At 54.9% G+C, this 60948-nt stretch overlaps 2 protein-coding genes across 3 annotated transcripts; one reads left to right on the forward strand and one right to left on the reverse strand.

The window, feature by feature from the left end:
- Positions 1–15290: 15290 nt before the first annotated feature.
- SPATS1 (spermatogenesis associated serine rich 1) lies at positions 15291–29230 on the forward strand. The gene is made up of 7 exons (XM_078615603.1): positions 15291–15373; positions 15977–16025; positions 18348–18418; positions 19205–19318; positions 19723–19840; positions 21621–21683; positions 27537–29230. The coding sequence occupies exons 2-7, from the start codon at positions 15991–15993 to the stop codon at positions 27661–27663; spliced, it is 528 nt and encodes a 175-aa protein (XP_078471729.1). The 5' UTR covers positions 15291–15373; positions 15977–15990; the 3' UTR covers positions 27664–29230.
- Positions 29231–30362: 1132 nt separating this feature from the next.
- LOC144733583 (uncharacterized) lies at positions 30363–58145 on the reverse strand. Of its 2 annotated transcripts, XM_078615605.1 has the most exons (16): positions 57872–58145; positions 53077–53217; positions 50053–50734; positions 49438–49557; positions 48136–48255; positions 47304–47423; positions 46428–46553; positions 39733–39815; positions 38790–38915; positions 37789–37834; positions 37344–37477; positions 36884–37012; positions 35599–35719; positions 34799–34933; positions 33853–33984; positions 30363–33444 (listed from the first exon to the last, which is right to left on the reverse strand). In XM_078615605.1, exons 3-16 carry the CDS (start codon positions 50453–50455, stop codon positions 32951–32953), a joined length of 2289 nt encoding a protein of 762 aa, XP_078471731.1. In that variant the 5' UTR covers positions 50456–50734; positions 53077–53217; positions 57872–58145; the 3' UTR covers positions 30363–32950. The 2 variants fall into 2 exon arrangements, with proteins under 2 accessions (XP_078471731.1, XP_078471730.1); XM_078615604.1 differs by lacking the exon at positions 53077–53217.
- Between the last annotated feature and the right edge of the window lie 2803 nt (positions 58146–60948).

Below are 60948 nucleotides of genomic sequence, written 5' to 3' on the forward strand. Positions count from 1 at the left end.
CAAAACAAGGGAAACACAGTTGTGCAAATCAAGGTAAGAACGTGTCAGAGTCCCGAAAGGAGCAGGCGTCTGGTGATTCTCCCCCTGGCCAAACCTTGTCTTTGACGGGCTCCAGGTGACTGAATATTGGCGAGCCTCGAGAAACAACAGGCAATGGTTACGCACGATTGGTCACGGAGAAACCGTGAATGCTCGCCGAGAAGGAGAGGCTGCCATTCCTCTTTTCAGGAGCTGGAACGGTGTCGCCTATACCCCTGCAGAATACAGGAGGTTCGGTAAACTCATTTTGGCTACATTCACTACGAGGGGGTGGTAGAATAATATTTATAAAACACAAGCTCGTTTTTTCTGAATCAAATCATGAATGCTGGGTGGGAGCGTGGGAGCGTGTTGGCGGGGTCCTGAGTCCCAGACCACTGTGTGCTCGCTTTCCCATCAATGGAAAGTGAAGCGTGATGGCGGTGGTTGCTTGCGCTCCCACTGAAGATGAATATCAGTGCAAGGAGGCAGGCAAGGCGGATGAGTCAGATGCCTTCTATGACCTCTCCTCCTGAGAGTTGGATGAAGTGGCCCCTTGGAAGAGCATTATCTTAATGAATAACTATTAATGCCCGAGCGGGTCACAATGGGGTTGAGTAACTACCTCAACAATAACAGCAGGCTGCTATATTTCTCCTAGATTTCCGTTGCAGCACATGGGCTTGTAATTACCAACACTTCCCATCGCTCACGCATCCCCACAGCATCTTTTGTGTGCACACCACGTCCAAGCAAGATCGTCCGCTGGACTGCATCGTGACGGAACATGCGGGGCTTTGTTCTCGACACCAAGCTCCCACCGTAGAGCCGATCTGTCCGCGAACCGTCGGCTCGTCATCTGTAAGCTGCGCATGACATTCTTCCACGATGGGGGGTGGGTTTAGAGTTCGTGCAGCAGCTCTGGCTGCACTGGGCACCCAGAAAAATAAATTCCCCCGAAGTTGTGGCCGACGGAGCCAGCCAACGAGAGGGAGAACAGCGGGCCCGTTTCTGAACCCCTGCAATATCTCAAGCCAAATAAGTGGGGGGGCTTACCGCAAGTCTGCGCTCAGAGCCACTTAGTGCCACAAGGATGAGCGGTGGCCACGTGCTTGGGACAAGGGAACCGCTTGGACTGGTGGCGATCACAAATCACACTTGAAAACCATCATCGAAGGAGTAACTTGCAGTGAATACTCCTATCCGCGTCTTTAAGGTGAAGAATGGTGATCTTGATCTCTTGAGATGTTCTGAGCATTTCTGTTAGCGAGCCTCCGATAATCGCCACGTGACCTCACAGTGCACCTAACCTGGCAAAAGAGCTGTGGTGACACCTGTCGCTTTGCTATAAATGACCACCATGAATGATGTTCTATAATGGTGTGTGTACTGTACACGTTAGTAGCATGTAGCTACATTGTATACAGTAATTTGGTTGTGTGTGCGTCTTTGTTCGCGGTTAACCTCCTGAGTGGTTGACCGCACCCCCGATTAGCACGGTTGACTACGTACGGTGCGAAAGAAGTTCAACATACATACAAAGGTGTTGGATGTGTGTTGTTGTTGGTGCTTGTGCACCACGCCAAGGCAGCAGCACGTCGCAATGTGTTTCACTTTAAACACTCCACAGCAGGTGCTGCCTCTTCCTGGTTGAGTTGACCGATGCGAGACCTGGGACGAGTTCAGATGGCATCACTGCTCCCGACCGACACACACATAAAACAGCAACATCCTCATTGTGAATGATCTGTTCACAAAACGTGTTAACAAAACAGCAAAAACAAAGCTTTAACTTGGAGCAAACGTATGGCTCTGTGTCTGTACACAGTTTACAAAAATACGGCCCACGACGGAGCGTTATGTTCTCGTAAAATAGGAGGGGTGTTTGGTCAGAGCCCGTGACGATGGCTGGAGTTAGCCCAAAGAGTTTGCCGGGCTTGCCATAGACAAGTGGCGGATGTGTTCGCTTGATTTTGCCAGCGGACCCATGCGGCTCCCTGCAAGGGAGAGAAGGTTGCATGCGCGCGCGCGTGTGAAGGATGAGGCTCGTGAGTGACGCTGCGTAGGGCAAGTGGAGAGACGCTCACAACAACGAAGAGCGGAGCGCCGGGCGAATAAAACGCGCAGCGTAGGTGGCGCACGCAGTGAGGAGCACAAATGGTGCATCTGTCGGTCATCTCCTGTCAGCGGCGAGCCTTCCACACTTCAAGCGGCCTCAAGGTTGCACCTAGCCTGGCACGTGCGTTCTGGTGACGTCACCACCTTGTGGCAGTGACGATTGGATTTTCATTTCATGGGCGGCGAAATAATTCTGCAATCACAGTCGATCCACTGCTGGATGAATCACTTCGCCAAACCGCCGCCATCTCTCACGCCCTGCTGAGTAACGGACTCTGGAGCACCTGCGTGCGAGCTGATCTCATCGCTCCATCTCCGTGGTAATGCTGGTGGTGTCAGGTGACGATGCTGCTGCTGCTGCTGCTGATGACGATGCTTCAAACGTTGATGCCGTTGCTTTTGGTGACGATGATGATGATGGTGAAACCTCTGACTCAACATTGCCGATGACCAGGGGCCGTCCATAGGGTTGAGGTGCGAGGCCCGGCGCGACTCACACCGTGTGGGCCCTCCCCGACGCCTTCAAACTAAACCCGAATTATTACATCTGACACCGTGACGTCGGAGCTTGGGGAGGGGGGGAGCCCCCCAAAGCGCGGGGCCCGGGGCGGTCGCGCCGATTCGCCCTTGTACCCGAGGGACGGCTCTCGCCATACTTGCAACCCGCGCAACCTGCGGTAGTGCACGGCTGGCTACGTGCGGTGCGAAAGAAGTTCAACGTGCCGTGGGACGATCCGCCACCCTCACGCCGTGCGAGATCGTGAAGTGCGGGGTGGGGGGGGGGGACATCGCTTCGCTGGATTTTTGGTTTTCTGAAAATGATGCCTTCTCCGCTTGCTCAGTCTTCACAGGACATAAATAACGGGAAGACACTCCCCGCCTCCCCGCTCAGCCGCCACCGAACAGAGCAGCTCCTTCGCTCTCGGTCAGCAGCGGCGACGAGAGGATGGAAACCTGTGGAAAAAAATCGGAAAAAAAACCACGTCGTTTTTTCGCTGGCTATGGGGTCAGTGTGCTGTGAAATGGGATTTCTGGGCACGCGCGCGCGCCTACCGGCCTCCGGCTGACACCTGTGCCCTCCTCGCAGCGAGAAGTGCAGGTGCTTGGGCCCTGTTCCTGACGCGGGCGCCTTGCTGCCTGGAGGTGGTGTCTCCCGCTCTTCTGCTGAGTTGTGCGTGTGTGCGAGCGTGTGTGTGGGGAGCGGCAACGGTGATGGATATCTGAATTGGGCCCGGGCATGCCCTAGGTCGACTCAGCCTCAAATGAGTACCTGGTGAGGTGTGTAAACATTGCCACTGGGGAGACGAAAGCGGCCGGGCGTGGTGCTGGCCACCCACCCCATTGTGTGCCGTGCCAGCCTTCATAGGTAATCGCTAACTGTACTTGCCCTAAGTCTGTTAAGGACTATACGGGGGATCTTTGTCTTTGTTTCTATATGTATACCATATAGAAATAATGTGCCAGCAACATTTTGTCATTTTTTTAATATTAATTAGTTTGTTTCGTAACAATATTTTTTTTATTCCTGAAGGGTAAATTTGTTACTCAATAGCTTGACAGTATTAGTGTAACTAATCATTCGCCTGTTTACAAAACTGGTGTTCAGAAAATGCGACGAACCCAGCTCGAGGCATTGTACCCAGGATCCGAATAGTACTGGCTCGCGGTCAGAGAGAGAGAGAGACACGCAGTTCCAGGAATTGGCATGGCCATTGTGAACCCAAATTAGAGACAGAGACAGAAATCCAGCTCCAGGAATTGAACCCAGCCACTCGACGGCACCGGCTCCATGATGAGTGTCTCCGACACGGCGATTATGAATCGTAGCGAGGCACGGGGCCCACCTCTGCCTCGCGACCGTTGCTCACGCGACTCGCTCCGAGTGACTGAGCCTCTCTGTCCGCAGCAATTTTCATTTGCATTTCAATGAGGCCCAATTATGCAAATTAACGCGTAGATTTCACGAGCCACGATTAAGCACGCTCATTTACGCAAGTGGTGGAGATTTGCTTGAGAGTTCCGTGGTGGGGGGGATGGGGGGGGGGGATGGGGGGGGGATGGGGGGGGGGTCCCCTCTTGTCGTCAGAAGAGTTTATTGGTCCCTGGCAGGGGAGTGTAATGGTCAGCTGTCGCGGCGAGTGAAGAGGGCCCCTCCGTGACGGGCCCAGCAATGTATGAGAGCCCGGCCCCGTGAGTGCTCATCTCTATGCAGCGCCTGCTGCTGCTGCTGCCGCTGCAAGGGAGGGAGGGAGAGAGCGCAGCGTCTGTGCGAGTATTATGTACAAGCAAAGGTCAGCAATACCGAGGGAACATACATTATTCGAGCAGAGGAGATTCCCCCTCCCCCCGATGCGGTGCTTTGGCCGTGCGCTTGCGGGGAGCGGTGGCGCAGCGGTGAGCGCGCCGCGCTACGAGTTCGGTTCCCCGCTCGCCGCCAACAACAACGGTGACGGATATCTGAACCGGTCATGGCCATCCCCTAGGTCGACTCGGCCTCAAATGAGTACCTGGTGCCGCATGTAAACATTAGCACTGCGGAAACAAAGGCGGCCGGGCGTGGTGTTGGCCACCCACCCCCTCGTGTGCCGTGCCGGCCTTCATAGGTGCTCGCTAACAGTTAAGGCTACATGGGGGATCTTTGTCGCTGTGTGCAAGTGTGGGTTGTCTGTACTGTGTATGTCTACGGAGAGTGGTGGGGCAGTGGTTAGCGCATTGAGCGTAGACACTGGCCACCTGAGTTCAATTCCTGGGCACGGCTAACATGAGTTGGTGGAGTCATATCAGAGCTGGTCCTGGGCCTCTCCTATGTTGGCTCAGCCTTAAATGAATACCTGGTGTAGTGTGTAAAACATTGGGGAGACAAAGGTGGGCAGACGTCGTTCTGACCACACTACAATGTTTGTGAATGATATTGTTTTTCTGATCCTGATGATTACTGACAATCGTATTGTTGCGATGATTGTGGTGGCTGTGATGGTGATTATAATCAACGCTGGCGAAGGAGGCTCATTTTGTTATTCGTACAATGTGACCTCGTCATGGAAAGTGGTTCAGGAGTTGCTCAACTCTGTCTGGAATCTCCCTGTGATCCACACCATCTCTCACAGTTACCAATGTTGACACAATGCCCGTGTAAAATTAAACCCACATTGACAGCCTGCAACCCTCAGCCTAAACACACGCCGAAGAGAGTTGCTGTTTTAACACACAAACCCAACACATTCGTCAATAACACCGTGGCCTTAAAATTATATTTTAAACAAACTGATTAGGTTTCGGGCAATTACCCTTCACGGCACGCATTCTGCATGTTGCATGCTCGAGATATATTAATTGTACTTTGTGTGCCATTGCCAACGCAGCAGCAACATCACCAAATAACATGTTTACGCATGTTTTTAGGATGATTGTCAACTCTAAAGCGGGTTTAAATTACAGCTTTCAAGATTATTTGCTTTGAATGTGTTTTTCTCCAATAATGTGCGTTCTCTAAAAATGCACTCTGATGCACAAAGCAATTGGGTAGACATTTGTAAAATAATAATAATTAAGCTATTCTATTTTTGACATTTTAACGTGGCGTGTGCTGGGTGCATCTGTCATGCGCGGTAATAATTTGGATATGCAACCTCATCTCGTGTGTGTGTAGCTACAGCTATGGGGAGCGGTAGCGCAGTCGTTAGCGCTGCACTACGAACCTGGCGACCCGAGTTCAATTCCCGCTCACAACCAACGCAAATGACGATTATCTTAACCGGTCCTGGTGCGGTGTGTAAACATCGTCACCCACACACACACACACCCCCCACACACCGCGGGGTGTGTACGCGCCTGCCGCCTGGCTTAGGGAGCTCGTGCCGTATCTGGCCACTGAGTCGGCACTCCGTGTCAGGCGAAGCCAAATTCAGCGACAACCCCAAATGTCGTCCATCACCCTGGATCTCTCGTGCGTTCGCCGGTGACCGGCCGGCTCAGACCACGGCAGGCCAGGATTCGAACGCAAGTCTCGGCGACGTTGGCTCGTTGCGTTTTTTTTCCTAGTTCAGTCACGGGGCTGCCGAGCGCGGGAGCCAAGGGGCCTGACGGTCGCTCCGGGTCGCCAGGCTTCGCGGCGCAGCGCTCGCCACGTGGGAACGAGCGTCCTGTACATCTCAAACGTCGTCTTCTTCATTCGCGTTGACGCGCGCGCGCTACAACCCCCGACAATGAACGCCCACGGTCGCGTCCGTCCGCCCTCGCTTTGCAGAGCTCCTCGTCGTTGCTGGCACTGGACAGGTCGGCTGCTGACGTCTCGCGGTGTTGTTTTTGTTGGTGAGAAAAATATCAAAATTTCACGCGACCTAACCGTGTGTCTGGAACGATCTCCACAAACCCGGCGACACAAATGGAAGAGTAGACCTAAGGCTGCATGTTTGCGTTCAACCGTCGAACGTCGTCGCGTATCCACTGGGCGAGCACCGCGGGATCTGCCTGTGGGGTAGGGGGGGGGTCAGGAGGGAGGGCGCCGTAGCGCAAGAGACGCGTGCGGTGGTGACGTCCGGCGCCTTTGGCGATCGCCCCGTGCCCCGCCAGACGGGGGTTTGCCGTGCTTCGTGTCAGGATGGCTGCGGCGGAAAATGTTTCACGGCTCATTCGGAGGAAGAAACAAAAAATCATTCGAGCGGCCTTTTGATCCTTGAAACAGCTGTACGAGACCGTCGCTTGGCAGAACATTATATGGTCCACTCCCTGAGCGGGACTTCGGCCAAAGCAAGTGGCAACCCGACTTTATTGTGACCGATTCACTCCCACGACAACTATGAGGGGAGTGCGAGACGATGGGAATAGGCAGCCAGGCCCATCCTTGCCGCTCCTCTAGCGCTGCTACGACTCATGTGGTTCCTGTTCCCATCAACTTGGCACGCCGATTATTCCACCAAACGGTTTCGTCTCTCATGCGCACTGTTCAACCATCATCTGCAGATCGCAACACCTCACTCACCTGCTCACCCACTCACCCACTCACTAACTCACTCACTCACCCACTCATCTACTCACTCACCTCACCCACTCACCCACTCACCTACTCACTCACCTTCTCACCCACTCACCTACTCACCTACTCACCCACCTACTCACCCACTCACCTACTCACCTACTAACCCACTCACCTACTCACTTACCTACTCACCCACTCACCTACTCACCCACTCACCCACTCAACTACTCACTCACCTACTCACCCACTCATCCATTCACCTACTCACCCACTTACCTACTCACTCACCTACTCACCCACTCACCTACTCACCTACTCACCCACTCACCCACTCACCCACTCACCCACTCACCCACTCACCTACTCACCCACTCACCCACTAACTCATCTACTCACCCACTCACCCACTCACTTACTCATCTACTCACCTACTCATCTACTCACCCACCCACGCATTCACCATACTGCAGTTCGCAACACTTCTTCAAAATCTTCTCTTACCGTGCTCCTCTCTAGAATGTTCTTCCATTGTCCATTGCGTCTGCGTTCTAATAACCTTGCTCAATTAAATAAACGCGTCCATTCTTATCGATTACAACTTCAAAAAAGTCTCCTGCTCAAATGAGCATCGAGTCACACTCAACGCGCGTTAACAGCGCCGAACCGGCGGTGGAAATTCCACATTCCTATGGCGGCGGAAGTGAAACGGATTCCGGGCTGAGTCAACCCCTCCAACCGGGATGTGATCTCGAAACCTTCCCATTGCGAGGCCCTCGCTCTGCCTCCGAGCCACCCAGCGGGACACACTTCGACTTCCACAGAGCGCCGTTTGCTGCTGGCCGCCGGGATTCTTCTCGTGGGCCTTGTGTGTTTGACGACCCCGTGATCTCAACTATGAAGTCGCCCGCCCGCGAGCGAATTCACATTCGCAGCAATGTGCATGCGCACGTGCAATTCTACCGTTGGATTTTCTAATTACATTTCGTGTTGCTGTTTAAAGCATTTCACCGAGGCTTTACGACCGTGAGTTTTCCGTCGATGATTGATCGAGCACACCCTACCTCCGCACGGTTGTCTTATTATAGAAATGTATAAAAAATGACTTGCCATTGAGAAGGACGCCTTCGGTTGAACTTGATGGTTTAAAGCTTTCGTTCATATCCGAGTGTTATGGGGATGTCAGGGCTCTAAAAGCACTTAGCACGATGGCGTGATCAGCAAATGTAAACGCTGGGATGGGTCGCAGGCACCGGCGTTCTCTGCCAGCAAAGCTGAAGGGCACCGCGTGGAGTCGATCGCGTGACCGGGCAGAGGGACCCCTGCGCCGTGTGGGTTTCACACAGCTCCAACTCGCAGTCGCTGACTTTTGATGCGTACCACCGATGAGCTACAGCCGTGTGATGCTCAGCAGTAACGTTGTTGGTGGTGCGTGGGTGGTGGTGGGTGGGTGGGTGTAGTGGTTAGCGCGCTGCGCGAGTTCGATTCCCGCTCACGGCTGACACCAGTGACGATTGTCTGAACAGGTCCTGGGCCTCCCCTAGGTCGACTCAGCCTCAAATGAGTACCTGGTGCGGTGTGTAAACATCACCACTAGGGAGACAAAGGCGGTCGGGCGTGGTGCTGGCCACCCACCCCTTCGTATACTGTGGCGGCCTTCATAGGTGCTCGCTAACAGCACTTGCCCGTACAGTCTGTTAAGGCTATATGGGGGATCTTTGCCTTTGTCTTTGTAGCGGTGAGCGCGCCACGCTGCTAACCCACCAGCTCAAGTTCGATTCACGCTCACGGCCAACACCGGTGACGATTGTCTGAACAGGTCCTGGGCCTCCTCTAGGTCGACTCGGCCTCAAATAGATACCTGGTACGGTGTAAAAACATCACCACTGGGGAGACAAAGGTGGTCGGGCGTGGTGTTGGTCACGCACCCCCTCATGTGCCGTACCAGCCCTCATAGGTACTCGCTAACAGCACCTGCTCTAATATTCTATTAAGGCTATACGGGGGATCTATTATTTGTGGCGAGGTCCCTTCTGAAAAAAATTCATATAGCCCAGTGGGCCTTACCTGGTAAAATAAAAAATAGTTAAAATAGTTTCGTTAGTTCAGATTATCGCTTGCCACAAGATCGCATAGCAGCGCGCTAACCCACGCGCCACCACTCCAAGTCATGTTCCATGTGCATGGATTGTTATTGCTAAGCACATAAGTTGTGAAACTGTGCTTCGCATTCCTCAGTTATGCCTACAGAGATGAAGATTTCCATTGTCGCCATACAGACGGAAGGGGCAAGTGCCGTTCGGGAGCGCCTATTAACGCCAGCACAGCACACGGCGGGGCGGTGTGACCAGCACCACGCCAGGCCACTTTCGTTTCTCCAGTGCTGATGATTTACGCACCACGCTAGGTACTCATTCAAGGCCGAGTCGACCTAGGGGAAGCCGAGGACAGCTTCTGCCCCTGATGTTAGCCATGGCTACAAATCAAGCCGATGTTTCTGGCAGCGTAGCGCTGTGTGTGTGTGTGTGAAGCACTGTGCCACCACTTCCCAATTACACAGATTTACACACGCACACTCAGCATTGGCATAGGCAGAGGCGCAGCCCTGCATCGCCTCGCTCACGCCGCTGCCGGCGGAAGGGCCTCCGCTCAAGAGAGCTCTAGCGATCGACTCGAGAGGCTGTTTCCTTCTACACTTCCATACCTGCCAGACGTCTTAGAAGTCGCGTGTGAACACCCACACCTCGCCCCACCAGGCGTGACCTGCCTGGCTGTGGCGGTGCCCGCAAATACCGCGGGGTGGACAAGAGGCGGTGGCTGGGATTTAAGAAATCCGCGCCGTCGCTGCTGCCGCGCCTGGAGATCGAACGGGCGACCTCCTGGATGGCGAGTGGCAGCGCGCTCAGCAAACCATCGTCGGCAGCGTCACCCCCCCTCCCCCCGACATGCAGTGCGCGCATCAAGGGCGCACTTCGCGCGCATCATACTCAAGTGGGGGGGGTGGGGGGGCGTGAACGTGGCATTAAATAAATTGCCGCCATTTTAGCGGTATGTGATCTTATTTAAATTCCTGCAAAGGGCTTTGTTGACCTTTATTCTGCATTCGTCGTGGATTTTTATTTTCAAGGTTTGGGCCAATTACGGCCGGGTTCACGCTGCGCGGGTTCACGCGGTCGCCGTTAATCCGGCGCGTTCCTCGGCTTGTGGGGGATCCTGACGACGGCCAGCGGGCAGCCAAAGACGCTCCCCCCCCTCCTCCTCCTCCGACGGGGCGAGATGCCAAAAGTTTTGAGTGGATCGCAGCGCTCGCCGTGAGCGCCATCGGACTCGGAGAGGCACCGTGGTGGCTTGCGACTGCCACCTGGCTTGATCCGCCGCGGCGTGTACGCACGCTGAACTTCTCTCGCACCGCTCGTGGCCCAGCCGTGATGATCGGACGGAGGTGCGTGGGTAAAGACAACAAAACTAAGCGCACAAAAATAGCGTCCGAGAGGAATCAGTTTGTCAACCTAGATGATCGTGAAAGTGCACAACTCCGGTGGCTTCCTAATGGCGGAAGGAAGAGCGTTCCAGACGGCCGCAGAAGCGCAGGCTTGTTTGTGCGCGTTTCTCTGGGGAGCGGTGGCGCAGTGGTTGGTTCGCGCTCTGCTGTATGTACTACGAAGCCGGTGTATGCACATGTATATAGTCCATGCATGCATACACACTCCGCTAATAATGCATAGTGCATGCCAGTGTGTGCATTCATAATGACATTTCTGAATTACTTTCTATCATTATCCATGGGGGGGGGGACTAAAATAATTTAGAGCTTTAGAGGTCAGCGGTGATTGTATGGCGCTGTTACATTGCACACTCCATATAAAGTGACATATTAAAACACATATTGACTTATGAGCCAATCTCAAAATTGGAGCCCTTCTTTGCAAGGGGCTGGCGAGGCACTCCCGTGCCGCACTCTACCCAGGGATAGGAGGAGGAGGTCACGACTTTGAACACTGCCTGCTCTGCTCTTTAGCTAAGGGCAACACATTCTGAGTCACTGAGCTATCGCGCTGCTCTCACCCGCACGCCGCCTCGTGCCGGGCGGCGGCGTGCGCGTGCGCGCGCGTCTCAGCGTTCGTCGTGAGCGGTGGCGCAGCGGTTAGCGCGCTGCGCTGTGAACCCAGAGGCGGGGACGGGACGGAGGGCACGAGTTCGATTCCCGATCACGACCGATTACAGTGGAGATTATCTGAACCGGTCCTGCGCCTCCCCTAGGTCGACTTAGCCTCACACGAGTGCCTGGTGTGTGTGAACATCGCCACTGGGGAGACAAAGGCGGTCGCGCGTGGTGCTGGCCACCCATCCCTCTCGTGTACCGTGCCGGCCTTCATAGGTGCTCGCTAACAGCACTTGCCCCGACAGTCTGTTAAGGCTACACGGGGGATCTTTGCCTTTGTCTTGTTCGTGCACGTGTGTATGCGCGCGCATTCGAGAGAATGTGTGTGTGCGTGTGTGTGTGCGTGTGAGCGTGTGTGTGTGTTCATGCATTGTGGGGAGCAGTGGCGTAGCGGTTAGCGCACTGCGCCATGAATCCGGCGACCCGAGTTTGATTCCCGCTCACGTTCAACCCCGGTGACAATGATCTGAACCGGTCCTGGGCCTCCTCTAGGTCGACTCAACCTCAAACGAGCACCTGGTGCGGTGTATCTGGTTCGTACTTGGGTACTTGGTGCGGTGTGTAAACATCGCCGCTGGGGAGACAAAGTCGGTCGGGCGTGGCGCTAGCCACCCACCCCCTCGTGTGTCGTGCCGGCCTTCATAGGTGGTCGCTAACAGCACTTGCCCCCTACAGTCTGTTAAGGCTATACGGGGGATCTTTATCTGTGCTTCTTTTTGTTTGTGCATTTGTGTGTACGCTTATTATGTGCCTGTGATCACAAATGTGTGCTGTGCGTGCATTTGAATGCGTATGTTCATGTATGTGCGCGTGCGTGTGTGTGCAATTGCGTGTACAGCATATGTCCCTCTATCTCCACGTACACGTGTGTGCGTGTACACGTGTGTGCGCGTATGCGTGTGGAGCACGATGGCGCGCCTTGGGTGGGGTAAGGTGTGGGCACTCCCCACCTTTTGCTTTCGTTCGCCAGCGTGGAGGAGCGGGCCACAACACCCCACTGAGAGGGGCTTTTAGTGGAGGAGGTGACGGGGGGGGGGCTCCCACCAGCGGCGGCAAGCAGTGGTACCGGATGCAGCTAGTGCGGGGCCTATAGCATATCTTCTAAAGGGGCCCTAAATAAATAAATAAACATATCAAAACACCAATGTTTCACTTGCATAGTAAAGTAATTGTATTTGTTTCATTTGCTATACAGACAAAAATACGACAAATCGCTAACCTTAAACACCCAGTCGTTCATAAAAATGTAAGGCGGTATAGTACTATAGCAATAGAGCTTGTACAGAATCACTGAATCGGAATTGATAGCTTGAACGCATTTAGCGCGGGGCCCGTAGCATGTGTAGCTACTTGTGTCGTAGCTACTACGGTTATCCGGCACTGGTGGCAAGGGCGCTGTATGAATTCTAAATTGAATCGAGTGCAGCAGTGGTGGGAGCAGGCAATTGCAGGGCTGCGACCCGTCACCCACCGCCGCTTGAATGGCTAATCAGAAGGCTCAAGCATCACATGGCAGCATTGCACGTGTTGACGTGTTTGTCTTCTCAGAAACACAGCACACCGTTTTCGGCTACAGCTGCTGCTGCTGCAGAATTTGGTGGATGCGCACGAACTCGCTCGGTCGCTACATTTTATTCAAATTTGTGTTGCAATCGATTTTGTCGCTGAAGCCAGACGTCATTTCCAGACGGAGCTCTTTCACTCAAACCTCATTCCCCCTCTCTCCTTTAAACGCCTCTCCGCCTGCAGAAAGGTTATCACGGTGAAACACGCGTGTGTGTGTGTGCGCGTGTGTGTGTGCGCGTGTGTGTGTGCGCGTGTGTGTGTGCACTACATGTATGTGGGGAGCGGTTGTGTAGCGGTTAGCGCGCTGCGCTACGTACCTGGCGACCCGGGTTCGATTCCCGCTCACGGCAAACACCCAATGACGATTATCTGAACCGGTTCTGGGCCTCCCCTAGGTCGACTCAGCCTCAAATGAGTATCCGGTGCCGTGTGTAAACATCGCCACTAGGGAGACAAAGGCGGTCGGGCGTGGTGCTGGCCACCCACCCCCTCGTGTACCGTTCCGGCCTTCATAGGTGCTACGCTAACAGCACTTGCCCCTACAGTCTGTCAAGGCTATACGGGGGATCTTTGTATGTGCACGTGTGTGCATGTGTGTGTGTACGGCGTGGTGCTGGCCACCCACCCCCTAGTGTGCCGTGCCAACCTTCATAGGTGCACGCTAACAGCACTTGCCCCTACAGTCTGTTCAAGGCTATACGGGGGATCTTTGTCTTTGTGTGTGTCAATTCGCATGAATGCCCTTCGCTCAATCCGAGCGAACGACACACATTGTATACAAATTTATGGGGCCGGTGCATTAAAAAAAACCGCTTAACAAACAGAAAGCCACGAGGCATTACAAAAAAATCGACAATGAGACCTCAATAACGCGTGACACGCTGTGCATTTTTTAACGACGGAGGCTGAATTGTGTGTGTGTTTTAAGACTTACCCGATGTCCACATCACCCTTGTTGTAATTTTCTTTCTGTAACGCTGATTAATTCGCGGGGTGCTAATGTCGTCCCAGGGGGCACAGCGGTGAGAGCGTTCGCTGCCTGCTCGCACGAGGTTCGCAGTTAGAACCCCGGCAGGCAGCCCCGGTTAATACCGCGCGTGTCTTGACCGCTGCATATTAGTTGTGTGGTGGTGGCGTTGGTGGCGCTACCGCTAGGCCAGCAGTGATGTGTGCCACACGATTGTAGGGCTGCACCTTTACCGTCGTACTGCTACTGCACATCTGTGAAAAAAACAAGAGATTTATAGCTCATCGGATTCTTCCTCCAGTATAAACACATTTTATGATTCTGATATTTTTTTTAAAAACACCACGCGTCGTCTGCTTCACGGTGGAGGTTTAAGATCCCGTGACGTCATGCGCAAGAGTAGGCCACTGCGTGACCACATCACGGCTCAAAGTTGCCCAATTCTAAAATAACACCACTGCAAAGTGACTCAATTTAGATCATATACACGTTGCAACCATCGGCTTCCTGCACCCCTACTGCCAAACCAACGTCCACTTGCAGGCCAAGTGCCTGCAAGTGGACCTGTGTGTGGTTACTGCAGGGCCTCGTCTCACCAGGGTCAGACCAGAGAACGACGCCAAACGGCGAACAGTACAAAGACTCCATCAGTCGAGCAGAGGCAGCTAAGAAGGATGTATCTAGTGTAGGCTGTCTCTGGTGTAGGCCAATCAGTTTCACAGACAATGCAAATATTATCAGAGCAGGTTTGTGTTTGCATGTTCACGACAAGTCCTGTGTGTGGTTCATGCAGGCTTGGTTCCTTGCAAAAGGTTTCTATTTGGTGTTTGAACATGTGAACACCTCCTGTTTTATTGCCAGAAAGAGTAAAACACTATTCTTGTTATTTAATCCTTTTTGGCAGAAACATGTCATAGATTTAAACATAAACGAGTTTCGTAGTAATGCGCTTTGATTATTGTAAGGGTTGTCTGCGACTCAGTGGGCTGCTATGAGTGCAGCTATTCATTTCCCTATTTACAAAAGTAGTGATGAGATAACAATGTTGTGGATGTGATCCTCATCAGAACCCCCTGGCGTGAACACGCGCAGCAATCTCCGACTCTCGTCGTCCGTTCCGTCTCTACGGCCGGCCTCTGTGCACCTGACATGAAGGGTCATTGCCTGAAACGTCGCCTATTACATTTTTTTCCCTTTTAAAACCACACGGCACACACACACGCGGTGTTGTTCTTCACGAATCTGTCGATTTGTCGCTGTGTGTTTCGTGTCTCGTGCTTAGTGCCAATCGTCCCATTCAAGACGTCGCCACTCAGCTCGACCGCGCTTCGACCGCCGCGAGCGAGATGACGTCGGGGTCTCGAAGTCGACGCGACGGACGCGTGCGGTGAGGAAGCCGCCACCCAAGCGGTGCAGCAGCAGCAGCAGCAGCCGCAGACTCGGGGCCAGGTCTCTTAGCAAGTCGCCATAGCGACGGCCACGAGGCTTCAACAATCACGGTGCCGGGCAAGGTGACTCAAGCGCGCCTGAGACCATTCACGGCGCGCTCCGAGCTACTCACTTCTCCGTAAGAAGACCCTGACTAGTATTATTATTATGAATGGCATGTGTTGTTGTTGTTCATATATTATTTTACAGACTTAAGTTTTCGAAGATTTTTTTTCTAAGAATGTACAGTACTGTTTTGTGTGCGGTAGTGTAGGTGCGTGTGTTAGTGATACGGAGTGTTCCCATGTGCACCTAGCCTGGCACAAGCACTGTGGTGACGTCATCGCCACTCGGTGGCGAAGGGTTGTTGTTGTTTGTGCGTCCGTCTGTCTCTGTGCACTCGCTCCTTGTAGGGAGCGGTGGCGCAGTGGTTAGCGCACTGGCGGGTTCGTGATGCGCACCACACTACGATTCTGGCGATCGGAGTGTTGATCCGATGCTGAGCCTCCCCTAGGTCGACGCAGCCTTAAATGAATACCCGATGCGGTGTGGTAAAGAGCGACACGGGGGAGACAAAGGCAGCCACGCGTGGTGTTGGCCACACCACCCCCTCGTGTGCCGTGCCGGCTTTCATAGGCGCTAGCTCGCCAACAGCACTTGCACCATCAGCCTGTCCAGGCTACGCAGGGGATCTTTGTCTTTGTGTCTTGCTATAAGCGAATGTTTTTGCTCGTGTGTTCAGGAGGGAGATCAGCCATGGAACTCGGCTTGAGGTCATACACTCAGTACAGGTGAGACATCATGCTTGTGGTGGACAACTGTTATATCTCGTGCCTTTGGTGTCAAAGTTGGTGTCACTACAGCAAATGGGACTCATTACCCATCTGTGCGGACTTGCAGGCAATTTAGCCACCTTCTATGTAGGCGTGGTGGAGTTGACCTTGGCACTCTAAAGAGAAAACTTGATGACGATGATGCTGCATTGGCAGTCGGTGCATAAACTCACTTAACAACAAAGCTCAACACATTCATTAACAACACTGTGTGTGGCCTTAAAAGGGAAAGAAAAAAATCAATCGGCGACGTTTCGGGCAATGACCCCTTTTCACTATGAAGAAGGCCCTTTGCCTGGATTGCCGGCATACCCTGAGGAGCAAATTGCAGTTCAACGGTGGATTTTCTGCACGGCACTCAGCTGACCACACGTGGTACGTGGTGGTGATCGCCCATCCGAGCGGTTACCTGGCCCAACTCTGCCCGAAAAGATGTAGTTATGACAGGTGACATTCCAGGCAGTGGCCGTTCGTGATAGCCATGAACAGAAAGGCCAAAAAGTTTGTGCCTTGAAGAAGAGCCACTGCTCAAAACGTCGCCGATTTTTAAAAATTATATATAGTTCCTTTAACACGTAGGCTTTCGCGACCAATATTATTCATAATAAAGGTTTTTGGGTTAGATCGCGTTATTTATAAGTGTTGTAAGCCTCAAATCACTGTACTAGATTGGGTTAAAAGATGACGTCACCGTGCTGCTCTGTTTAAGACCGGGAGCAAGTGGAGGGCTTCACCATTCTGGCAAATTGGCCGATGATGCTGGTTGATGTAATTACCAGCAAAACGTCGTACTACTCAAAATTTTATTTGATGTTGATTCACTCTTCAACACACCGATGGGCTAAAGTAGTGAACTATTTGTTTTTTGTAAACGTGACACATTTTTTACTGTTTGGCCATGTCGGGTGGTGGAGGGTTACGACACATTTATAAATAACGCGATCTAACCCAAAAACCTGTATTATTAATATATAGTTACTTTTACGGCCACGTTGTTTATGACGGACGCGTTGGTTTTTTGTTGTTGTTATATTTGTTTTGTTATTTCCGTCACCCAGGTCACTCTTGCGAATGAGACTCAACTCTGGTCTCGTGATTTCTCTTCTGCATGGGTTAAACAAAACATACTTGAAGTCACTCACTCACTCACTTAGTCACTCTTCATCTCGCTCGGTCACGCACTCACTCACTCACTCACCATCTGACTCTTTCAATCGCACTCATTCACCCACCCGCTCACTCAGTCACTCTTGCAAACGTAGACGTATGTGGGTCTGCAACATTCTTTTAAGGACCCTACCGTACTCGCTTTCTGCAATATCGACGTTTCTTTGTGTACATCTTGGTTCTGTTGCTGCTGCACCCCCACAGCACCACGGGTCCCCGTGTCACGGAGTCAGGACGCTGGCCAAATGGGATAATCCGCGGTGACAGACAAATGAACGTCAACTCTTGAGTTTAAGTTAATTAGTTTAACTCTCGACTTAAGACCGAAGCAGGAGGATTTCTCCACAACTCTTGCTGTCCGCCTGATGATGCTGGTTGCAATTACTGGCGAAACGTCGTACTCCAATTGTACATGTTGTGGGTTTTACTCTCCAACACACCGCTGTGCTGTACGAGTAACGAATTGGCATGCTCTGTTTAGGTGACAAACCTTACTCATTGGCTGTGTCGGGTGGTGGCGGGGTTTAACGACACATTTACAGCCACGCGATCTAACAAAAAAAAACATCTATTATGGAATCAACTCTTAATTTCTCACCTGGCTAAACAAAATAAACCGATCCTCAGCGCTCTCCAGAAGGAGCCAAAGCCCTACATTTCCACCGATGGGCCAGACGCCTTTTTGGCATCGCAGCCTCCTACCCCACGCACCGTGCCCCTAGCGGCGCTTCACACCGCCTCTCGTCGGGCAAGATCGGAAGCCTTGTGAATTGAAAAGTGAGCAATGGGTTCAATTTGTGCGAAAACACCCGCCATTCTGCCAGAATGTGGCAGAATGATGGCCAAAATAGCTGCGTGAATCATGACGCCCTCGCACTCTCAACGATAAATACGTGACTTTGTTTTGTTATATATTATTTTTTAAAAGATTAAAGGCATTTCTTGCATGCATCGCTCGAAGACACTTGCGTCTTCCTTGTGACCTCTGAGCACTTCCAGGCGCGGCGTTCGCTCGGGATACATCTTGCCTCCAAGTTTACGTAACGCCGCTCGGCGCTGCCCTAGACGCCACATCGCCACGAGTTCAGAGCCCGTCGCGCGTTTTATTTGCAGGAACGCGTCCAGCCGACCCGCCAAGTTCATCCTGTTTCCGGAGGAAGTCAGCTTCATCAGACATTTCCCACGTGCGTAAGATGCGCGCAGGAGGAGCGGCGAGCCGCCCTCAATCGGACGGCTGCGAGTTTCGACTCAGCCCATCATCCACACAGCTCGGCTGGGGAAGTCAGCGGTGGCCATCTCATGGACCGACTCAGCGCCACCCACACCCAACATTCCGCCAGAGCAATGTGGAATTTCCACCGCTGGCTCAGGGCTGCAAATGCGAGGCTGGATTGCACAGTCTGGATTGCTCACGTGGACTGGAAAATCCCTTCAGCTTTTTTTTTACTACGCCGCCGCCACCACCACCACCCCCTGACGTGTCTTTAAGGGTGCTTGCTCGCAGCACGCGCTGCTCCGGTCTATATTTGGCAAAAAATCTGCAGTGATTCCATGTGTTGCGTGTGCGTCTGTGTATGTGTGCATGTGTGCATGTGTGCATGTGTGTACGTGCAGTTGTGGGGAGCGGTGGCGGAGTGGTTAGCGCGCCGCACTACGAACCTCGTGACCGAGCTCGATTCCCGCTCACGGCCAACAGCAATGACGATTATCTGAACCGGTCCTGGGCCTCTCCTAGGTCGACTCAGCCTCGAATGAGTACCTGGCGTGGTGTGTAATAAACATCGCCACTGGGGAGACAAAGGCGGTCGGGCGTGGTGCTGGCCACCCATCCCCATTGTGTGCCGTGCCGGCCTTCGTAGGTGCTCGCTAACAGCACTTGCCTCGAAAGTATGTCCGGGCTATGCGGGGGATCTTTGTTATTGTGTCTTCACGGGTCTCTGCGTGCCTGTTCCTGTGTGTGTGTTCAACAGAGGCGAACCGTAACACCCACACAGAGTGGGGGTTTTACGATCCCCGTGGCTTGGACAAGGTGTGCTACGTCGGCAAGAGATGCCTTCCTTACCAGTGCTCTGGAACGGAGACAGGTACACTGTATGCATATCACCACGACGCGTGCTTAGCCAGGAAAACCTACGTCCCAAGACTCTCTTTCAGGAGGGCACTGCCAAGTTCGCTAAGCGTAATCCCAATTGAGTCATTTGCGGGCATTTTACGAAATTGGCACGTTTGGACCTTTATTAGCCAGCGAAGGAGACGGTGAATGCGCGCCGTGGTATTAACCAGGACGGCCAGCCAGTGTCGACCGCAAATCTTTGCAACAACAAGCGACGAATGCACGACCGCTGAATCGTATCACCGCCCCCTTTACGTCCGCCCGCGTGTGCCACACACACACACGCCCTCATGGGCCGTCCCGGCCTCCAAAGAGTTCTCGCTCACAGCACTTGCCCCCCCAAACATCCCGGGGGACCTTTGTCTTTGTGCGCAGCGTCCGCAGGGCGCAACGGCGTCCCTGTGGCGAGTGCGGGCGACAAGGCGTACCGCGCGGTGGAGTACAGCGCCGGCTTCCACCTCCTGGGCTCCACCAGGGCCCCCCCCAGATTCAGGTGAGGCGGTGGCGGTGGTGGTGGTGGTGGCGGTGGTGGTGCCGGTGGTGGTGGTGGTGGCTAGGCCTCGGCAAGGTAAGGTAAAAGTGTAAAAACAACGAGCCTACCTTTACCCTACCACAGTACAATCACTCTACCCTACCTTTTACCCTTTAACAGGTAAGGTAAAAGGTAAAAAGCAACGAGCCTACCTTTTACCCTACCCTTACCCATTGGCATGTCGACACGTTTACCCTTTACCTTTACCCTTTTACCCGGTAAAAAGGGTACAATTACCTTACCTTGCCGAGGCCTAGTGGTGGCTACGCGGCTGCTGCTGCTGTTGCTGCAGCACGTGACTGCTGCCAGTAATCCAGCACCGTGGGGGCAGCAGCGAGGGTTGGTGGGTCACCGCGACAGATGTCACGACACTCCCCCACCTCCCCTGGAGGTCGGGCATCGAGGAGGCGCCTCCTAGTGGCTCGCCACGAGAGGGCGGCACAGCAAGATGTGGACTGCGCTTGTTTCCATCTGCGTGGGATACAGCGTGGCCCCTCACACCCATGGGTTCCGGTTTCTTTACAAATGCGTTCACGCTCCTTCGTTGGCTGAAACCATCGTCATCTATGCGCGCCTCCGCATTTACAGATTGCGCAGCGTTGTGTGATGCAGTAAACGATGCTGCTATATGTACACGAACTTTGTTTTTTATTTTTATTGTTAGGTTTTGTTATTGGGAGTCGGGTTTAAATGTTTAGGCAGGTGAGGACACCTCCAGTGCCGGATTATCCCAGCAGCACAAGTAGCTACACATGTAGTAGCTGTACATGTAGTAGCTGCACATGTAGTAGCTGCACATGTAGTAGCTGTACATGTAGTAGCTGCACATGTAGTAGCTGCACATGTAGTAGCTGCACATGTAGTAGCTGTACATGTAGTAGCTGCACATGTAGTAGCTGCACATGTAGTAGCTGCACATGTAGTAGCTGCACATGTAGTAGCTGCACATGTAGTAGCTGTACATGTAGTAGCTGCACATGTAGTAGCTGCACATGTAGTAGCTGCACATGTAGTAGCTGTACATGTAGTAGCTGCACATGTAGTAGCTGCACATGTAGTAGCTGTACATGTAGTAGCTGCACATGTAGTAGCTGCACATGTAGTAGCTGCACATGTAGTAGCTGTACATGTAGTAGCTGCACATGTAGTAGCTGCACATGTAGTAGCTGCACATGTAGTAGCTGCACATGTAGTAGCTGCACATGTAGTAGCTATACACATGTAGTAACTACACATGTAGTAGCTACACATGTAGTAGCTACGGGCCCCGCACTTTCCAGGGCCCCGCGCTAAATGCTTTCAAGCTATCAATTACGTATCAATTCCGGTTCAGTGATTCTGCACTTGCTCTATTACTATAGTACTATACCGCCTTCAAGTTTTACGAACGACCGGGTGTTTAAGGTTAGCGATTTGTCGTATTATCTGGCTGTATAGCAAAAATTACTTTACTGTGCTAGTTAAACATGTGTGTTTTAATATTTGTGTGGGTTATTTATAATTTAGGGCCCCTTTATAACAGCATGTGCTATAGGCCCCGCACGAGCTTAATCCGGCACTGGTCACCTCAATACGCCAGGGATGTCTCGTTTGCAAGTGTGACCCGGTGAGTCGCCGGATTGACGAAAGCAAAGATAAAGTCGAGCAATGCGCCAACGTGACACGCGCCACGCGAGAGAGAGAGAAGCAGCCGCGTCACGCGAGAGAACTCAACCCGCCCGCTGTCTCCCCGTGTCCGCAGCGCCGGGGCGAAGCACGCGGCCGACACCTTCATCCCTTTGCAGCCGCCTCCCAGCGTGCCTCGGTATGTGCGGACAGAGACGCCCCAGCACAGCCTGGAACAGACTGTGGGGCGGGGGTCAAAGTGCTGTGAGCGAGCGGCGAGCAGCGCTCTATGAAGGCCGCCACTGCGGCTCACGAGGGGATGGGTGGCCAGCACCACGCCCGGTCGCCTTTGTCTCCCCAGTGGTGATGTTTGTACACACCGCAGCAGGTGATAATTTTAGGCTGAGTCGATCTAGGGGGAGGTCCAGAACCGATTCACAGGGGGTGGCCGTGAGCGGGATTCGAACTCGGGTCGCCGGGTTCGTAGCGCAGCGCGCTAACTGCTGCACCACCGCTCCCCCACACAGAGACAAAGATCCTCCGTATAGCCTCAACAGGCTGTTGGGCAAGTGCCGCGAGCGACCCACGCGTGCGAGGGTGCGACGGGCAGGACACTTTGGCCACGTCGAAGACTTCGGCTAAACACCCTCCACCTTTAGAGTGGAGGACATCCCGCACAGCGGTGGCGTGAGCCGGCACTTGCAGCGCCTGCGCCTCTAACCCCACGTCCACTGGGTGTTTCGGGGTGTAATGATTGAAGGTGTATCTCTCCCGAGTCAAGAGTGGGGTTCACCGAAACGTCATCCAACTCAGGGCACCGCGCGTGGGCTCACGTCGCCCCCGTCTGGCGCGGTCGGTGCATCGATGCGCGCACGACGCTCCCACGCCAACCCTCGTGCTCTCCCTCTCGTCTCTTGTTGTTGTTGCACGCGCAGTTGGAACTCCTCTTATCCGCTGCGGCCCCGAATTGCATGTTACTGCTACGTGTATGTATGTCGAGATGGACTGGTGCGGTACAAGAGGACACGCCGCTGAGCGGACTTGCCAATAGCTGGGCACCGGCGGTGTCGAGATCGGCCTCTGTGGAGGAGCCCCGTGAAGTAGGCTGCTACTGGGCAGTGTGTAGGGAGTGTCTGTGTGCGTGTAGGGAGTGTCTGTGTGCGTGTAGGGAGTGTCTGTGTGCGTGTAGGGAGTGTCTGTGTGTGTGTAGGGAGTGTCTGTGTGTGTGTAGGGAGTGTCTGTGTGTGTGTAGGGAGTGTCTGTGTGTGTGTAGGGAGTGTCTGTGTGCGTGTAGGGAGTGTCTGTGTGTGTGTAGGGAGTGTCTGTGTGTGTGTAGGGAGTGTCTGTGTGCGTGTAGGGAGTGTCTGCGTGCGTGTAGGGAGTGTCTGTGTGCGTGTAGGGAGTGTCTGTGTGCGTGTAGGGAGTGTCTGTGTGCGTGTAGGGAGTGTCTGTGTGCGTGTAGGGAGTGTCTGTGTGTGTGTAGGGAGTGTCTGTGTGCGTGTAGGGAGTGTCTGTGTGTGTGTAGGGAGTGTCTGTGTGCGTGTAGGGAGTGTCTGTGTGCGTGTAGGGAGTGTCTGTGTGCGTGTAGGGAGTGTCTGTGTGTGTGTAGGGAGTGTCTGCGTGCGTGTAGGGAGTGTCTGTGTGCGTGTAGGGAGTGTCTGTGTGCGTGTAGGGAGTGTCTGTGTGCGTGTAGGGAGTGTCTGTGTGCGTGTAGGGAGTGTCTGTGTGCGTGTAGGGAGTGTCTGTGTGCGTGTAGGGAGTGTCTGTGTGCGTGTAGGGAGTGTCTGTGTGTGTGTAGGGAGTGTCTGTGTGCGTGTAGGGAGTGTCTGTGTGCGTGTAGGGAGTGTCTGTGTGTGTGTAGGGAGTGTCTGTGTGTGTGTAGGGAGTGTCTGTGTGCGTGTAGGGAGTGTCTGTGTGCGTGTAGGGAGTGTCTGTGTGCGTGTAGGGAGTGTCTGTGTGTGTGTAGGGAGTGTCTGTGTGTGTGTAGGGAGTGTCTGTGTGTGTGTAGGGAGTGTCTGCGTGCGTGTAGGGAGTGTCTGTGTGTGTGTAGGGAGTGTCTGTGTGTGTGTAGGGAGTGTCTGTGTGCGTGTAGGGAGTGTCTGTGTGCGTGTAGGGAGTGTCTGTGTGCGTGTAGGGAGTGTCTGTGTGCGTGTAGGGAGTGTCTGTGTGCGTGTAGGGAGTGTCTGTGTGCGTGTAGGGAGTGTCTGTGTGTGTAGGGAGTGTCTGTGTGCGTGTAGGGAGTGTCTGTGTGCGTGTAGGGAGTGTCTGTGTGTGTGTAGGGAGTGTCTGTGTGCGTGTAGGGAGTGTCTGTGTGCGTGTAGGGAGTGTCTGTGTGCGTGTAGGGAGTGTCTGTGTGCGTGTAGGGAGTGTCTGTGTGCGTGTATGGAGTGTCTGTGTGCGTGTAGGGAGTGTCTGTGTGCGTGTAGGGAGTGTCTGTGTGCGTGTAGGGAGTGTCTGTGTGTGTGTAGGGAGTGTCTGTGTGCGTGTAGGGAGTGTCTGTGTGCGTGTAGGGAGTGTCTGTGTGCGTGTAGGGAGTGTCTGTGTGTGTGTAGGGAGTGTCTGTGTGTGTGTAGGGAGTGTCTGTGTGCGTGTAGGGAGTGTCTGCGTGCGTGTAGGGAGTGTCTGTGTGCGTGTAGGGAGTGTCTGTGTGCGTGTAGGGAGTGTCTGTGTGCGTGTAGGGAGTGTCTGTGTGCGTGTAGGGAGTGTCTGTGTGTGTGTAGGGAGTGTCTGTGTGCGTGTAGGGAGTGTCTGTGTGTGTGTAGGGAGTGTCTGTGTGCGTGTAGGGAGTGTCTGTGTGCGTGTAGGGAGTGTCTGTGTGCGTGTAGGGAGTGTCTGTGTGTGTGTAGGGAGTGTCTGCGTGCGTGTAGGGAGTGTCTGTGTGCGTGTAGGGAGTGTCTGTGTGCGTGTAGGGAGTGTCTGTGTGCGTGTAGGGAGTGTCTGTGTGCGTGTAGGGAGTGTCTGTGTGCGTGTAGGGAGTGTCTGTGTGCGTGTAGGGAGTGTCTGTGTGCGTGTAGGGAGTGTCTGTGTGTGTGTAGGGAGTGTCTGTGTGCGTGTAGGGAGTGTCTGTGTGCGTGTAGGGAGTGTCTGTGTGTGTGTAGGGAGTGTCTGTGTGTGTGTAGGGAGTGTCTGTGTGCGTGTAGGGAGTGTCTGTGTGCGTGTAGGGAGTGTCTGTGTGCGTGTAGGGAGTGTCTGTGTGTGTGTAGGGAGTGTCTGTGTGTGTGTAGGGAGTGTCTGTGTGTGTGTAGGGAGTGTCTGCGTGCGTGTAGGGAGTGTCTGTGTGTGTGTAGGGAGTGTCTGTGTGTGTGTAGGGAGTGTCTGTGTGCGTGTAGGGAGTGTCTGTGTGCGTGTAGGGAGTGTCTGTGTGCGTGTAGGGAGTGTCTGTGTGCGTGTAGGGAGTGTCTGTGTGCGTGTAGGGAGTGTCTGTGTGCGTGTAGGGAGTGTCTGTGTGTGTGTAGGGAGTGTCTGTGTGCGTGTAGGGAGTGTCTGTGTGCGTGTAGGGAGTGTCTGTGTGTGTGTAGGGAGTGTCTGTGTGCGTGTAGGGAGTGTCTGTGTGCGTGTAGGGAGTGTCTGTGTGCGTGTAGGGAGTGTCTGTGTGCGTGTAGGGAGTGTCTGTGTGCGTGTAGGGAGTGTCTGTGTGCGTGTAGGGAGTGTCTGTGTGCGTGTAGGGAGTGTCTGTGTGCGTGTAGGGAGTGTCTGTGTGCGTGTAGGGAGTGTCTGTGTGCGTGTAGGGAGTGTCTGTGTGCGTGTAGGGAGTGTCTGTGTGCGTGTAGGGAGTGTCTGTGTGCGTGTAGGGAGTGTCTGTGTGCGTGTAGGGAGTGTCTGTGTGCGTGTAGGGAGTGTCTGTGTGCGTGTAGGGAGTGTCTGTGTGCGTGTAGGGAGTGTCTGTGTGCGTGTAGGGAGTGTCTGTGTGCGTGTAGGGAGTGTCTGTGTGCGTGTAGGGAGTGGATGATCAGTGTTGGCGACTGTACTTTGTACGATGGGGCCTTGTGATGACAATTACTTAAACATAATATCATCTAATGAGCAGTGGTGTTTTTTTAAAATAGGTATATGAAGTTACATTAATAAAATATGTTTTCATTACTACAAGATGAACTAATTTACATTCAAAGTACAAATATTAACCGTTGCCGGCACAATGCATTGTGGGGAGTTGCGCAACAGACAAACCCTTCAATGATCAAAAAAGTTTATATTTTATATACAGGGTGCTTCAAAAAAATATTAAGACTTTTGAGAATATGCAACACCACCACAATAACTGTGCTGCCTGCGGGCTCTGGAGACCACCTGGAGAAGATTCCAGGCCACGTGTTGACAACGACGGTGAACACGTGGAACCTTTTTTTACTTTGGAAGCTATTAACATTACATTTGTTATCACGTTACAGTTTATTATCTGTTCTTTTGCCAATAAAAACGATAGTCCCATGTTTTTTAAGCCCCCTGTATATACACAGTATACTGTATATACACAGCATACTAAATCAACTAATTAACATTTTACAAAGTACAATTATTAACAGTTTCCGGCACGATGAATCGTGGGGAGTTGCGGCGAGGACCTCGAGGTGCGATCCGCCCCGCAGGCTCCAGGGATTCTCCCTCCACGAGGTCTCGGCCGCCCTCCCGAGGCGCAACAATGAACATAAATACAACGAGGGCACACAAACATCACGGCTGTCAACCCACACGGGTCACTCCGTGTTCTTGTACAGGGAGATTGAGTGTGCAGGTCCACACGGCGTACAGCCGTTAAAGTACGGACAAAAATTGTTTTGTCTGTTTGTTTCGTTTCTCCCTTGTGATGGGACTTTGTGGGATGAACGTTGAGATTTATAAAGGGCACGGGGTGACCGATAAGGTTTGAATTGGTCTACAATAAGGATGGGCGAGTGAGTGACACGGGCTAGAGAAGAGACGGAGCTGATGGGTGAGTGGGCGAGTGCGTGGGTGAGTGCGTGGATGGGCGAATGAGTGACACGGGCTAGAGAAGAGATGGAGCTGATGGGTGAGTGGGCGAGTGAGTGGGTGGATGGGCGAGTGAGTGACACGGGCTAGAGAAGAGATGGAGCTGGTGGGTGAGTGGGCGAGTACGTGGGTGAGTGCGTGGATGGGCGAGTGAGTGACACGGCCAAGAGAGGAGATGGAGCTGTTTTGGTTACGGGAGGATGTGGAGCTGAGTGGACTTGCCGGAGACCGGTACCAGCAGCGTCAAGATCGGCCTCTGCAGAGGGGGAGGCTCGTGAAGGACGCTGCTACTGGGTAGTGCCAGGCAAGGTGCGACCTTGAGGCTGCCGGTCACTTGGAGGCAGTCCTCCCAACAACAACGGGAGGGCAGAGGAGCGACGCTCACAACAACGAGCGGAGTGCCGGGCGGATAAAACGCAGCGAGTGGTGGGCGGGGGAAGGGCAACAGGTGGTGCGTCTGCCAGCTCATCTCGCTCAACCCATGGAAGCTGAATCTGTCCCGAGATCTCCTGCCGACACGATCGTCAGACACTGCGCGTGGCGAGTCGCGGTGACGACATCTCGGCGGAATGTCGATACAGACAGCGCCTTCACCAAGACGCTGTGTTACAGATCGTTGATGAACGACGGTACGACGACGACGAGTGTGAATGTAATGGTGGGGATGAGGTGAATGAAATAGATGTGAGAGAGGAAGCGATGGGGGGGAGGGGGGGAAATTCGGTGAACGCGAAATTGACGACAGTAAACGATGATTGACGAGTGGATGGAATGAATGGGGGTTGATGAGTGAGAGCCACACGATGAGAACATGAAGAGGGAACAGGAGCAGTGGCGGTTATGAAGGGGGGGGGGGGGGGTTAAGGGGTCGTGGGGTGAGTTAGGGAACAATCGGTGAGTTCTGAGTGAGGAGCGGAAAGCGAGTGAGCGAAGGTGAGTGTTTGATGTGGAGGGGGAAGTTTGTTCCAGTGAAGGGGGGGGGGCAGGAAGAGAGAAATAAAGTTAGGACAGAGTTCGCACACCCAACCCGCTGTGCTGTACCCCTGTGCCCTGGTGCCCCCCCCCCCCCCTGTGCACACAGCACTCCCTATCACAAGAAGGCCCAGGAGATGCAGAGGGCGCTGGAGATGATGGAGGTGCAAGCCCTGGACGAGTGGGAGCCCCCGTCGCGAGCGTCCCATCCCCGCCTCGACGGAGATCACGATTGAGCCGGGCCGCTCGCTTTGCCAGCCGCTACGACGGAGGGCAAGCCTCGGCCTGCCACGGCCTGCCACGGCAAGTCACAGCCAGCCACGGCAAGTCACGGCCTGCCACGGCAAGTCACGGCCAGCCCCGGCTCTCTTAAGCCAGGCAGGCGCACAGCATGAAACAAAAACAATGAAGTGAGAAATTCACCTCTCTGTGGACGGCTCTCCGATGTGCTTTTCAGGTTGTAACTACCGCATGGCCCGTTCGGTGTGATGTCCGACGTTTCGCTCCGTGTGCCGAGAGCTTCGTCAGGTTAATGCATTTTACTTCCCGCAACTGAACTTCGTAACATAGCGCGTGGAAATAACGCGAGGTTCAAGCCCTCCCAGCGGCATGTGGTGCGAACCGTCGAATATTCAGGAGGTAACCGAAGCCCGCAAGCCATATCCGGAGAGCCGCTCCGTGTGGTTCGTGTGTTTTAGACGTCGGGTTATTTTTCTGGTCTAGGTGCCAAGTAGGTAACATCGAGTACTCGTAGGCAATTTAAATAAGTCTTTGTTAAAACTTCGCGACAGGTTATGAAAAATCATCATCCACACGCATGGGTCCTTTGATTGTAGATGTATGTTTACATTCTTTTGCACCGTACGTAAAGCAACCTTCATAAATCAGAGGTGCGGGGGGGAGGACAGCAAACTGAAGGAGTGAGGATTAAAATCGTGAACCTTTACAACGCGCGTTTGTTCTCGAAAGCGTGCGCTAAGTTGACCGGGTCGCTGTTGGGGACAAAACGCATTTTCATATTGAAAATACTCGGCTCGCTCTGGTCCACGTCACCCACGTCTTGGGGAAATGCCTCCTCTTTGATCAACGCGTAGTCCTATCCGGCATAAATCCACGATAGCTACACAACTTTGCCAACGGAGGTTGACGTTCAACATTGGGGCATGCCGTTACGAGAGTTGGCGTGACCAACACGTTACTGACGCACTATCAGCTATGCAGCATCCACGCTCTCAGACAAAGTTGTGAAGCGGTTACCAATGGCCAAAGCATCTGAATAACCGGCGGGCACAGACACATCTTTCACCTTTAATCATCCTGAGAACGTCACGTAAGACATTGTCGCAAAGTGCCGCTGAGACAGGATAGAGAAAAGGAACGCTCCAGTTGTTGTTATTGTTGTTGTTTACAACGGCTAGAGGGGGGGGGGGTGGTCTTAATGGCCACGTCGAAGGCAGTGAGCCGGCTTCGCTCGGATCCTGGGTTTGAATCTGGGGGGATGGAGTTCCTCATCATGATGATCTGTCACGCGTTAACGCTGACATCGTCACCTGTAGGCACAGCAGCTCTCAATGTATTTTGTGTTCCGGCCCCCCAACCCCCCCCCCCCCCCCCCAGTTGCTAGGGCCACACAATACAAAGGAGTGGTGACTAAGGCATCTCTGTTTCACGTTGTGGAATCGTCGTGTTGTTAGGCAGTTGCTCCGTGTCGTGAATTAGCGCGTTTTGTTTCAGTGGGGTGTGTCAGTCAGGTGTCTGCTAGTGAAGTGTGTATTGGTGTGCTAGTGAGGTGTGTGCTAGTGAAGTGTGTATTAGTGTGTTAGTAAGGTGTGTGTTAGTGAGGTGTGTATTGGTGTGTTAGTGAGGTGTGTGCTAGTGAGGTGTGTATTGGTGTGTTGGTGAGGTGTGTGCTAGTGAGGTGTGTGTTAGTGAGGTATGTGCTAGTGAGGTGTGTGCTAGTGAGGTGTATGTTGGTGAGGTATGTCCTAGTGAAGTGTGTATTGTGTATTGGTGTGTTAGTGTCGGCGCAAAGTGCCGTTGCCCACGCACATAAAAAAAAAACTTCTCCTGCACGGCGTCCACTCCCCAGCCTGCACCTTAGCCCTCCCCTGAAAGTTGAAAGTGAGTCTCCTGACCCACAGGTTGAGACACCGCTGATCCCAGGCTATCGTTGATGGCCACGCAACAATCCAACGATCCTCGCTTTCCGCGATTCGGTGATTTCTCAGGATTCCGTCTCGTGTGGCCGAGACTCAGGAATCGGTCCACTCGCATCATATTTGTCCACATCTAAGTGGCGTCCCCTCTTCTTTATTCTGCCTCCTATGCAGAGCCACCCAAAGTCCGTGGAGGCCCAGGGAGAGAATGCCACGTGGAGGTGGTGGTCCTTATTCATGACCTTCAAACATTAAAAACATTGTCCTGCTGTGGAGCCCTCTTTTGTGTGAGGCACAGGGAAATGTGGCCTCTTTCCGTGCCGTCACCCCTCCCGGCAGCCCTGCTCGTGTGCAGTTTCGTTCACTCCATGCTCATCAACGTAACGTCATTTGGTGCTGCTGCTGCTGCTGCGTTGGCAGTGGGTTGCACAAGCAGTTGACAGCAAAAACTCCACGCATTCCTTGTCAAATATCACCATGGCCTTGAAATAAATGTATATATATAAACAGGCGACGTTTTGGGCAACATCCCTTCATATGCAGAATGGCCTTTGCTGAAAACGTCGGCGGCATAGAAGTACAATACAGCAAGGCCGCAATTATAATATATATATTACATACATCCCCCCCCAAATTTCAAATATGCTCAAAATGTCCCCCCCCCCCAATATGTTGCTATCAAAAATATTGCTATGCTATGTAAATAAAAACAACAATTTGCTACACCTTGGCCACAGTATCTGGACTTGTCTTTATATAAATCAATGCATAGATTTCTGTTTATATGATTGTGGTTATGGTTGTACTTTATTAATCCCTAATCTGTGCCATTACATACAATGAAACAAGAAATGGTAAATAGGTAAAAAACAGAGCAATGTAATACAATACACTATTAGACATTATTGTAAAAAAAATATAAAAAGTCCATCCCATGTGTTAGTTCATTTTTAAATATTTTAGGCAGGAAATGAGTTTTAAAATGTAGATATTTTTCTGGGTTGGGACCCCCAGACACCCTGGAAGATTTGGTCCCCCCCAATGTTGACTCCATGGCTACGGCCTTGCAATACGGCAACGGATATTTGCCGTCCGCAGTGCTCCAGTTGTCGTGGAATTTGCACGAACAGCCGAGTGAGAGTGAGAGGGGCACGATCGACGCACGCGTAACGAGCGCAGAGCAGTTTTAATCGACGGATCGTTACAAGACGAGTGAGGTGTATAAAACTAACGCGACACGCATTGGAGTAGACCTACACATCAAAAAGTATTTTCTCGTTAAAAAACACCGCCAGGAGCGTTAGAAACCCACCGTGCATCGCGCCCAGACATCGTCGCACTTATCTAAATGGGCGTCGCTACTTCCACGCCGTCAAATGTATTTTTTTTTGTTAAAAGGCAAAACTGCGAGCGGTAGCCGATTCGTCAAAGCGACCGCGACCAGAAACTGCTGGCGGATCTCAGCGTGGTGGGGGCTCTGACTTAACACCACCAAACTTTCACCAACAATGACCCCGAATTAGCCCCCTGGAATGGCCAATAAATGTTGTTGTTGTTGTCTACATGAGGCAAGTGACATTATTGCCGGGTACATAGATGTAATTTCTCGTCTTGTTCTTCACCACTACCGCCCCCGTGCCCCGACTGTACGTCAGTGAACAAAAAGAGCTTCATAGCTCATCGGATTCCTTCGAGTCTCCGCCATCCACTGGCAGACGTCACATATGTAACGTTGGGCATTCTCAAGTCGGGGATGTTTGTCTATTCGCCTTCATCAGCTGCAACGAGAATTGTCGCACGCGATCCACCCTCGTGATGCGTGGTGCATCGGCCACCGCCGGCTCTATTTGTTTGCTGGCCCCCTACAGTAATGCACTTGAGAACGTTACAAAAAAAGAAATCCTCAAAAGTGTATCACGCGAATGATTCACACAACGCTAACATCAGAAAGCAAACTCGCATGGACCATTGTGTGAACTTGTTCACGCGTTATATTGCCAAAAAAGGAAATGAATGAAAATCGTTTGGACACGTTGCTTGTTACGAGCTCTTGTGTAGCCGTCACGTGAGTGTGCAGGCAGTGCAATTGCGCCGGAGCCCAGGGGCCAGAGGGGCCCAGGCGCCGGGCTACCAAGAGAGGCGGACGTTGGACAGGGAGGGCCACGTTCTTTGCGACGGTGGCCCAAACCGGCCCACACTGTGCCACTGGTTAGAACATCCTGGTTTACAACATCCGCGAGACTCTGACAGACGAAGCTGCGTTATTTCTTTAGACTTGGTTCATTGTCATCGTCGTCAATATCGTCGTCATCGTCATCATCATCGTCGTCATCGTCGATGTCCCACGGCTTTAAGCCCCATGCAGTCCGCGTCTCGCTCCTCACTCCACTCGGAGCTCGCAGCTCGCGTTCCGGGTCATCGCCACTCAGAGCGCCATTCTCCTCTCCCCCCGGCGAGTGATTCTCCAGCCGCGCAAAGGCGCTGGGAGCCAGGGCCTGGCGAGTGTGCGGTTTTCTGAAGATTTTTCTGGATTTTATAAAGAATTTCTTTTATCCCGCAATGTTTCTTTTTTTTCGCCCGAACTCTTCACGTTACTCCATTTTTGTTTCGTTTACCAAACAAATCGAACCACTCGGACACCGACAGAACGTGACGGTGCGAATCTATTGCTATGAAGATTGATTCACTGGTTAAAAACAAAAACTACTTTTAACTTAACATTCACCGCTTGCTGCTGCGCCCGTGTCAGACTGTAGACGTTTATAAAACCAGTCGTTAGCCCATTTGCAGTACCTCCTGCTACTGGCGTCACATGAACCCTGCTGATTTTACTGTCCCCTGGACGTCCTCGCAGCTCCGGTTCGTCTGAAACTCGCTCCCTCCTCTCTCGCTGTGCCGCACATCGGCGTTGGTGTCGTCGCTTCTGTCGGAACCTCAACACCTTTCCCTTCCCTCATTTATTCTTCCGCCGCCTCTGAGAGTCCCTGTTAAAGTTAAAATTGCTGAATTGAATCGAACGAGTGAACGAATGAAACGAGGTGCTTCATTTACAGAAGTAAAAAAATATTTTAAGTCGAAAAAGAGTTCCATCTCAACGTGATCTACGAACCCTGCACACGAGCCCACCGCACGCGTGGCTCTACATGACCGCAATGAAGAACGACGACCCACATCGCTGTCACGGGACGGAGAGCGGCGCCTGATTAAACTAGGGCAAAGTGCTCCTTTTTAACTTCAGCAGATACGTGAAACGACAAATGTAATAATTGCTGCCATTTCTGCATTGCAAACAAGAGAGCTCGATTTCACGGTCGATAAAATGTCCCTCGTCGATTTGTTTCCAGAGCGTCGGCCTGCGTTTAAATGTTCAAAGTTGGCAGTCATCGGAGGAGATCACGATCCAAGCCCCAGGTTCACCATCGCCATCACCGCCATCGCCGCCATCGCCGCCATGTTCGTCAATATGAACAGCATCAGTAATCACGTCAAAATCTACGTCGTCGTCGTCGTCGTCGTCACCGCCGCTGTGGTCATCGTTTGGACTTCCGCTCGCCCCTTGGGCAATGCCACCGAGAGCGGGCGGAAGGCCCGGCCTGTCGGAGAGCTGACGCGGCCCAGGGCGAAGACAACCCAGAGGGTCGGTGCTCTGAATCGGCTCTGGGGAGGAGTCCCCGTCGCTGCTGCTGCCGCTGCTGCCACCGCTGCTGCCACCGCTGCTGCCGCCGCTGCTGCTGCCGCTGCTACTGCTGCTGTGTCCGATGGATCGGCGAAGCAGGCACCTCGTTTCCTCCACCTCCTCGTGCAGAGAGCGGAGGGACCGACCCAGAGGAGAGGTCTGCACCATGGCCAACACGGCCGGGTCTGCGGTGGGGTGTGTGCATTGTCATCATCATCGTCATCATCGATCATCGTCGTTCTTATAATGAGCAACAATCGTGGCAGGGTCATCGTTTTCATGAGCAGCAGTAGCAGCAGCAGTAGCAGCAGTAGCAGCAGTATGAGCAATGAGAACATCACAATCGCCATCGTAATGAGATCATCTTCATTACAAGGGGAAAAACGAGCGAGTTCAGTACTTCTGTTGTTGATTGTGCTTGTGCACCACTGCCAACATAACAGCAGCAGGATCGCCAAAATATTTGTAGAATCATCAAGAGTGTCGTCATCTGGGCCATGGGCCAGAACAGGAACTGGTTACCACCGAAGGTACCACGATTGTCTGCACGTGGCCGCTCAGGGTGCGGGCGCGAGGCGCTGGGGTTGTGTTACCGCGCGTCAGGCCGCTGAGCGCGTGCAGCGCCGCGTGCAGGAGGCGCGGGTCGCTGCGTCGGCGCGACAGGAAGTCGTCGAGCGTGGAGATGACGGCCGGGAGGTGCGGCCCCAGGTGCTGGGAGGGGAAATCTGCGCAGGGCGGGCACCACACACGACACACAGCACACGGCGAGCAGCACACGGCGCCACACGTCACACGACACGTCACACAACACGACACACAACACACAACACGACACATCACACAACACGTCACACGTCACGTCACACAACACGACACACGACACGTGACACAACACGTCACACGTCACGACACACACGACACAACACGTCACGACACGACGCGAGACGAACGCAGATGAGAGAGTCGCCACTCCTCCCCGGCGAACGCCGCCACCCAGGGCTTCATTTCTCACTCGGGATTTTTCCGGAACGCGGCTGCTGACCTGAACTAGGGATTATCGGCGCAAATGAGCCGCCGCTCGTGCTCAAAGTGACACGAGCCTCTTCGGGAACTGGATGCAACTGAGAATAATATCACGGCACGTGGAGCGAAACGTCTGACATCATGCCGAAAAACACGCGGTGCGTGTGTGTGTGTGTGTGCGTGTGTGTGTGCGTGTGTGCATGTGTGCATGCTACCTTCTAAGAGTGCGGTGGTCAGCGTGCTGCACCACAAACCCGTCGACCCAAATTCATTTGCCGCTCACCACCAATAACAGTGGAGAATATTTGCACCGGTCCTGGGCCTCACCTAGGTGGACTCGGCCTCAAATGAGTACCCGCTGCGGTGTGTAAACATCGCCGCGAGGGAGACAAAGGCTGACCGGGCGTGGTGCTGGCCACCCACCCCCTCGTGTGCCGTGCCGCGGGGGGGTGGGTAAGAGCACTTGCCCCAACGGACTGTTAAGGCTATGCGGGGGATCTTTATCTTTCGCGCCACCTTCCAAGGCCAGGTGGCAGATGACGTCCATCGCTTGGATGCGCCCCTGGGTGTGCGGGCAGTGAGCCGCCATCTCCACCACGCGAGCGACCGGGCATCCTGACGAGTCCAGCAGCAGGCGCCTCCTCACGGCTCCTGAGAAATCAGCGGGGCACAGGATCCGACTCTCAGCCCTCCTGCCGCCGCACGGCCGGCAAACGACGTGTTCGGAGTGTCGTGCCGTCGGCGTCGCGCTCGCGAGACGAAGGACCGTCGGGCCCGGCCGCCCGTCGCCCCCGTTGGGCGGAGGACGGCGCGGCGGAATGGGATCGACGAGGATCGAGCTCTAGAGCAGCGCTCTGCGACCTCGCTCGGTCCTCGGACGGTCAACGCCAAGAAGGGGGCGCGGTGGGGAGTGCGGAATGAACACCGAAGCGCAGAAGAGCGACGGGAAAGAGAGAGGACGAGATGGGCAGCCGCCCAGCGATTCCGATGAACGCCAGGAAGAAAGGGTCGGAGGGGGAGGAAGGAAATCATCTTGGTCGCTGAAACATGCTGCAAACCAGGAACATCCATGAGAAGCTCGCTCACCGCGACGGGAGAAGCACTCGCGGGGGGGAGAGGAGAGTGGCGCTCTGAGTGGCGGTGGAAGCGGAACGCGAGCTGCGAGTGGAGCGAGAGGCGGACTTGTTCTGCGCATGACAGCCGTGGGACTTCGACGACGATGACGATGATGGCGGTGACGATGATGGCGATGGAGATGAACCAAATGTGCGCCACTTCAAGGGGACCGTGCCGAGAAATAACAACATTGATCTCACCGTCATTGCAAAGCTTGGCCAATGAGGAGAGAGTCGCAAGGAGAGCTTCCTTCTGATTGGCTGCATCCAGAGTGCCCAGCAGGTCGAGTAGCACCTCCACGCACTGGCTGCTTAGAAGCACCTGCAACGGTACGTAGGGCCACGGTTAAGCTGATTGGCGGGTGGCGTGTGGTGTGGCGGTGAAGTTTTGGTGTGGTGGTGAAGTGTGGTGTGGTGGTGAAGTGTGGTGTGGTGGTGAAGTGTGGTGTGGTGGTGAAGTGTGGTGGTGAAGTGTGATGGTGAAGTGTGGTGTGGTGGTGAAGTGTGGTGTGGTGGTGAAGTGTGGTGGTGAAGTGTGGTGTGGTGGTGAAGTGTGGAGTGGTGGTGAAGTGTGGTGTGGTGGTGAAGTGTGGTGTGGTGGTGAAGTGTGGTGTGGCGGTGAAGTGTGGTGTGGTGGTGAAGAGTGGTGTGGTGGTGAAGTGTGGTGTGGTGGTGAAGTGTGGTGTGGTGGTGAAGTGTGGTGTGGCGGTGAAGTGTGGTGTGGTGGTGAAGAGTGGTGTGGTGGTGAAGTGTGGGTGCTCCCGCCTCTTCCAAGACGTCTGCTCAGTGTGGGAAAGTAATGAGGTAAAAATCCCAAAAATAATAATATTCATAATTACCTCGTCTAATGATTCATTGTATCTGGCGTCGTGACGGCAAATTGCATCTCGCAATCGCTGAGGAGCCACAGACAAGCCGGGAGTCTGCCAGGCAGAGATCGCTCTGCAGTGTTGCCCCACGCATGCGACAGTGCAACGCTCTATCCCGCGCAGGAGGGACAGGTGACATCAGCCCGCACCTTGCTGGGCTGCATTCTGCCGGCAGGGCCAGGGCGCTGCACCCCGCCGCCGATGCCCACGGGAAGGGAGGAAGGAGCCCCACAACTTTGTAGTCATTTTGTGCGGCGATCCACCAACACTCGCTGCTGCATCCTGCACAGCGCTGCTGCTGCTGCTGCTGCTGCTGAACTAGAGGCAGCCACTGCCCGGTGCTGGGAGTGAGGGGTTCTCCAGAGCTCTCTCTAGGGGAGGCTGTTCCACCAGCAGCGGCATGATCCGGCAATTGCATGGCTGCCCCTTTACCTTTGAGCCTCGAAAGGCAGGGGATAGGCCTCTTCTCGTCGTAGCGGGGGAAACGCGGTCCATCCGTCCGCACGATTGCAGGAGGCGGCTCGTGCTTCTGCTGTCCCGGGGCCTACCCCCCGGGCCTACCCCTGGGGCCTACCCCTGGGGCCTACCACCGGGCCTACCCAGGGGCCTACGCTCACCTGCGAGCCGCGGGCCAAGCCGAGGTGTCCGATCGCGGCCGTGCCGTTCACCACCGCGTCCCGATTCGCCCACTCCTCCGCCAGCACGCGCGCAAGCGCCTGCAGCATTCCGTGCTCCACCATCACCTCCTGCGCCCCGCCAACACAAGCGCACGTGCACACACGTGACCACACGCGCGCACATGCACCCGGGAAAACACGCACGCACATGCACACACGTGACCACACGCGCGCACATGCATGCGGGAAAACACGCGCGCATGCGCCAACACGGCCACTGAGCGGTGGTGACCGCATCTTGAATCGTTCGCCGCGTGCGACGTCACTGGCACGGCTCGGCTCCTGCAGTGGAAAAACAACAACCGGGGGCCTCGTGAGCCGCGCCAGGCTGGCTCGGCACGAGTTGTGCGGTGGTCAAGGACGTGCGCGAGTCCCTCGCTGCCCCCCCACCGTGCTGTACCTGGAGGTGGGGGTTGGAGGAGAGGTGGTTGAGCAGGGAAAGTGCCGCCCCCCTCGCCGCACTGCTGCCCGATCCCAGGATGCCGTGCAGCTGAGGCAGTGCGTCCATGGCAACGAGCGTCAGCTGCGCAGGTTCTGCGGCAGGGACCGCAAACAAATTCAACGGTCAGGTCGCGGTCCCCTCCTTGTGCCAACGAAGGCACAACGTGAACAAGGAAGAAGAATCGTGCATGCGCATGGATTGCGTTACGCACTCCTTTGTAGTTGATAAAATGAAATTATTTGATCAAAAATAGTCACGTTCATTTCAAGTCCCGGGCTGTCCTGGGCCTTGACGTTTTGGGCCTAGGCCTCCCCGCTCGGTCTGTACGAATCGCGAGCGCTGCAAACCAAACCAGTTCACGCTACAAAAATGAAACGCAAGTGAAACGGTTTTCAAACCTTACCCTCCGTTGCCAAAACGCGACAGCATTCGCACGCTTGGACGCACACCTGCAAACACAGAGACAAAACCGGTGACGCATTTGCCGTGTTGTGTCCCGCTGTGTTAATTATGTTGACGAGCCGGCTGTTGGACAGGCTTTGACTTGATTGATCCTCACCAACAAGGTTACGGCCTTGTAATAAACCAATGCCAGCAGTCGCCCTGACGCGATGGGCAAGAGAATTGGACCACATTGCTCGTGGCGTGCTCACACCAGCTTGCGACGTCACCGCAGTGGCATTGTGTCAAGAGGCCCGCGGGTTTTGCGTGCGGACGTCTCCGCACCTCCCCCGCCCCCACTGCTTACCACCCCACGTGCTGTTTGTTATGTATGTATCCCGCTTTCTTGATCACATGTCATTTTCCGGTTGCGAAGAGCGACGACGCAAGACAGATCTGTGCTCTCCCGTTGCCCAGGTGGTTGCTGTGCTCTTGCCCAATCCTGGCTCGACAACTCCATCAGTCGAGCAGAGACAACTAAGAAGGCTGTCTCTGGAAGGCTGTCTCAGGTGTAGGCCAATCAGTTTCAAAGACAATGCAAATATTATTAGAGCAGGTTTGTTTTCATGTTCACCACAAGTAATGTGTGGTTAAGGCTGACATGATTCCTTGCAAAAGATTTCTATTTGGTGCTTGAACATCTTAACACCTCCTGTTTTATTACCAGAAAGTGTAAAACCTATTCTTACTCTTCATACTTTGATACTGGTGAAAAGGTCCCATGATGAAGTCTCGTCTCGTCACAGTCGGCACCGCATCCCGACTTCGGTGGCGGCAGTCGCAATCATCATCATCACCACCACGCTCGCGATGATTTAGGCTATCGCCGACTCAGATTTTTTAAAAAATCGACGAATATTTTCACCACCGATACCGTTGACAAAATTAACCACAGCCCCCACCCCAACAGCTCCCCCCCCCCCCAGCCCCCCACTCAAGGCCCGCCGCGACTCGCGTGCCCACCTTCTCGACGGACGACGACGTGAGCGAGAGGAGCGACTTCACGACGAAGCGGTCCCCCATCGACAGGAGCTGCGCCCTGCTCTGGGCGTCCGCGGACAGCAGCGTCAGCGCCGCGCAGCTGCGGTGCTGCGCTCGGCATAGCGGGCGGCGGGGGGGGAGAAGGGGGGGAAAGTGCGTTCACACCTGCGCGGAGGCAGAGGCGCAGCCCTGCAACTGCCCGCCCGCTCCCGCCACTGCCGCTGACGATGGACGAACCTCCACTGCGGGGAGCTCGAGGAGACCGATCCTTCCGCCGACGAGACGTCTCGGAATAAGTGGGAGTTACCTCGCCCCACCAGTCGCGACCTGCCCATCGAGCTGTCTGTGGTGAACCCCATTTATGCCGTTGGGTTGGTGGCGTGGGTGGGGTGGGGTGGGTGAGGTTGGTGGGGGTGGATTTAAGAAACTTGCGCCGCCGTCGTTTGAACTGCCGTGCCAGGAGAAAGAGTTGAACCGGCGACCTCCGGATTGCAAGTCCGGGGGGCTCTCACGACTGAAGTGCGCGCCAGGAAGCGTGCAAAGCAGCGTGGAGAGAGGCACACGCTCGGAATGGCACTGCCAGCGCACTGCCCTGTATGTACGTACGCACGTTGAACTTCTTTCACACCCGTGCGTAGCCAATCGTGCCATGTGGTTCCAGCCGTTGGCCCAACGTTGGGCCAACGTTGCCATGTGATACTGGGATGGCGAGGTGGGATGATGCACGAGTCAAGATTTAGTAGCAGGCGCGCAATGGAAAGTGCACAGGGGCTGGGGGAGACATTTACATCGCAAGATGGAGACAGGCGGCGGCGGCTTGGGGTGGCATTCGTCCAGCAGTGGATTGAGCATGGCTGACGACGACGACGACGACGATGCACATTCGAGTGAGGTGAAGGTGAGGCAGCGACGACCTCAGCCTTACCTGGACCTCTGGGTCCCCCGACTGTAGCAGCAGCACAAGTACAGGCAGGGCCCCTTCGCTGTGCAGGGCTGCCCTCCCGGTCTCTGCGCACACACGCACACAGGAAACAAAGATAAAGATGACCCATGCAGTCTCTACCGCAGGCTGTTTAGGGCAAGTGCAGTTGAGCGAGCACGTGTGAAAGCCGGCACGGCTGTCCGAGGCGTGTCCTGGAGAGGCCAAGTTCCCCCGCTGTTGTCCCCAGCTGTTCCCGTTGTGTTTTATTCTTCTTTACTTCACCACGGCGGACTCTCATCAAGTCTTACTCAGCCCACAATGGAATAGACAAGAAATCCCCCCCCCCTCCCCACGGAGTCTTCAGCGGACTCTGGCAAGTGCTGCTAGCAAGCATCCGCGAAGGTCGGCACGGCACGCGCGAGGCCCGGGCAGACAGAAACCACGCCCCGCCCGCCTTTATCTCCCCAACACTGACGTTTCACGCAGGTGCTCGTGCAAGGTGGAGTCGGCCCTTGGGGAGGCCCAGGACAGGTTCCGATATCCGACGCCGGCTGGAAGCGGGAATCAAAATTACTGGATATTTGTGAAAAAGAGCTTTGCAGCTCATCGGATTCAAGTCGTTAGATTCGTAGCGCAGTGTGCTAACCGCTGCGCCACCGCTCCCAATGGGGCCACATTGGCACACGTGCGAGGCCAAACACATCGCTGTCATAATGGTCACGAGTTATTTTCCCATGAGAGCCGGAATGCATGCTCGGATTGTTTTTCCAGGTTGGTCCTCGCGACATGGGGATGTGTGGCCAATGCCAGTTCCACTGCGTGTGTGGGTTTAGCTATGGGAGGAGAGAGAATGGAGCGCCCGGTGGAAACCCACACAGGATGGGGGGAAGAGAGAGAGAGAAGACAAACTTTACACACTCCCACACTCACACTGCAGGGGAGAGCATACTACACAAAGACAGAGATCCCCCGTATAGCCTGAAGACTGTTGGGGAAAGTGCTGTTAGTGAGCACCGATGAAGGCCGGAACGGCACACGAGGGGGTGGGTGGCCAGCACCACGCCCGGCCGCCTTTGTCTCCTGAGTGGCGACGTGTACACATCGCACCAGGTACTCATTTGAGGCTGTGTTGACCTAGGGGAGGCCGATGACCGGTTCAGATATTTGTCGCCGATAATTGCCGTGAGCGGGAATCGAAATCGGGGCGCCGGGTTTGTAGCGCAGCGCGCTAACCGCGACACTACCGCTCCCCCAACACACGCACACTGCAGAACGAGGGGAGAGCACACTTCACACACACACTCACGCTCTGTGCGTAAGGAGGGCAGAACAGACACGTGCCAAACAGCAAGGTGCCCGAATCAGGAATTGCTGTTCGACACGAATGTTGCCACTGCACCGCCCTGTACCTGTACGTATGTTGAACTTCTTTCGCACCGTGCGTAGCCAACCGTGCTCATCGGGATGTGCGGGTGAAGGAGAACAAACTATAAACACAAAAATCCGTTCTAAAGAAATGAGGGGGTGGTGTGGCCAACACCACGCGTGGCTGCCTTTGTCTCCCCAGTGTCGCTGTTTACCACACCGCACCAGGTACTCATTTAAGGCTGCGTCGACCCAGGGGAGGCTCAGCGCCGGATCAAACTCAGTGTGCATCACGAACCCGCCAGTGCGCTAACCACTGCGCCACCGCTCCCCACGGGGAGCGAGTGCACAGAGACAGACGTACAGACAACAACAGCCCAGCACTGTCAACCCGTATTCCTGTACATTGGGAACTTGAGTTTTTAGGTCCATACGGCGCACGAGATTTATTGGGTGGCACGGGCGTAACCAATAAGGGTCTGAATTTGTCTGTAATAAGGCCGGGGCACTGATGAGGGGTCTGAGCGGGACGACAAACCGGACCCCCTCGCCAAGAACTCGCGCTCCCCGTGCCACGGGGCGCGCCCCGCGAGCCGCCCGCGTGCCACGCTCGTCCCGAGCCTCTCAACAACAACAGCAACAACGACACACGAGGCTTGGCAGGAAAACGCGAGGACGCTGCCAGCCTCCGATGCCTGGCCAGGTGAGAACAAAGTAGCACACACAGACACACACACACACAGACACACACACAGACACACACAGACACACAGACACACACAGGCACACACAGACACACACACAGACACACACAGGCACACACAGACACACACACCGACAGACACACACAGACACACACACCGACAGACACACACAGACACACACACAGAACACAAACGCACACACAGACACACAACAACAACCGCCATTCGCCACTAAGTGGCGGTGACGTCACCACGACGCTTGTGCCAGACTATGTAAACCTTGAGGCTACGTGAAGTGTCGAACGCCCGCTGGCAGGAGGTCACGGGGCAGACCCAGGTGCCACGGGTCGACTGACTGAAATGACTGAGATGAGTGGCTGATGCACCACCTGTGCCCCCTACTGTGCCCCCTACTGTGCCAACTTGCTGTGCGTAACGCAACCGATGAAAAGATATTGCCGCTCGACTGATTCGGAGTGAGACCTCTGCTGTTAAACCGGAGCCGGTCATGAGCACACTGCCCAGGTATGGGAAACTCTCCACTCTCTCCACTACTGCCCCATCACCGATTGGGAGTTGTGGGGGTGGAGTGTACGATGGTACAAAATACCTGGCAGGTGCTTAGTTTTGGTGGGGCTGATGGTAAGGCCCCACCCCTTAGTGGCAAGCTCCAGGTTTAGCAGCAGCGCCTCCAACTCCTCCTCTGAGTGAGCAGCGATTTACCAGATCATCGGCATACATAACGTGGTTGAGCAATAGGGAGCCATCCCTTGACCGCACCCGGGCATCGATCAGCCTCCCATTATATCTGTACCAGATGGACACACACAGACACGCACACAGACACACACACACCCACTGTGTGCACCCAACAAACCCGTTCCCGAGTGTAGCGCGCGGTCCGCCCTGTTCTGGCTGTCGTCTCTCGCGATGACTCTCACCGCGGGCGGCGCCTGTCGGATCGTTGTGTGTGCAGCTGTGTTGGGGAACATGTTGTGAAGCATGTTGTGAAGCATGTTGTGAAGCATGTTGGGGAGCATGTTGGGGAGCATGTTGGGGAGCATGTTGGGGAGCGGTGGTGGTAGCGAGCAGGGCGCCGCGTTACGAACCCGGCCGACACCGGCCTCAAATGAGTACCTTGTGCGGTGTGTAAACATCGCCACTGGGGAGACAAAGGCGGCCGGGCGTGGTGCTGGCCACCCACCCCCTCGTGCGCCTTCATAGGTGCTCGCTAACAGCACGTGCCTCAACAGTGTGTTAAGGCTACACGGGGGAACTTTCGATCTTTGTTGTAAAGTGAAGTCTCCAACTCTTTATGATAATCCACCCTGCCTCTCTACTGTCGCTCTCTGTCTACGTGCCATGGACCAGGGCTGTTGCCCGAAACGTCGCCGATGTAGAGATGTTTCCTTCTCGGGCCACACGGCGCGTGCCGTCGTTGGCGGACGCGTTGATGTGAGGAGCAGCGAGCACCACCACCCCCACCACCACCACCACCCCCACCACCACCACCACCCCCACCACCACCCCCACCACCCCCACCACCACCCCCACCACATCCACCACCACCCCAACAACCACCACCACCACCACCCCCACCCCCACCACCACCACCACCCCCACCACCACCACCACCCCCACCACCACCCCCACCACCACCACCCCCACCACCCCCACCACCACCCCCACCACATCCACCACCACCCCAACAACCACCACCACCCCCACCCCCACCACCACCACCACCCCCACCACCACCCCCACCACCACCACCACCCCCCACCACCACCACCACCCCCACCACCACCACCACCCCCACCACCACCACCACCCCCACCACCACCACCCCCACCACCCCCACCACCACCCCCACCACATCCACCACCACCCCAACAACCACCACCACCACCACCCCCACCCCCACCACCACCCCCACCACCACCACCCCCACCACCACCACCACCCCCACCACCACCACCACCACCCCCACCACCACCCCCACCACATCCACCACCACCCCCACAACCACCACCCCCACCACCACCACCCCCACCACCACCACCCCCACCACCCCCACCACCACTACCCCCACCACCACCACCCCCACCACCACCCCCACCACCACCACCCCCACCACCACCACCACCACCCCCACCCCCCCCCACCACCACCACCCCCACCACCACCACCCCCACCACCCCCACCACATCCATCACCACCACTATAGTACTATACCGCCTACAACTTTTACGAACGACCGGGTGTTTAAGGTTAGCGATTTGTCGTATTATCTGGCTGTAAAGCAAATGAAAAAATACAATTACTTTACTGTGCAAGTCAAAAATTTGTGTTTTAATATTTGTGTGTTTTTTTTTTATTCGGGCCCCTTTATAACATATGCTACAGGCCCCGCACTATCTTAATCCGGCACCCCCACAACCACCACCTCTGTCAACTCGGCTTTAAACGAGCACCTGATGCGGCGCGTCAAAACACCAGCAGCGGGATTACGAATGTGGTTGAGCACGCCACGCCACATTCGCGGGCCATGCCAGCCTTTGATCGGTTCCTGCCAAACGGGCGCTGCAGCTGGCATGCGCCGGCCAAAGCGCTTGCGAACCCGGCGGAGGGAACTTCCCGGCGCTGCCCTCGGGGCCCGCCGCAGAGAAGCGTTGCCCCGGCTTGCTCAGGGGAAGGCTGTCACCTTTGACTGAGTTGACAGCGACGCGACTCTCTCCGGTTCGTCTATTCTCTTGTCAGGTCGCAGGACTAATGGTGTTTTCTCAGAAACTTGAAGAGAGTGACATTTTGCAGGTGCAAAGCAGAGAACAGATTGCAAGGAATTCAAACGATTTGAGCTTCAAGGACAGTAATTTCGGAGGTGGGTGGGTGGGCAGTCCTAGTTTGGTCACGCGAATGCTGCGTCCGTGCTGGCGTCTGAGAAGCCACCGCATGGGAAGACGCTCAAAGAGTCGACCTTTGTAGGACGGCGACGATAAAATTTGTACTGACCGTGAGACGCGACCTTACGCCGTTTTGTAGGAGTACTAGTCGCCAGGATTTGGACAAAGCCGCAAGGCTACGAGATATAAAAATAGTATTATGGTGAACGCTAATTTGTGTACTCTGATGAAGATGGACCATAGGCCAAAACATCGTCTATTAGAAATACTTTTTTTGCACTTAAGGCCACACACAGCGTTATTCATGAATGTGGATTGTTGTGGGTTGTGCAGCACTTCCGACGCAGCAGCAGTATCACCATCAGATGTGTACAAATAATATATTCCTACCAGAACGCGGTGTGTGTGTGTGTGTGTGCTAGTTCATGTGCACGAGCAGTTATACGTGTTGTTTGTTATTCATGTTAACAATTCCGCTTGTTTACCCAGCAAAGTCTTGCCGAGTCGCACGATACTTTCCCACGAGGTTCCTGCAAAACTGCTTTTGCTGCTAATTTGCAAACAACTTTTCGTTCAGCCTATCTGGGATGTGTTGGCGAGTTGCATTGTGTGCGTGTCTGTTTCAGTTGTGGGAGTGAAACTGCAGAAACCGGAGGAAGCCCACTCAGAACAGGGGGAGAGAATACAAACTCTACACACACTCACGGATTCTGACACACTCCCACAAAGACACAGATCCCCCGTTTAGCCTGAAAGACTGTTGGGGCAAGTGCTGTTAGCGAGCACCTTTGAAGGCCGGAACGGCACACGAGGGGTTGGGTAGCCAGCACCATGCCCGGCCGCTTTTGTCTCCCTAGTCGCACCAGGTACTCATTTGAGGCTGAGTCGACCTAGGGGAGGCCCAGGACCAGGTCAGATAATATTTGTCGCCGATATTGGCCATGAGCGGGAATCGAAATCGGGACGCCTGGGTTCGTAGCGCAGCGCGCTAGCCGCTACGTCGCCGAATCCCCTGCGCCGCCTCACCGCCCCCGAGACAAACAAATTGCCCCGCGGCTCTTGCACAGCGCCGTGGTTGCTCCGATGGGACTGCTCGCGCGTTGGGGGCTTTACTCGGTCGGAAGCTGCACACAGCGCCACTGCCATCGCCACCACCGCGAGCACCGCCACCGTCGCTACCGCCACCACCCCATCGCACCACCGCCCAGTGTGAAATGTATGGCTCGGAGAAATAACGACGGCAATTAAGGGGCCAGTTACGAGGATGACACCGCGTGGAGTTTCGCCGGTACGCAATCGGGATGTGCGCGTGTGTACCGCATGCACGTACGTCGGAGAGCGGCGGCGCAGCGGTTAGTGCACTGTCTTACGAACCTGGCGACCCAGAGATGATGGCCGGGACCACGCCCTGCCGCCTTTGATAATTATGATTATTATCAAAGGCGGCAGGGCGTGGTCCCGGCCATACCACCTGCTTGTGCCACAATGAAGATGAACTTTTCCTTTGTGTTCATATACATTGTGAGTTAGTGAGTGGTGTCGATACCCGCGTGAGTGAGTGAGCGAGTGAAGGAGTGGGTACCCGTATGAGTGAGCGCGTGAGAGAACGAGCGAGCGAGCGAGTGAGTGAGTGAGTGAGTGAGCGAGCGAGCGAAGGAGTGGGTACCTGTATGAGTGAGCACGTGAGTGAACGAGTGAGCAAGTGAGTGAGCGAGCGAGTAGGTACCCGTGCGAGCGAGCGAGTGGACGGCGGTGACCGCGCTCCGCTGCACGGGGAGCTCGTACGACTTTGCGAGCACGGCCAGAGACGCGACAACGCCTGCCGCCACCAGCTCCCGCTCGCAGCCTCGGCCTGCGCACCACCAGCACCGCCGCCGCCACCACTCATCAGAATTCCGCTCGCACACAAAGCTCTCCGGGGCGGAGCGGTCGGCCGCGCACCGGACTTGCGACTACCCACCCAGCGGTGTGGACGTGCGGTGGCACAGTCGTTTGTTGGGCAGGTGGCGTGTGCTGGGGTAAAGTGTGGGTGCTCCCACCTCCTTAAAGGTGGAAGTGGAGGCCAAAATACGTTTCTCTCTCGACCTACGCCAAGTGGGGTCCCTTCCGCCAGCAGTGGAGTGCTGGTAATGATGACAGCGACGATGATGATGATGGTCTTGATGTTGATACGGTGGGTGCTGCTGTTGCAAGCGGTGATGATAACGGTGTTGATGATGACCGCAATTATAATTGATGCTGCGTCTGGTCATGCTGCTGCTACTGATGATGATGACGACAGTGATGGGGATGCTGATGATTATAATCATTGCAGCTGCTGCCACTCACTAATCATGGTGGTACTAACTGCTTGTTGTGCGAGAGGGGGGCGGGTGGGGCAACACTCTAGCCCCGTACAGATGCTAAACAAATGGCGATGAGTCCGCAGTTTGTTGCACCGCCTCCTCGTGGCGGGGAGGGAGTTTCGCAGCTTCGGGGCGGTGATCCACCAACCCCCGCTGCCTCCCCCGCACTCCTGGGTGATCGGCCACGTGCCGAGACGCCGCCGCCCGGCTAAGATCACGACGGCAATGACCGCCGTTGGCGACGCTGGGGCTGGTACCTGTGTCGAGGAGCGTCCCCAAGCAGACGCACGCGGACGCCTGCAGCGCCGTGTCGCCGCTCTCCAGCGCGTCCACCAGCGCGCCGCCCGCTCCGGCCTGGACCGCCACCTCCGTGGCGACTGCACGCCAACAACGCCTCGTTAGCCACTCGCGGCACCACCAGCGCCGCAACGGTTGTGTTGCGACAGAGAGAGACTTGTGCCATAGGTTGGCAGAGCAGAGGGCAGAGACGACGCAGGGGGAGAGAATGCCAGAGAGGCGTGTGCAACGTAGTGCGTGCAAGATGGGCGGGTGACGGTCGATCGCTGAGAACGTGAAGGTGGCTTGGGCAGGACGTGTTCGCTTTTAGAGAAACTTAAGAAGGCCCCCAGCACATCGCGCCACGCCACAACACGAACACACAGAGGTATTCTGGGCCTCTGTCGGGTCCACGCAGCCTCAAATGAGTACATGCTGCGGTGTATCCTAGCCGGGACAGTGCAGGGCCCTCATGGCGCCGGTTGTTTTCCACCGGCAGTGTGCCGTGCCAAGCCCCCGACAAAAGACGCCTGAAGCTGGCTCGGGGGCCAAGCAGGGCCAGGGGTGGGGCTCACGACGTCGGGACATGACGAGTGCACGGCGTCACCGCACCGTCGGTGGCACGGCTCGGCTCTGCAAGTGGAAAAACAACCGGGCACCTCGAGACTCCCGCGCCGGGCTGGCTCGACACGGCCTTGGCGTGGTTGCGCCGGCAGAGAATGGGTGTACGGCTAAGTGAGGGGTGCGTGTGTGCGAGCGTGCGTGCATGCGAGTGTGTGTGCGTGCGTGCGTGTGAGTGAGCGAGTGTCGTACCGGCGCGATTCTTGAGCAGATGATGCAGCGCTTCGCACGCGACGCTCTGCACCCTCGCGTCCTCAGACCGCAGCAGGGACAACAGCAAGGGCACGCTGTCCTCCGGCAGCGTGCAGCCAGCTGCTCCCCAAACAGCAACAGCAGCCGCACGGGCACCTCAACCCCCGAGTTGATGTGAGCGGCGGTGTCTATTTAAATATGGAATCTTTATTTGGGTTTATATTGTTCTAGAAGTGGCTGAGTGGCTCAATGTGTGGGTGTGTGCATGTGTATATTTCGGTGGTGGGGAGCGGTAGTGTAGCGGTTTGCGCACTGCGCCACGAACCCGGTGACCCGGGTTTTATTCCTGTTCAAGGCCAACACCGGTGACAATTATCTGAACTGGTCATGGGCCTCCCCTAGGTCGACTCAGCCTCAAATGAGTACCTGGTGCGATGTGTAAAAACATCGCCACTAGGGAGGCAAAGGCGGCCGCGCGTGGTGCTGGCCACCCACCCCCTCGTGTGCCGTGCCGGCCTTCATACGGTGCTTGCTTAAAGCACTTGCCCCAACAGTTCGTTCCAGGCTACACGGGGGATCTTTGTCTTTTTGTGTGCAATTGGCTGGGTCGTGTAGCCCACGTACCCAGCCACCACATGCCCAAGCAGCTTCTGTTTTTGGCCGGATAGAGGGGTTGACTAAACGGGCGCGGCACGGGCTGGAGATTAAGATCGAGATGTCATCGTAGCCACAACCTGTCACTCCACCACCAGCACATCTCAAACCTGTGTACCCTCCTGCCAAATCCCACAGTTGCTGCACCGGAGAAGACGCAGCGACCTCCAAGACGTGCCCAGACAGTCTGCCACCGTGTGGCCTTTAGGTTTTCTCTCCCCCTTAGTTGCCAGGCTCTTAGAGACCACTTTAGGCACAAGTAGATGCACCTGCCAGTCACCTCTGTCAGTTTACCCACAACACCTGGGTCTGTCCTGCCAGTCAGCCAGCCTTCGACTCTCTACCTCCAAGTGCACCTAGCCTGGCACAAGCGCTGCTGTGTGATCCCAGTTGAGTAATTTTTCACTGTAATTGTTCAACAGCGTCACTTTGGCCAATACTGTGACAGTTACATTGGGTGTTTGTTGCCAGGATTTTGTTAGCCATGGGAAGAACCTGGAGAATCCGGAGTAGACCCACAGAGAACATACAAACTCCGCGCAGAAAGGCGCACGGGTTGGGAATCGAACTCAGACGGTTAATGCCACGCGGCACAAGTTTCACCGCCGCCCTCCTCGTGCGTGGCTGCAACGCGTGCGGGCGCCTCACCGGTGCGGCCGGCGTGCAGGAAGTAGAGAGCCGCGGGCTCCTGCGCTCTCGGCTCGGAGGACGAGGCCAGGGCCGTCAGCCACTGGAGGCGCTTCTCGTCCAGAGAGCCCCCCGGCTCGCCTGCTGGGCACACGCACACGGCGCTTGTGCCACTGCCGGTGGAAGGGCTTCCACAAGAGGGAGCCGATATTGTTGTCGGTGGTGGTGGCGGCGGTGGTGGTGGTGGTGGTGGCGGTGGTGGTGGTGGTGGTGTTGTCAGTGGCGGTGGTGGCGGCGGTGGTGGCGGTGGTCGTGGCGGCGGTGGTGGCGGCGGTGATGGCGGCGGTGGAGTGGGCGTGAGGCTATGTAACAACCCTGGGCATGGCCGACGGAGCGAGGGCTTGCCAGACCACCATGTGTGTCCCGGTTGAGCCCCCACGAAATCCGGTCGCTTTAAGCTCAACAGAGTTGGTCTCAGCTGGTGGCTCGGCTCGGCCGATGGAGTGAATAAACATAAATAATAAATAAATAAACCGACGTCCCGGCACCTCCCGAGCCAAGCTCGACGTGGTGGAGCCCCAGCGCGGTGCGGCTGTGCGGTGGAAAAAAAAGAGGCGGGGGGGGGGGTGACCTCACCGCTCTCGATGCTCCGCAGAAGCTGAGTGGCAGCCGACAGCTCACACGCAGACAGATCCTCGCCAACGCCGGCAGCAGGGGGGGCCTTCAGCAGAACCTCCTCCGCACGGCTGTCTCTGCGGCCAGCGGCGTCGTCGGCGTCGTCGGCGTCAGTGTCGTCGTACTCGCGGCGGAGGCCTCCAGCTCCTCCTCCCCCCGCTCCTCCTTCTCTCCCGCGGGAGGATCCCGCGCTGCCGCTCCGGCCCCTGCCGCCGCCGCCGGCCGCCCTCCCGAGCGCCGCTCTCTTGAGAAGGGCGACGCCGCGGCGCACGCAGCGTCCGCCGCCGTCCACGATGCGCCGCAGCAGCCGCAGCAGCGCGGCGAGCAGCTCGCCGCAGGCCTCGCACGGGCGGCATGGGGTCATCGCCGAGCGCGGTGGAGGCGGGTGGGGGTTGAGATGTTGCTGGTGACGGTGGAGGAGGTGGAACGGTGGTGGTGGTGGTGGTGGTGGGAATATAACAGCTGTGGTTTTGGTGGCGCTGGTGATATTGGCGGCGACGGTGGTGGTGTTTGCAGAAGTTGGAATATTGTTGATGGTGCTGTTGGTTGTGGTGGTGCCAGTGATGGTGGAGCTCTAGATGGTTGTGGTGGTGGTGCTACTAGAGGTTCCTCTAATCCCACTTGTTTCCGTCGGTAACCAGAGCTAAAGACAAAGCACAAACAAAAGTAAACGTCAGGTGTGGATGTGACCATAACAAAGATGAACAAAGACAAAGATCCCTCATGTAGACCTAATAGACTTTTTGGGGCAAGTGCTGTTCGCGAGCACCTCTGAAGACCGGCACGGCACACGAGGGGGTGGTGTGGCCAGAACCACGCCCAGCCGCCTTTGTCTCCCCAGTGGCGATGTTCACACAATGCACCAAGTAATGCTGAGTCGACCTAGGAGAGGCTTGTTACAGGTTCAAGATCATCGTCAACGGTGTTGGAATTGAACCTGGGTGGCCGAGTCTGTAGCGCAGCGCGCTTCACGCTCCCACAATGTACACATGCGCAGCGGCAACGTGATGGAGGGGTTGGTGGACCACACACAGATCACGCCTGCGCATTGAGGAGCCATCTCATGAGTTGACGAATTGTCCTTCGGGGGTCATCAGCCATGATCGGTCCACTGCTGGATGAAGGTCCCCCCCTCTCGTGAACGCGCAAAGCGATAATGCACGCGAGCCCCATCTCATTGCTCGGTCTCAATACTGCAATCGATTTTATTTTGTTTTGTTTTTAACATCTAAAATATTTGTTTTATCATCTTGGTTCTGTTCTATGAGCCTGAAGGCGACATTGGTCGTTTGTATGCGATTTGCATTCAATGTCAAGGATCCCTTTTCGCGAGCGATTAATTTTATTCTTTAGTACGTAGCCTTTCACGGCCGACGTTATGATTCACAGTTGTTGTTTTGTGTTTGGGTGAGGTCGTCGCGTGAACGATATGCCGCGTGAGCTCGCCGGTGAGCTCAGCTGCTTCGCGGTCGCGAGTTCGATCCCCGTACGATCCACCGGGATGTTTTACTTTCCCCGCAGCTCCGATAATGATCAGAATCAGAATATATGTAAAGCTCTTTTCCGCAGATGTCCAGTAGGGGTGGGTAAGAACGTTACAACAACAAACAGTACAAACACTCCGACATGATAGTAGTGCAAAGTGCAGGAGAGGTCAACAAATCACACAAACACAAACACCGACAGATACAACACTCCACCATCCCACTCCTACCAGACACAGCCTACTGAGGTGTTCACTTATTTTTTTAAAGCGACCTGGCCACACATGATAGCTCAACAAAGTGACTTATTAGCGGCGGTTGGCTATAGGTACGGTGCGAAAGAAGTTCAACGTACACACGTGCGTGTCATAAAACCCTCCTCCACCCGACAAGGGCAATCAATAAATTCGTCACTTGAATCGAACGTGGCCGAGTTTATGACAGCTCCGGTGGTGGCGGTGGCGCCACCGAAACCCGCGTTGTTGCTGCTGCTGCTGCTGCTGGAGAGGAATGTCAACAAACGTTCATCTCTAAACTCATGTCGACAGCACAAAACAAATAAATGACGCCACAACTCGACTAACCCGCGCTGGGAGAGAGACGTCCCCCCCCAACTCCGACGCCGGCGCGGAGTGAACCCCCCCCAAGTTGCTGCCGATTCAGGGCGTTCGGTGCCCCCCCCCCGCATGTCTCGATCCATCGATGTCCCCGAGTGATCCGTTAACCCCCCCGAATCGCGTGAAAGCGCCGCTGGCAGTGGGTTTCCTGCACATGTTCACGGAGTTTTCTCAACACGTCTTGGAATAAATAAAAATCAGCTGAAGCACAAATACGACTTCAACTCGTCTGTCAACAAAAAAAATATTACAATTCATCTTCAAAGTTTCAAGGATAGTCCTGCGATAAGTTTTAACCAACATTATTACCGTCCACTCGTTTAGCCAGGAATGGCTCGCTGAGTCTATTTTAGTTATTTTGTGTGCGTGGTTCCCAATTAAATTACTCGCGAGTGAGATATTTCTAAACGTGGCGAACTTGCACCGTTGACACCGGCACCCCGAGGCCCACCCTTGTGAAAGGCGCCGCGGGCTCTTGCACGCCCACTGTGAAGCGGACGGCGGCGTAGGCCGTAGTCGCCGTGCTCTCTGTTGGTCAATACCGCGCCCCGTACTGACCCTGGGCGGCCAGGACGATGTTCGAACCGCCACCGCTGTGCCGAGCCCTCGCCCCCGCTGCCGGCGGAAGGGCCTCCGCTCGTGGGGGGGGGTGTGGGCTCTGGAGAAAGTGCCTCAATGGGGCGGGGGCCTTTGGCCTCCTCTTCCACGCTGGCCAGAGGTCTCGGTCGGAAGAGGGTGGGATCGCTCACACTCTTCCCCCCCCACCGCACGCGATCTGCCGATCGATTGAACGGCGGGCGCGCTTGGAAGGACGAGTGTCACCTGTCTGGCTCGGTCGGCCTTGACAGGCATTTGTCAGCGCAGCCTCAACAATGATCACTTACACGGAGCAGCCTCTCGGGTGACAGACACACGCACAGCTGCCGTGCGGCTCGCTGGAGGGGGTGGTGGTGGTTGCTGTTGTTGTGTTGCGGGTCCAGGCACGATCTGAGAGCAGCAACGACTGAATGACACCTGGCTCGCACCTGGAACACCGAACATATGTCACACGGGCAACATTTACCTTTGCCGTTCGTCTGACACAAACAAACACGGCGCCGCGTCCAGCTGGTATATGGTGGCGTCTCGTGTGGCGCATGCCGCCCATCTCTCCCAATCCACCGCTGGACGAGGGCCGTCTCTGTGCGACCCCCCCCCGCCCAAGTCGCTAGGCAGCTGCCACGGGTCGGCGAGGTGAGCAGTACGGCAAAATATGAAACTGTTGTACTGCACTGCACTCGTGGCGTCTACGCTCCCCGACGTCGCCAGCCTGCGCTGACCAGCCTGGCGAGGCACGGTCACAGAGCCCGGCACGGCTCCGCACGGCTTGGGGAGCGCCTCACCCAGCAGTGGATTGATGAAACGCGCTGTCACGGTCGAACGTGGTGCTGGGTGTTTTCGAACCGTACGTAGCCAACCGTTCAAATCGGAGGTGCGGGGTGGCAACGACACCTATGAAGGCCGGCACGGCACACGAAGGGGTGGGTGGCCAGCACCACGCCCGGCCGCCTTTGTCTCCCCAGTGGCGATGTTTACACACCGCACCAGGTACTTTTTTGCGGCTGAGTCGACCTAGAGGAGGCCCAGGACTAGTTCAGACAATCGTCACCGGTGTTGGCTACGAGCGGGACACGTAACTCGCCGGGATCGTAGCGCAGTGCACTCACCGCTGCGCTCCCGACAACAACCACCACCATTCACCACTAAGTGGCGGTGGCGTCACCGGGGGGGGATACGCCAGCGATTGCAGGGCTGCGCCTTTACATTGCAGAGTGGGGGGGGGGCTGCCGCCAGCGTTCTGCTGTCGTCACGGGATGCCCCCCGCGGCAGTCAACCTTGGGGAGCTCACACGTGACGTCTGCTGTCACCAGGCCAGGTGTTGCACAACGGCGGCACGGATTGTTGTTGTTGTTTGTTACCGGCGGCGCAGACCACCGTTCTGAAGGGGGCGGGACGAGCACAACAGAGGTAGGTCCTCAGCGAGTCGAAGCTTGAAAGCCTCGCGGCCCCATTGGGGTGATAATTATCACGAGATGACCACCGCTCATTACAGGTTAAAGGTCAAAGGGGTGGAGACGCGACCCCCCGCCCCCGACCACCACTCTACCCCGGCCCCTGCCACCAATAGGACCGGTCGGTTCGGCTTGCGACTGAACGATCTCGCAAAAACACAGAAACGAAAAAACGTTAAAGATTCCCATCTGGTGTTATTGTTTGACAGTCTGCACGTGATATGCAGCAAGAGGTTGTACAGAAACTCCCATCAAACGCATTTATCACAGGATCTGTGAATTGTTAACAGAGTCATGCGTGCGTGTGTGTGCGGGCTGGCAGAGGTTAAAGTAAGGGAGTGGTGGGAGCAGTGGTTAGCGCGCTGCGCTATGAACAATATCGACACGAGTTCGATTCCCGCTCATGGCCAACATCGTTGACGAATATCTGAACCGGTCCCGGCTCTCTATCCAGGTCTACTCGGCCTTAAAATTTACCTGGCGCGGTGTGTAAACATCACCACTGTGGAGGCACGGTTGGCCACGTACGGTGCGAAAAAAGTTCAACGTGCAGTGCATACAGAGGCGGCCGGCCGTGGTGCTGGCCAACCATCCCTCTCGTGTGTTGTGCAGTCGGCCTTCTCGCTAACGGCACTCGCAGTCTGTTAAGGCTATGCGTGGGGACGAAGCCTTTGTAAAGGTAAAGGTGCAGCCATGAAATATCCTGCTCTCGGCCCCTGCTGGCCACGAAGGGCCCTCCACTGCCAGCGGCCCCTCTGGAGGATATGTTGGTCTCCTCTTCCACCGCTGCTCAACAATGACGCGTGAAAGTGGCTGGGCCTGGGAGGTTGTGGCCGTCCTTGTCAAGGATGGGGCCAGGAGCGTCACGAGCGTGGGGGGCAGGCAGGGGGTGCCTTGCCCCCCATTCCCCGTGGCCAAAGCTACGAGTCGAGGCCTCCCCCTTGACAACCACCACGAGACGTGTGTACGACAACAGTGTACAAACAAAAGACTTGTTTTGCCAAGACGGAGCGTCCCTACGGCGTGCAATGATCGAGATCGTGAGCGTAACAATGCGATAAGGCGAAGGGGAGCCGCGTTATGTAATAGCCTCGGGGTCCGACCGCGCAAGAACAAATCAAATATTGGGCCCCCCCCCCTACCTGGGGCGCCCCTCTACCTGACCGATTGCCGCCACCCCCAGAGCTGATAAAGTCGTCGTCACTCACCCCACTCAATGGGGGCCATACCCACTGTGAATGGGGCCATACCAGTCTGAGTCTTGAGACTTCGATTCCGGCAACAAGTCCTCCAGGTGATACGGCGGCCTTAATAGGTGCTCGCAAACAGCAACTTCTCGCCGAGAGTTTGTACGGCTCAATAGGGGAGGGGAGGTTGGGGGGCGTGGGCTTGCACCGATCTCTTAATCCTCCAGAGATTTAACCGCAGGCCGAAGCCGTGGAAGCTGCCACCGGCACCCCAGTGCCGCGCCTCGGACGCTGCCGCATCAAAGTGTCCCCGAGGTCAAGCTGGCCAGGGCCTTCAAGTGCATCTCCCGCGGGGTGGCCCGAGTCACTCGTGCAAACTCCACACTCCTACGGGAGGACCCAACGAATCCGCACCGAAAGACACTGCAGAGGTATGTGTTTTGAAGTTGCAAACCCTCTACAGGGCGCTACGCATGACCCCCCGGGGTTAAAATTCTACGGCGATTATGATCTCACACCGGCACAGCATACCACACAGACAAAGATCGCCTGTATAGCCTGTAACAGACTTTTGGGGGAAAGTGCTGTTAGCGAGCACCTATGAAGGGCGGCACGGCACACGAGGGGGTGGGTGGCCAGCACCACGCCCGGCCGCCTTTGTCTCCCCAGTGGCGAGGTGTACACACCGCACCAGGCACTCAACGATACAGTATAACACAACCACACACACGCACAACGCAGTGTTTATTTAGACTCACTGATGGCATTTTTTTAGAAACCAGTCCTTGAAACGAAAGTGTATCCCACCTCCAGTGTAAAGCGGTTTCAAATCGACGCTGACGGCCCCGAACCGGTGGTGGAAATTCCACATTCCCATGACGAGAACCAGCGATTCATGAGCACGGGACAGCGCCAACAGTGATAAAGGGTGGATGTTCTAAGGCATCTCAATGAGATGGCCATTTGAACGAAGAAAATAAATCCGCACACGCGCTCGTGTGCCCGAGTAGCTGGCCTCGTCGGATCACCGTGACAAGTCTCAACAAGGCCTTGGGGCCCTCTCTCAAAGGGCACACTCCTCACAAGACAAAGGCACCCCCCGTGTTTTTGTTGCCTCCTCCTCCTCCACCACGGGCGCGGTGAGCGAGCAGCGATGAGCAGGGCAGGACGCGGCGCCCCAGGGGCGTTGCGGCCACCACCACCACCACCGCCGCTGCTGTCACCCAAAGTGCCGCTTGGTGCGCGAGGCCGCGCGAGCGCCGCGTGGGGTCAAATCCGCTGACATTACGCACGGTGCTTGTGGGTTGTGTCATGGGGATGTTCACCTTCCTCGTGGAGGAAAGAGACGTCGTCGTTGTTGTTGTTGGCTGCCCGCTATTGTTTTTGTTTACTGACGCTAAACGTTTGCTTCGTTGCGTCCCGACAGAGCCGGGAGTAACCCTCTTTACCCCCCGCGACACGCGTCCTACCTGGCAAGTCGGCCGTGGTTGTACCCACTGCTACTGATTGCTGCGCGGATTTAATACAAACACAAAACCTTACCCCGTTGTGGCGACTGCCGCCTCGGGGAGTTGGATGGACGGCACATTCATCCTGCTGCTGCTGACCACAAGTCCAGCTCCGGCTCACGCAGTGCGCTAACCACTGCGCCACCGCTCCCCTCCCCATCGTGTACGAACTTGCAATAGGCGTAAACAATACAGTGGCGTGTGCATGTGTCTGCTGTACAATGCTAATTGTATGCAATGTTGCGATTGTACCACGAGTTGAGGTTTATGGTGGGAAATTAATGTCGCACCCTGTCTCCAACGTTCTATGCGCTTCCCGCCTGACTAGCGTGGTGAAGTATGGTCAAAATAAACCCCTTCCCCCGGCGTGGGGGGGGGGCCCTTCATCTAGCAGTGGATTGACCAAAGGGCTGGAAATGTTCGTGTATATAGCGAACGTCGTGTGTGAGTCGACTCAACCTTAAATCAGTAGCAGGTCCGGGCGCGTTTGCGCCAGCATGAACCTGCGGCTATCGTGTGCCGTGCCGGCTAACAGCACTTGTCCCAACAGTCTGCTAAAGGCTATACGGGGATCTTTGTCTTTGTTATTTTGCATGTGCGTACGTGTAGCGTGTGGCATCTATGCGTGTATGTGGTATGTGTGTGTGTGGTGTGTGTGTGGTGTGTATGTGTGTCTGTGTGTATGTAGTGTGTGTGTCGCGTATGTGGTATGTGTGTGGTGTATGCCGTGTGTGGTGTATGTCGTGTGGTGTGTGTGGTGTGTGTAGCGTATGTGGTATGTATGTGTGGTGTGTGTGTGATGTGTGTATGTCGTGTGTATGGTGTGTGTGGTGTATGTGGTATGTATGTGTGGTGTGGTGTTTGTGGAGTGTGTATGTCGTGTGTATGGTGTGTGTGGTGTGTCGTGTGTGTGTGGAGTACACCACTGCCTACCTTCCACGCGTGCAGGGTCCGCATGTGTCGCCTTGTGGTGCTGAACAAAGACTGACAGAGCCGAGCGAGCGAGCCAGAGTCATTGTTCGCGTGTTGCAAGGGCAGACCCATTGACAGTGATGTCACTGAATGTGTACGCCTACTCTCTTGCTCTGGCTTCAGTGGACGGTTCAAAACCAGGGCTTAAATTCGGCCCTCTCTATATTATTTTTCATTAATGGAATCTTTTCTGCACCCAGCCGCCGCCGCAGGGGGAGAGAGAACACATTTCCAGAGCTCAGCCCTGGACAGCTTCGGCTGCAATTTGAGCCCTATCTCGAAATCGCGTGTGGGGTTTTTTTGTTCTCGACTGCCACAACACCGTCACGTTACCCACGAGTACAAACAGGTTATAGTTGGGCATGGCGCAGCCCTGAAATTGCCGGTACACGCCACTGCTGGCGAAAGGACAAACACAATCGGGGATTCCTAGAAAAAGCTCTCCCCTCTCGAGGGTTTTTATTTGATGGCTTAGCGACCTGCCGACGGGCTGATTGCGGTGTGGACGCTCGTGCCGACGGAGGTTCGAACCGGCGACCTCTGGACTGCTGTTTCCAGCGAGCTCACGACCGCCAACACCACGGCCGCTTCTCTTGAGGGCTAAAATCGGACTCCCAGGTATATTTGGCGAGTAACCACCCATTAAGACAAAGACCCCCCCCCCCCCGTAAAGCCTTAACAGACTGTAGGGGCAAGTGCTGTTAGCGACAACCTATGAAGGCCGGCACAGCACACGAGGGAGTGGGTGGCCAGTACCACGCCCGGCCGCCTTTGTCTTCCCAGTGGCGATGTTTACACACCGCACCAGGTACTCATTTGACGCTGCGTCGACCTAGGGGAGGCCCAGGGACCCGTTCAGATAACACGATGTCACACGATTTTTGTTCATGGGTAGTCAGTGTTATTTTCTAAATGCTTATGCCTTAAAGGTATAGAAAATGGCTATTATTCCCCACAAACTTTGCTTTTGTGACCAGGGCTTTATGTGAAGGAATAACACAAATGCACACGTTTTCTCATTGAAAATAGGTACATTTCAAATAGCACTGTCTTGTTCACAAAAGCAAAGTTTGTGGGGAATAATACTAGCGATTTTCTGTACATTTGAGGCATAAACAATTGAAAAATAACACTTAGTACCCAGGAACAAAAAATATATATTTTTTGTTACACAGTGTAATCGTGACTGGTATCGGACGTGAGCAGGAATCGAACTCGGGTCGCCGGGCTCGTAGCGCAGCGCGCTAACTGCTGCACCACCGCTCCCCACACCACGCATTAATAACACACACACACACACAGCTGAGCGATAATATTAGAAACGCAGTGGTGTTACCAGCTGGAAAGTATTGTTCTCGAGTAACCGATTAGTGCGGCTAAGATGCTCGCAGTGGCGGGTTCCAAAATGGTCTGTGGTCCGTTTTGGAGTGGCAGCTCTTATAAGCAAACTATAAACAACAGAAAATATGTTTTGTGAAAGATGTAAATAAATAAATCACGGACAGACGATATGACAAACAACCGTGATAACCTCCGATTAGCACGGTTGGCTACGTATGGTGCGAAAGAAGCTCAAGATACATACATAAATGTAATCAGGATAGCAGGAAGGTTAATACAACAATAACATTCATATACGAATAAGTAGAGTAAGGTAGGGTTAGATGTTTGTTTGGATGAAAAAGCAAGGGACGACATGTGAATGTGGTTTTACTGGGAACATTAGAGGTACCAGAAGAAGCCGGGGAAGATAGCGAATTGTGTTACTCGAGCAATTTGAACAAACTGGATAAGAATAATAATAATTTACATTCATAAGCAATCGTTGGATATCAGCAAGAGAATCTTAAAATGAAAACGGTTACGGACAGGGAGCCGCATTTTGAACACACTGCAGGCTGTTTGGATGCAACTGGCAGGAGAATATGTTGCAAAGTAGCTGAGTAAATATCGACAGAGCCACGTGGAAGGATGGCCATGATTACTGACGACACAGGAGGTAGTGGGTTCGATCCCGACACTGACGCCTGCTGTATATTTGTAGTTTGCGTGTTCTCTCTCTCCCCGTGGTCGCGTGGATTTTCCTTTGGGTCCTGCGGGGTTTGTCCCCTCTAAGACGTTTCAGAATCAACACGCGTTTCGAGTAATTGGCTGCTGCTGTGAATTTCCACGCGATGAAAATCCACTTTACTTGTGATGGCCAAGTCTCTTCTGTAAAGAGATACACAGCTCAAGTGGGGGGCACTTACCCTGGTTAAGAACAAAATTGAAATGACCGAGCGGCCCTGCTTGTGGCTGTGGAGCGAATGGCGTGAAGTGACGGGGCACACCCAAAAACCCGTTAGGTGGTTCGTCAAATGGCCCAGTTTAATTGCTGCCACATTACCCAACGCTGCGAGGCGCTTAATCTTCCACGTTGTGGGGCTTGCGGTGGGACGCTCCCCTCTGTCCGCAGCAGAGATGAATGCGAACGTCCTCTGTATATAAAAAATAAGAATAGGTTTTTACCCTGTCTGCCAATGCAACAGGTTGTTAAGATGTTCACACACCAAAAAAATACCTTTTGTAAGGAATCAAATCTGCATTAACCATACACAGTACTTGTGGTGAGCATGCAAACAAACACCCTCTGGTAATTAATAAATGCCTTGTCTTTGAAAGTAATTGTCTGACACCGGAGACGGCCTTCTTCTTGATGGCCGAGTCTCGCCAGCCAGAAAGGCGAACAGTACAAAGACAATGCCACACGTTTCAGCTAATCTATAGCTCGGGTGAGCAGCTATGTCATGGGACCTTTCTTTGGCAGTATACAAATCTGAAAAATAAGAATAGGGAATACGTACCAGGATATAACATCTTCTGTTGTTGTGCTCAAATTCTATGCTCCCACGGTCAACAACCCACAACTGACCAGCGTGGTGAAGTATGGTCAAGCCACACCCCAAGTGCGCCGTGAGACCTCGCAGGGAGTATTATATGTTAGAGCAGATTTGTTTTTATTGTTCTTGTGCGCTGTTGGGTTTTGGAGAATAGAAACA

Source organism: Lampetra planeri, chromosome 47 (genome assembly GCF_965212315.1).
Source record: "Lampetra planeri chromosome 47, kcLamPlan1.2.h2, whole genome shotgun sequence".
NCBI classification, from domain to species: Eukaryota; Metazoa; Chordata; class Hyperoartia; order Petromyzontiformes; family Petromyzontidae; genus Lampetra; species Lampetra planeri.

Bases quoted from the DNA above. Each gene is read 5' to 3' on its own strand.
- LOC144733583 (XM_078615604.1), bottom strand. From the start codon at position 50,455: ATGACCCCATGCCGCCCGTGCGAGGCCTGCGGCGAGCTGCTCGCCGCG. The intron at 49,558-50,052 runs GTGAGGTCACCC...TGTGCCCAGCAG, and splicing joins TCTGCGGAGCATCGAGAGCG to GCGAGCCGGGGGGCTCTCTG. The intron at 33,985-34,798 runs GTGGCGCGAAAG...CGCCCTGCGCAG, and splicing joins CTGCCACCTGGCCTTGGAAG to ATTTCCCCTCCCAGCACCTG.
- SPATS1 (XM_078615603.1), top strand. From the start codon at position 15,991: ATGGAACTCGGCTTGAGGTCATACACTCAGTACAG. The intron at 18,419-19,204 runs GTGCGTAAGATG...TGTGTTCAACAG, and splicing joins CTTCATCAGACATTTCCCAC to AGGCGAACCGTAACACCCAC. The intron at 19,841-21,620 runs GTGAGGCGGTGG...CCGTGTCCGCAG, and splicing joins AGGGCCCCCCCCAGATTCAG to CGCCGGGGCGAAGCACGCGG.